The sequence below is a fragment of the Mya arenaria genome, chromosome 1, assembly GCF_026914265.1.
Source record: "Mya arenaria isolate MELC-2E11 chromosome 1, ASM2691426v1".
NCBI classification, from domain to species: domain Eukaryota; kingdom Metazoa; phylum Mollusca; class Bivalvia; order Myida; family Myidae; genus Mya; species Mya arenaria.
Window position 1 is genome coordinate 16314041 of NC_069122.1, and position 72089 is coordinate 16386129.

General features: G+C 34.1%; 2 protein-coding genes across 3 annotated transcripts in view; one reads left to right on the top strand and one right to left on the bottom strand.

Moving 5' to 3' along the window:
• The first annotated feature begins 1790 nt into the window (after positions 1 to 1790).
• LOC128210854 (uncharacterized) lies at positions 1791 to 10594 on the top strand. Of its 2 annotated transcripts, none has more exons than XM_052915301.1 (3): positions 1791 to 1865; positions 4616 to 4671; positions 7501 to 10594. In XM_052915301.1, exons 2-3 carry the CDS (start codon positions 4626 to 4628, stop codon positions 9432 to 9434), a joined length of 1980 nt encoding a protein of 659 aa, XP_052771261.1. In that variant the 5' UTR covers positions 1791 to 1865; positions 4616 to 4625; the 3' UTR covers positions 9435 to 10594. The 2 variants fall into 2 exon arrangements, with proteins under 2 accessions (XP_052771261.1, XP_052771201.1); XM_052915241.1 differs by having other exon boundaries at positions 1829 to 1986.
• A 61381-nt stretch (positions 10595 to 71975) lies between these two features.
• The window catches only part of LOC128233442 (elongator complex protein 2-like), a 19614-nt gene continuing 19500 nt past the window's right edge, over positions 71976 to 72089 (bottom strand). Inside the window, exon 18 of the mRNA XM_052947125.1 lies at positions 71976 to 72089. This exon is cut by the window's right edge and continues 199 nt beyond it. The gene's annotated coding sequence lies outside the window, so the exon portion shown is untranslated.

Genomic DNA, 72089 nt, shown 5'->3' on the forward strand with positions numbered 1-72089 from the left:
AGCCAAGCGATATTTTTATCGGTCCTTTCCATCCAGTTCGAGTTAACGTGGAACTCGAGTCAAGCGAGTTCGAGCCAACGGGTTTTGACTGTATTTTAATTTGTTGTCAAATTTTACAAGAGGAGTAATGCTAAACATTCAAGTATCCGTCACAGTTCAATGTTCAATGATCAGCCACATATCATTTTTTTAAAGTTATATAAAATATTTTAAGAACTTAAACCTGCAATCTCACAGACTGACCGTGTTGACAACTTTTATTTTTATTTTTTTGTCTTGGAATATTTGCGTAATTATCTGGGAACCAGTGATATGAGACTGGTGACAAAATATCAGGTCACAATTTTTAATATATACGTTGGAAAATTCAAGTTTTGTCGCTAAAAGCGTTACTAATGCAAAACATGTTTTCGGCATAAAACATCAATTTCCGCACGTAAATACGAAAAACAGCGATCTGACCCTTTGTCAGCTGTCTTATATCACTGGTTCTCAGACATTTTCGCAAAAATTATCTTATTCTTATTAAAGATAAAACAAAGTTGTCAAAACGGTCCATATGTGAGAGTGCAGCTTTAAGATTTCGCTTTCTTCAGCCTGAGACCCAAACTTAGACTTGGGACGTTGATGAATACGGGCCTTGTCGAAATTATGATATCATGTACGTAGAAGTATAGCCTTTTACGTGTTAGTTCTTTTTAATTGTTATAAATGTTTCGTTTTGTTTTTTTGTTGTTCAACCTAAGGCCATACCATTTGTTATGTTTAGCGTCAACCCTAAGTACGACTATCTGACTATCATAACAAAAACAAACTCAAGATAAAAAACAAAACAAAAAACGAATACGTAACGTAGAGCCGCCTGAGTCCTTCCTCAATCGTCAGATAGATTTCCACTTCAATATGATTTCAAATTAATTTTGTATCTAAGTCGGTTGATCATTGGAATTGCACATAATACATAGTTTGCTAATAGCAAATGCAAAGACTACTTGTACAAAGTATGAAACATGTTGCAAAGGCATGCGTTCTGTAGTCGAAATTGTATGAGTAAATGAAAATTAAAAAAAAAATATTCGTGAGCATATGAAATGATATTGTTATTTTTGAACGGCGAGTCCAAAACCTATACGTTCGCGGAAGCTAAACATAGAAACGAGTTGGTATGGCCTAAGCAGGTCATCAAGTGACTACCATAAAATGTTTCATACTGATTTGTCGTCGAACCCAACATGTAACAACCCATAGTCATCCAATTACAAGAGATACGAGGACTTTGTATTAGCAATTCATATATTCTTTTATGGCGAAATCGTTGACGTAATTTATTACAAAGACATATAAACGTATTAACAATACTGATGCTGAACGTCTAAACAAGCAAATAGTTTTTTTTCAGTTTTGTTGATAAATGTGTCCTGTAATTTGTTTCCCAAAATACCTCATTCGCCTTTTGATAGTTGCTTATGTAAGAGACTAGGCGATAAAAGAAATAACAACCGCATTGTAACGCTCCCAACTTTCTAAACGTTTTTGCCGTTAGCGTTTAACGTGCCGTTAACGTTAAGATGGTCCAGAGCCAAGCGTTCTTGACAAATGTTCATCTTCAGGCCATTTAGCTCAGTAAGACAAACTGGACATGTAAATTATAATTAATGGGAATTGACAAACAACAGAAAGACGTATATGTAATTGTGGTAATGCTTATTTTAGGCCATTTTGGAGTTGAATATATAAAAGTATAAAAATATTTGGGTGGACCTTTGTTACTTGGCATGCAGAGAGAGAGAAAGAGAGAGTATTTCCTTATTTTTCGCTTGGACGTTGCAGTTGCAGTATTTAATTGCGGACGGATAATAGTTTGTGTAAGAACGATATAGAAACTTGTAGCGAAGTGTTTATTATTTTATAAGTAGTCGCTATAAGGAATATATACTAAGTTGAGAGCTTGGATAACGTTTTCAAGAATTATCGTATATATTTTTCGTAAGTTTGCATAATAGTAACCTTTTCTTGAAGTGAATCTCTAAAATTCAGAAAAGGAAAATCAGTTTATGCTGTAATGATTTTAATATGTTACTATGCTAAAATTGTTTTCTTTTTTTAAACGTTTATTGATTGGAGACAACACGTTTAAAACAGGAAAGTTTAATTGTTGCATGCGTTAATCTAAGTCATATTTATCTATTTGTTATTTAACTTGTTAACTTTATTTTTACATATTATCAATTTATTTAAAATTTGTTCCCAACAGACATTTCTTCTAGCTAAGCATTATTACATTTTGTTTCTATTTGAATGGTGACGTCTCGTCTTAATACGTTCATAAATATATGATATATATTGCAAATAAAAGGATTTCGTTTTATCATTTTTTTTACTTACTTTGCATTTGCACTACAATTGGAAAATATAACAATACAATTATGCGATTTTCAATAACAAATTTAAGTGGTCAACAATTTATTTTGTCTATTGAGAGGGAAGTATTTCTAAAGTTTTCTTATACATTTATTTGAGTAAATCAGCATTAAGCTGACTGCGTTGCATCAGACCAGCTTTAGATACACTCTATCAACCTTAATCAATTATTTAAATATTGATTTGGATTGTTATTCCAGTCTTTATTTTGACGTCTTAGTTAATTGTAGGTAAACGTATCTAAAAAACAACATCAATACAAGCCAGCATTTTTCTGTATTCTTTGAATAGAAGAATATGATATAATACGATGATTTTACTTCGACAGTATTACAACTGCAAATTCTTCTATGAAAGTATGTTATAGCAAACTTTCATGCAAAAAAAATATAACAAATTGTGCCAATTCATTACGCAATTACGCATACTAACTAAATGTGGATAGGTTTCTACATATTATTGTTAATATTGTTAAAATAGTCATGAAAATGACCATGTTATAATTAAACGACATCGATGTATATATGTGTTGTTTTAAGGATCGGTGGCCGTTAATTACTTAATAAACTTGACTTGACTTGAATTTATTGATGCGTATGGCCAACATTGATTAAACATCACCGGAGTCAAATCATAAACTATTTCAAAGTACAAGACGTTTTAGCTTGTAATTCATAGTTATCATTACGACAATGTTTATAAACATTTGTTCATCAAGAAACGATCAAGAACTATGTCATGTTTCATTATTTCCAGTTTGTCATGTTGATTTAATATGTGACACTTGCAATTTGCAAAACATGCCTTTAAAGCGACTCGTTCACGGTTCGTTAAATGCACGTTTTACGGATTTTTTGTTACAAAATAAAGTGTCAAATCATTAGGAGTGTTAAAACTATGATACTGACGGCTGGAACCCTTCAACAAATGTTGTTTTATGCTCATTTTGTCTGGGAAGTCTACAGTTCAGAATTGTGATACTAACGCCATTCAACAAAAAGCTGTAACGTGATTGGTTGGTTGACATTATCACGTGATGCTAGCAATGTTTTAAAGAAATAGTTAATTAATTGCCACCTTAGAATGAGTGGGTGAGTGGATAAGTAATCGGATTTATTTTTCTTGACTGTATCGATGTGGGTTCGCTCCGCACTACAAACAGGTGTTTTTATAGTTAAATTGTATTTTCTTTCTGCAATTTTGGTATCATAGAGGAACTTTTATTATTTTCTGTACCAAAACATGATCGAGTCCCTTTAAGGGACTTTCTCATAACTTTAAAGATGTCAACAAATGTGTTGATCTTTGTTGAAATTGAGTATCTTTTATGTTTATAAATAAACAATTAAAACTTACAGGCAGTTTCTCATTTGAAAATAATTTTGAATTTCTAAACCTAAAAAAGTTTAATTTTCTGTCTCATTTCCAATATTTATTAATGATGGAATTTTAACGTGAATGTTTATGGGTTTTTTTATTATCGTTACATGCGATGTGTTCACAATAAATTAATTTGTGCAATGCTTATCAAATAAAACGCGTTCAAGCTTCTTTACCGAATAGGACATGATCAGTGAAAAGCTATTTGGGATATTCTATGAATGAACATAATGTCATTAAAGGCACTTGCTTCTATAAATCTGATAAAATATAATTAGTAATAAAATACTTGTTCTGAACTCTTTAAAATATAATCAGTTCGTAAGTTGAAAGAAAATTGAAAAATAAAACTACAAAATCAAATAACAATTTAAAAAGTTTTAACGCCATACGGAATTCAACTATATTCAAATATAATTTAAAAAAGCATTTCGATCATAAAACAGAAATTTAAAAACAACATTTATTTAATGGTTGTATGTAGGAAAATTGACCAATTTTGAATTCGAATTTCATTTTTTGTGATAGTTCATACATATTAGTCTTAAAGGTGTATTTTTGGATTATTTTAAATGAGGTTATGTGCCTTTAAAGGATTTAAATTGTTAATAACAGTCTGTATAGGGCGATTGCATTTGTAAGATCATGTTATAATAGTATGTCATATTTTGAACATGAAAACCCACGATTTGAGACAAAGGGTCGCGTTTTTTCCATGTTATTAAAATTCCGTACAAGTTTTGACACGATGTGAAATTTGAGGAATTTCTCGTTCATCATAATTGTGATTTTATGTTTAATTTTTGTTTTACAGGTAAACGACAATGAAAGGTCAAAAGGGATCACTGGTTTTCGCTTGTCTGGTACTCGGTAAGTACTACCATATTTATTCTAATTTGTCACTTCAGATAAAGGGGAAATGCACGATTTTTCTTTAAATTATAAAATTTTGAATAATTTAACTTGACTGAAAATTATCTTTTAAATATTGCAGCCAGTTGTTTAAAACACGATAATGTATCTACATGTTATCTTTTGGTAAGTTTGCACATAAAGGAATTTGATTGGTCAACATTTATTATTTGATAAATATTGCCCAATTAATTTTGGCTAACTTTAACAAAAGACTTTGCATTACACCATTGGCTGCTGTTAACGTTTATAAAGGTATTTTATTATACTATATAACACATTTTGTTTGATAAATATAAGAAAACTCCATCGCGTTTCATGGGGTCAAAATTAGTTTTCTTAATTCTTGCGTAATGTTTAACTATAACGTTTAATTGTCATCTAATGTACGGTATAAGATGTATATTGTTCATGAATAGTAGAAAATACGGTTGAACTGCAATGTCGGAAATTACATAATTTGCGATTTTTTAATCAAAATGCCCGTCTTCAGCTGTGATATATAGCCCAACGTCATATACAGCACACGTGTGCTTGTTTGTTACAGAGATTTATCAGTGAAATAAAAATGATATTTCACTGTTCCAAACAGTGAAAATATAAACTTGTTAGTTTTAACTGTTTTGATTCTGACAAACTACATTAAAATGTCATTTTATATAATTTCTTGCATGTAACAAATAGAAAAAAATGTTTCTTTCAATGTACGATCGCAAAATATTTCACTTCTCCACTCGTGAAATATTGATATTGGTGCTCACTAGGTGAAATATATTGCGATCCTACACTGGAACAAACAATTATCCTCTATTCAACCAGCTTAGTGGTTGTTACTATATTTTGTTTACTAGCTCGGTCCCTGTTTAGCTAAACAGATCTACCTGATTAAAATCAATAACGGTTGACGTCTGATTTACAAAACAACATTACGGCGAATCTCAAAAATACAGTCATCCCATTGGTCAAAATATAATTTGGAACTAACATTATGTATTTGTGTAATTTTCCTAAATCACCTTTCAATTTCGACTTAAAGCTAAGAAATGTAAAAAGACAATATTAACAATATGCACACACTAAACATACTCAACGGGAAATTTCTGCTTAGTTACGTTTTATAGTGCATCAAAGAAAAAGAAAACATTAATTTTGTGAAAATATATTTGTTCTCGTTGAAAAGGTTTAAAATACCGAATTATTAAATTTTTAACAATGTAGTAGTCATATTTGTCCAATGAAAAGGCAGTAAACAGCCTACATGTTCAGAAAATAAAATTAAAGACAGGCAATCATTAAGTACCCGGCTTATTCATTGAGAATTTCAAATTTCGAGGGTGTTTAAAAGTCCTACTGCCACTCATCCGATACAAACTCCCTGTGTCAGATTTGAGCTGACAATTTGTCAGCTAATGATGTTTCATTCTAAGTAAGTTAAATGACCTGAAGTCTGACTATTAATGACTAAGAGGCTCGTTTGCTAGGCCTACTCCGCCCACTCTTATTCATTAAGGTTTTACTTCATGTCATCTAATTATTACTTAAGCATCACTTGAGGTTGGTTTTTGTAATGTATTTTTTTCTCGTAACTATGCTTTTAAAAATTCATGAAACAAAGAGTGAAACATCTGTCCGTAATACTTAGAATAAAGTACTATGTATGATGGTATATCTAACAGATGTAGACTCAAAATGATGGATTTTGCTACTTAGACTTGCTTAGCTGTTTTACTTTAGAACACAGAATCAGGGCCAGTATTCAAATAAAGCCACTTTTTAAAATAAATCAACGTCAAATTGAGAGGTGTGCTTTTGAAATTAGTATATGTTTGGACATATTTACTAATAAAAAACCCAGATTTTATAAAGTTGTTATACCACACGACCAGTGAGAAATTTAACATGATGACTTATGATAGAAAATGACTTAACTGACTTTTTAAATGCTTGTCCATGGGTGGTATTTAGTTTTGTTCTTAATTGAATCTAAGAACGATGTAGCTAATCGGATTTCGTGTTATAAATAACGGAATGTTCGGTGAATGAAGTCAATGACGAATGACCATAAGATTGACCTGAGTTGCATATTGAATACCAGCCCAGCTACTTTTACCATTTGTTTGTTAGTTTGCTTTATAAAAATGTGTGTTAAAGCTGCACTCTCACAGATTGAACGTTTTGACAACTTTTTTACTTTATGTCTTGAAACGAGCCAATTTTTTGCGAAAATGCATGGAAACAAGTTATATAAACTGCTGACAAAAAATAGATCACAGATTTTTATATTCAAGTTTGAAAAATGATGTTTTATGCATTTTTCTTAAACCGTTAGTAAAAGCTTAAGCCATAAAATATTAATTTTCGAACGGAAATATGAAAATCTGCGATCTGATCTTTTTTCAGCAATCTTTTATCATTGGTTTGCAGATATTTACTAAAAATTTTGCCAATAAATAAGTCATTTCCTATGTTTTTATCTCTTTATTTATAAAATAAAAAAGAAAGAATTTCCCTAATACATTATTTTCTTTGACCTAACTGAAAAAAATACTTTAATGTTAAAACACTTATACATTTGTTTTAATTTGACAATGAAAATTTAAATATATGGACCTAAGATAGGAAATGACTTAAGAAGGTTTATGAATATCGCCCCTGGCTTTCACAAACATGAAATAATGGCATACAGTGTTAAAGAATAAGGCGCCAATACTGTTACAATACACGATTTCAATTAAACATTTTTATGTGTTTGAAAACAATTAATGCATTCATTTTTCATATTTTCAGGGATTGTGACAAGACAGATATCTGTCACAGCGTCCTCTGAGAGCTCGTCTTCAGACAGTAGCGAAGACAGCAGTGAGGAGGACGAATCTGGTGGTCATGGGGGCGGCGGAGGGATCGACTGGAGCGCATATTTTACGCCTTCCGGTGACATTAACTGGGCAAAGTTTGGAATTGATGATTACAACTTTTTAGGGCCAAATCATGATATGGATTCTGTTCTTTTGTGGGGTCTAGCGTCCTCGCTAGGTGGCGATGGTGGCGGGCACGGTGGTGGCGGACACGCGGGTGCTTGGGGAGGATTTGGTGGAGGAGACTTTGAGGCAGAGGACATGGTTGGAGGCATGGGTGGTTTTGGATCTTGGGGCCATGGTGGAGTTGGAAATGGTGGAGCAGGTGGATGGGGCTTCGGGGGTCACGGCGAGGGTGGTTACGGCGGAGGCACCGGAGGTGCTGGTGGAGGCCATGGAGGTCTAGATTGGAACGCATTGTTGGCTTCGTATGGGAATAGCGCGGGTCAGGGCCAGAGCGGGAATGGTGGCTGGGGGACCGGTGCAACAGGAGTAGGTGGAGGGGCCTCTGGTGGGGCCTTTGGTGGGGCTGCTTCCGGGACCGGGATCGGCGCAGGAGGTCAAGGTACCGGCTGGACAACGGGAATCACCGGAAGTTCAACCGGAAGCGGAAGTCAAGGATCAGGCGGTGGTTATTACGGAAAACTGGGAGGTGGAGCGGGCTCTAGCCAAGCCTCAAGTCAAACAACTGGATCATGGGAAACCGACTTTGCTAACTTTGTGGCGAAATTCGGTTACGGAAATAGCGGGGGATCTGAAACCCAGGCCACTATTGACAGTTTGGCGAGCTTTATGAGTGGAAAGAGTGGTCAATCCGGTGGAGGATGGGTTGGCGGTGTGTATCAAGGCGCTGGTAGTTCTTCCGGAAGTAGCGGCTCCTCTTCCGGCTCAGGAAACTGGGGCAAGGGAAGCTATACTGGTTCGCTTGGAACCTGGGATGCTTTCCTTAAGAAATATGGCATGGGTCAGGGAGGATCAGCTAGTGGTGGTGGTGGGGCCGGAGGTAAGACCGGAGGCGTGACTCAAGCAGAGTGGGACGAATTTATGAGAAAATATGGCTCTGCTGCAGGTGGTGGTGCAACTTGGGGCATTGGTGGCAGTGGACAAGGATCTGGTTCCGGTTCAAGCGTGACTGGAGGTGGTCAGGGAGGCAGCGGCGGACTTGGAGGTGGTCACGGTATTGGAGGAGAAGGTGGATCCGGTGGGATCAAAGGAGGTCTTGGTGGAGCAGGAGGTAGTGGATGGCAAATTGGTGGTGGCGGCATTGGTGGGGGTGTTGGTGGAGGTGTTGGTGGTGGTATCGGTGGCGGACTCGGTGGCGGTGTTGGTGGCGGTGTGGGTGGTGGAAGTTTGGGCGGTAAAGGCAGCGCCAACCTTGGCGGTTCGTTGGGCGGTCGAGGATACCAAAATTGGTTTGATAGCGTCATGCTCATACCTGAATTCTGGGAGACTGAGCTGGGACAGTTCATGGCCAAATACTGGTGGTTGTTCGCAGGAAAGGGTCAACAACAACAGCAAAAACAACAGCAGCAACAGACTGGAATCAGCAAGGCACAACTTGAAGCCATTATGCATCGCATTGCCGCCTTGTTGCGGGCTGCAAGATTTAAAGCCGATTGGGAGAGGCGGCAACAGACCAATAAAACCGTACAAAAAGGATTCTACACAAGGCCGACAGGCGGTACCGTGAAACAGACGGTCCAGGGAACTATTGGGCGGAACGAGGCAGGACACTCCCGGAAAGTCGTTTTCGGGGCGTCCAGAGGTTCCTCTAGCGGTGGTGGCTCGTCCGGAGGCTCTGGTACCGTAGAGGTTGTGCCGCAAACTGTGCCGAACATGAGGTTACGGTCAAGCAGAACAAACTAACAACATATGCAAGGTCAAGCAGTACAAACTTTAGTCTCAGTTTGGTCAACTAGCAAGATCATTTTTGAGATAAGAAGATTCTATTTTTTCCGGAGGTCAAACAGCAAACTGGACAATTTAGTGTGGTAAATTACATCGATGTAACGTTTCGGAGAATCAGTGCTGAAAACATCTCATTTTTACCGCAGCCATGAAGACAATGTGGCCAAATGAACAAACTTTTTTTTTATTTTTTGCAAAGCAGAACAAAAGATTTCATCAGTATGGACAATAGTACAATCTTTAAAACAGATGGGCAAAGAAGAACAATCCTAGAGCCATCAAGCAGAATGTTCGTGTGTCGTGAACTCTTAACAATTTCTGCAACCATACAGAACAAGGTCACCTTATCAATGAGTGGACGGCAAAATGTCGAAAGATCATGGATTTCAGATAAATGTATTTCTAATTAAATATATAATGACTGTCACATATCAATTTTCATATCAAACTCTAATAAAGTTTGCCTATATTGACCAATCAGGCTGGTAGTTTCAGAATGAATATGATAAAAAAAAACTCAGAAATGATAATTTGAAAAAAATGATCGTACAACTCGAGCGTTACATAAGTTGGCCTATTTTCTTTATTTTCTTTATTAAAAAGGTAACTTCGTTGCCTTTACATAAGTCACTTTAGATGTATTTGTTAATATATTACTCACTTTAAATGTATACATATGGTTGTTGTTTTTTTTCTATTTAAAATAATGATATCCATCATTTGTACAGCTACTTAACTAAGACCATACCGACTTAATGCTATGTTTAGCGTTAGTGTGAGAATTCAAAAACTACTCACCTATATGTATTTATATCATTCCCATGATAGTAAAAATGTTCCAGCTAAAATCAAAAGTAAACTTCATATAAGTGGACATGTAGAAACGTCAATGCTGTCTAAATATGTATTATATCTTAAATCAAATCAGTGTTATTATTATTTCTAATAAGCCCTATCCGGTTATTGATATTTTTATCCTACCCGAATGACGACGCTAAACATAGAATATATTAAGTTATAAGTATGGTCTTAAAATATTGTGTGATTTTCCACGCTTGTGCTAAAATATTTGAATTTTGTCTTTCTGTGTAGAGAAATAAAGCTTTTCTTGTTTTTTATGTTTTTTACTCTCTTGTTTGTTGTCATTATACTATATTTGGCCATTAAGTTTGAGTTATGTCATACATTAGTTTCTGTCCTGATGTTATAAGTAACGGGGCTAGTAGGTTGCCCGTAACGTATATATCACGTCGACAACCTGTTCACGTGTTTTAATGTTTCATTTATTCATCGGAATATTCATCGGATTCGGAAAATAGACGCCATGTTTGTACGATATAAATTTGGTGACCAAATATGGAAACAAATGGAGTCACCGCTTGACTAGTCCTGGACCAATGGCGTTGCGTCATTCATGTTGGCGTGATATATGCGTGTGTGTCATACAAGCCCGTAAAGCCTCACAACGCATTGTTCTCGAGATACTCGGAGCAAATCGGCCAACCTATACTCGTTATTCGGCGGGAATCGTAACGACTCGGCCATATCCGGCAAGCTTCGGCATAGATGCATTCGATAACGTAGACAATGTACTGAAATAATTTTGACTCGTGTCTTAATCATGCTTAGGAGAGACTTGAAATAGATTCAAATTAAAAGAAAAAAAAACAACTTGATACACTCCCACATGTGTTCAATTGACGGTTGCAAGCACCAACATGTTTTCAATATTGGCGCCGGCATGATGGACTATTTTAAAGACCCGTTTTTTGGATGTGTATCAAGGTCCACTCGCGCCCATTGGCTGCATTATGGTTTGAACTCGCCGTGACGCCATCACGACTTAAATTGTGTTTAAATGCCATAAGTGACATGAGATAAAAGTGACAGTAATTCGCAGTCGAATTAAGACATTGAAAGACTAAATGAAACAGTGAGTGCTACAAGAGGTCCGCGTACGATATCCTAGGCTTTTGCAAAGAGACCTCTTGGTTCTTTAACGTGCTCGGTGTAAAGCAACGATACACGGGATACAACTTTCCAGGGTTGAACAAGTACTGAGTACACCATTTTCGAGTACTAACCTTTAAATACCGAGCTCTAGGCAAGGGGGCTACTGGTACCATATGTTAACATCATTCGGTTTGACACGGCCGAGGTTTGAACCTCCAACTAACCGGCTGATGCTGCTTGACTTTTTCAAGTTTCCATTATGTCACTAAAGATGATAATGTAAAGTAACCAAGATGTTTTTATTCAATTTAAATTTTTATCTGTCCACTGAAGCCAATTTAAGTAAGCGTACACAACCTACAAATATGTCTAGATTCCTGTTGACCACATATTATTTCAATATCATTTAAACAATGAATACGGTGACACAGAGGTGACGTCCGCAACACTTTATTCATATTGTGTCCACAACTTAGTAGCCTGTAGCCAAGACTAAGTAACTTGTAGCCACGACTTAGTTCAGACAATCAAAACATGCCGCTTTATGGTAATAACACAGATAGCACCCCTGATACTAAAATGCCATCTGTACTTAACAAAAATGAATAATATGGACGCAGTCAGGGATAGTATTATATATCAGATTATTTTCGTGAAGACCTGGACTATGGTAATATTGTCACCGTTTTGAGGAAAAGTCATAAAATTCAATACGTTTACTTAATTTGTTTAGATATCTGAGATCGTTGGCGTTAAGACGAAGAGAGTACAGTGACGCTCGTTCTCTTGTTGACTTTATCATGTTTATTGTCAACTCGATCGATCGTTCGTGACCATAAGTTACAAAGTTATGGCAACAATATAAATGAAGTGTTGTGGATTTCACCTCTGTGCCTCCTTAGTTGAATGCAAAATAAAAAATATAATTATTTAAAAAAAATAACGAAACAAATATAACAGGTTGTGTTGCCCAACAAAGATTGCCAAATATGTACTTGACGTCTGATTATGGTGGAATAAAGGGCAAAAAAGCAAACTCTACCTTAATAACCAGAGTGCTTTATTTAATATTTGTTAACATCAAGACATACTAAGCATACATACCCTCACTAACAAATCACACAAGAATTACATATTTGACTTATATATTCAAAAATATGTTTTATGTGTTTTATCGAAAACAAAATAAATCACAGAACTATTGGTGGTGATTCTGATGAACATGTAATGATTTTAAGCACCATTCAATTGTAACCACTGCCCCCCCCCATCCGGGTGTGTACCGGGGATAGCCGGGGAAATGGGCCGTGTTTTTACCTTCCAGGTGGCCTCGCAGTGCCGAGTAAATGTGATGGTTTTGTCTTCGCGCCAAAATTAGCGGAGATTTGGCCTTACCTAGGACCCTTGGGGTGCGGGGGCATTTGGCGGGGATTTTACCCGGGCTTGGCTGGACCGATAGCCAAAGTTCCCGCTATTCCCCAGACCTGGGGGCCGTGGTTACATTTGAATGGTGCATTTTATCCTCGTATTGTGGCTATGGTAGATGATGTTGATTCAAATGGAGATAGTAGTACCTGGCGCTATCTGAAACAAAATTAAGAGAAAAATGTTAGTTTTAAGCTCAAATTCTATTGAAATGATGCTAGTATACTAACTTACAAACAAATAAAAATCACTGATTGACAATTCATATCGAAGAGTTGCTTTTTCAGAATTAGTATCTTTCTTTTATAAATTTATAACTGGAGCAAATCATTCCGGCGTGAATGATTTGTACCGAATTGAAACCTTGGTTTAAACAGTATTTATTTTGATAAAATAATAAGTTTGAAACACACATAATAGCGAATAAACAGATAATCACAAGTAACCATGATCAGTATTTGTAAGTATGAGATATCCAGAATTATGCACCAGTCAATTGTAACCACGCCCCCCCCCCCCCAGGTCCGGGGATATACCGGGGATAGCCGTGTTTTTACCTTTCAGGTGGCCCCGTTGTGCCGGGTGAATGCGGTGGTTTTGTCTTCGCTTTAAATATAGCGGGGAATGGGCCTTACCTAGGGTCCCTGGGGTGCAGGGGCATTTAGCGGGGATTTTACCAATTGTTCGTCCCCGCGGAGCGGGGATTTTAGCCGGGGTTGGCTGGACCGAAAGTCAGAGTCCCCGCTATTTCCCGGACCTGGGGGGGGGCGTGGTTACATTTGACTGGTTCATTAGATCTACTAGCGATTATAGTACACATTTACAGAATTGAGAAGTAAGCATAAATGTTTTTTCTAAGTCTCATTTCTGTATATCAATAGAAACAAATGACATGTGGTGTGAAATACCCGAGTTGTCATGTTGTCATTGTTGATTCGTAATTCATTACAGCACACTAAAGAAGAGTAAACATTGATAATTGTTATAGTGGATGGCGTAATCGAGACGCTAAAAAAGAAATTAATATACATGTATTTCTTTATGCATAACAATAAAGCAAAGTTTGTCATTGTGTAGTGCGGAAGATAGAACATGATTAAAGGAATAGAACGGAAAGAGCGATTATAGGGAGAGAGGGGTTACTTAGCCGAGTTAGAAACGGTGAGTATGGTCAATGTAAAATTTTAGGTGTTAGCGATAAATGTTTGTACTTGGTGGAAGATATGCTTGTTGATACTTAAGGTGTAAGATTTGTCTCCAAACAATATAAGCGGTATAATAATAGTGTTAACGGTACTGATATTTTCAAACAATACCGTTTTTGTTTGATTTATAATGGAAATGAGAAAAAAAGTGATAATTGTCTTCTATTGCTCCTCATGAACACAGGGGACTTCTAAGATATTCGTAGAATAGAGATGTTCACTAACATTGATATAACGCATTCGAAGGCTAGCATGATGGTTGACGTTGACCCAAGACCCTTAGTAATAGTGAGCTGGTACTTGAAATATTCAAGTGTTGTATATAAATTGTGAGGTAAGGATTCAAACGACATCACATTCAATAAGTACCACGCTTAGTCGTAAAAATGTGATTTTAAAAATTAATAATAAAAATCATATTTAAATTAATTATTGTACATAAATTGCTAATTCTTTGCTAAACACGATCAACCACCAGTCTGACAATCACACCCAATACAGCATTTATCCTGAGGTGCAAAAATTAAAGTCATAACGTCATTTGACAGACCAATTTGTTACACTAATTTGTGAGTGATGTTACGCATCAATTTCCGGGTAGTCTACCCAGTCTAGGCCAACACAATAATGTATAGTTTCTCAGGCCCCATCGCATTCATTTTTTACATCGACCTACATTTTATAATGTGGAAATGGTTTTAATACAAATTTTCAGCAAAAACAAAGATTTAAAAGAAACCCTGCAGTCAGTGATGTATTCATTATTTAGACATGCACATCAGGCTAAAACGTATATATATGCTTCTTGGAAGACGTAAATACACATTAAGCATATATGTTGATTAAATGGTAACATACTTTTTTGTAGAAAAATCAAATCAAATAATAACTGAAATAAAATAAATTCCCCCGCTCTCTGGTCATTTTTTAAAAAAAGAAATGTGCGTGAGAAACAAGACATTTCTTTACTTGGCCCTATCCAGTTTGACGGTTATAAAACGAAGAAACAGACCTTTGTAACTTCACTTGAGTTGTTCACTAAGGTGAGAATGTTTTAGTTTGTTTTGTGTTTTTTGTGGATTTTTAAAAAAAAATGTTCTTAAGTATATGGTTACCAAAATTTGTAATTTATGGTATATAAGGTGTTATTCTTTCTTTTATAAAATCATACTTTTAAGAATAAATGTGTTGCTTAATATTAAACATTCACCAGATTGTGAATATTATCCGATTAACAAATCGCTAAACTTGTTGGTATTGTTTTGCGAGTTTTAACAGAGTTGCAGACAAGGCAACAATGTTGATTTTGTTTTTGTTGTGTTTGAGACAAGTGACGAATTGAAGAGCACATTTTTTTAGCTTTCAGTCCTTGGCTGTGTTTTGTATGCTTAGGTGCAAGGAGTTAAACTTTTTCAATTATGTTCCAGTCAGTCATCATGAAATCCTTTATTCTCGCCGCCCTCGCTTTGGCCGCCGTGGTCGCCATGACTTCCGCCACTTACGGATACGGATACGGGTACCCCGCCACCGGGGGCTCAAGCAACTCAAGTCGTAAGTTATTTCTACAGTTCCATTGATAAAACGTTTAAGCTTGTCTTTTTTTTTTCATTTTCAGAAAAATAAAAATACCTCCAATTATTCACTCTGTGTTGTTTTACATAGTGTACCTTATTGGAGTGTTTTCTATATTTTCGTTTATGTATTAGCTTTTATATCGGTAGGTAGCCAACCTGTAGCACTGGGCGGTATGAATAAAGCATCTTAAGTCATTTCCTAACTTAAATCCCTTTGCTTATTTAAGGGCGTTTGTGTTGGTAGTAAACTGGTTTCGGTTTTATATCGGTTTCACGAACTGTGTATTTGTTGTAACAGTTTCAAATAAAACCAAAACCAGTTTTAATCGTTTCTTAACGAAAACCGAAATCGGTTTTCGAAACTATCGAAACCCCTACCGGTGGCGGTTTTATCGGTTCGTTCCATCCGAAACCTAGTTTACTTCGAAAACAACATGGCGGAAAGTGATCAACCACGTTTGTTGAAACTCAATCTTTTAAATAACAATGCCTTACAATGGGCAAATGAGCTGAATGAAAAGGATTATATTAGTAATTGTGTGGCTCAGTAGCTCCGCCATGTTATTGATAATGTACACAAAACCATGCACTTGTTACTTTAAGCAAAACTATCAAAACCGGTTTCGTAACTGCTGAAACCATTGAAACCAAAACTGAAACTGGTTTGGTATCAACAAAAACGCCCTAAGTATCTCATTGTTAAGGCCCAAAAAAATACATGTGTTTCCGGTAACATGGCGGGAAAAATAGGGTCGGTAGGTCGGATTATTTTTATATTTTTTTACACTTTCCATATCATGCAATTTTCTGTTGCATCAAATCAATTATGTTATATCTACGCGTTTCCTAATATACAAAAAGTCTGATAAAACAGCATAGTTTAATGACCGAAATCATTTCTTTACCTTCGACTACCGTATTTTCCCGCCAATTTTGCCCATGAAATCCGGTGATTTTGTATACAATACTACTTTATAAGTCGTGATCGGTTTTTAAGACTTCAATTTCAACATATCTGTGATAATGTTCTAGCCAAACAGTCAATTATCAACTAAATTTTTAATTTGCTTGAGGAAAATCGCCGATTTTTCTAGTCAACTGTGAGCTCCTTAAACTAGGCATTCAAGTGGAGGTAGATTAATAAAAGAACAAGTAAACGCGGATATGGATTTATTTTACGTATCTTATTTTCATACATTACTACAAACATAGTTTCATTCATATTTATAGTGAATTCAAACATTTCGGTCATTGTTTTAAGATTCCCAGACGACGACTATTGATTATTATTGTTTCGATGGTATGGTATTTTCGTACCAGCCTAGACGATATCCTGGCAATCAAACGGGATGGTACGGTATCCGACTGACAGAATTAGATACAAACCATAGCCACGGGCCTTTGATCTTATCACCGCTCGTGCTCTGACGTCACAAATTGTACCGTTTGATCTGCAGCCGACACATTCCAATAAATGTGTTATTAACTTTCGCAGGTTTTTGTTTGGAGTTCAATTGATGGGACTTAAATAAGGCGAAATAAATAACTATTGATAATTGCGGATAAATTAATATAACGATTAATGAAATGTGTATTGGAACCTGGCATCTAGCCTGCATGAATTCGCAAAGCCTAATTGTAAGAAGCCTGCATGATATACGTAAAGCCTAATCGTAAAAAAGTAAGTTTTATTTTGGACATGGATATGGATAAATAACACCGCGAACTATAATTAAAAATATTTTCATTAAAAAGACAGCAAAATACGTCTCCGGAGATCAACCACGTGTTTGGACCGTAAACTTGTATTTGCCAATTTTAAGATATCGGACAGGGTTCGCCGCCCTCAGCCATTTTGTTTTCCCGTCTCGGTAATACATAGTCAGGAATGAAAGTATATTCTCCGGGGACATTGAAAGACAAACAACGAAAATAATAACAATAAATTTAAAGAAATATATATATATTTTAAGATAGAATTTTTTAAAAAATTTTACTTTTATGACTAAAAAAAGATTAGGTTCGGCGAGGAAAAAATAGGGTCGGTCGGGTTACCGGAAACACAAATGTTTTTTTGGGGGCCTAAATGATATAAAAAACTAATTTCTGAAGTACATTATTTTCATACATACTTTTCAAAAAACAAGAATACTTAAATGTAAAAACACACAAATATTTCTTTTAATTTGACGATGAAAATTTTAAGAAATTTACTTTAGTTAAGAAATGACCTATGAAATTTTATAAATACGCCCCGGTGCAATTAGTAGCTTGCGGATACATCACATGGCTATTCCAATATATGCACGGTACTTATTGCACGATAAGCTTGGCAATATGGTACAAACATTTCACTTCATCAATTACACTCATACTTGAATAAATACATAAGGGAAGTTCAATACCTCGGGTATTAGATGCAGTAACTATAACAATATATTAAACAAGACAACAAAACGCCATCATGTTTTTTTAGGACAAGTATGGTTAATAAACATTAATCTGGCCCAAATATCTCGAAACTTCTTAAGCTTAACTGGCTTAAGTAGCTTATTTCAATAAGTCAAAATACATACTTCAATATGATTTCGATAGATGAAAAATTGTTTATTGTGATTATCATAAAGATAATTACTATCTTATGTAAAAAAAAAACTCTTAAAGAAGTAAATATTACACAAATTATTGGAAAGTAAAAATAGTGAGCTTAGCTTAATCCTGTTATAAGGGACTTAAGAAGTTTCGAGAAATAGGGGCCTGGAATATACAATTTTTACCGACGCCGTACTGAAGGTAAGAAAGCTCATTTTTATATTAAACATAAAATGACAATTATTTCTCATATTTCAAATCTTTCGTTTCGTTCCAGTGCTTGGCCTGATTGGTTTGTTGTTCGTCGTCATGATCCTCTTCTCCGGCAACACCTCAACCTCCTCTTCCGGTACTGTCACCGTCGTGAACGCCGCTTCCGGTTAAACCAGTAAGTCAAATTTTTAGACTATCTGCGCATGTGCGTAGTCTTAAGGCGTGCACAAATACTCCATCTATTCTACGGTTTCATTTTACTCAATTACCTATTTCAATTTTAAACAAGCGGTTTTTATAAAGAAGTTTACGGCATAAGGTCGTTTTGAACTTTAATCGAACAAGTCAGATACAATATTTACAAGGTTTTGATTGGAAAGGAATGTTACAGGATCAAGTGTTTTTCTCCAGTTATGTATCAAATAAATAACTTCTTCTGAAAAAGCACAAGTCCGCCGCCGTATTTCGAAATCAAATTTCTTTTTTTTTTGTATTCAGTTTAGTATATCATATTTGTGGCTTAAAACTATTATTTATTTCAGGTAGCACCACACATCTGGATTTGAATCAACACCATCAATTTTACGAAGTTTCCAATAGCCACATCGATGTCTCGTGCACCAATATTTCTGTGATCTGTTTCATTTGTTTCGTTACCAATAAAAACCCATTAGACATATTTATGCTTTTCTGTTTTCATTCAAATTCTTCTTTAATCAAAGATGCGAGCATTGAAGTCATATTTAAGCGTCTAGCTTAACATCAGCAGCGAATTGTATAAAAAAGTTCATTCTTTGATTTGGTAAAAATTAGCCGAAATGTTTATTGATTTGTTATTATTTAATTATTTATCCAATAATTATTATTTACCAATCGAATCCAGTAAATGTCCAAACTAACGGAAATCTAACCTGTTGACAACTCATCCAAGTTGTATACAAAAAGGTGCAGCCTATTATAACGCCTAAAATGGTTACGAAAACGTAATTTTACGACTGAGTTTGGATAAGACTAGTCAGTGATAGACGCAAAAAGGCTACACAACGTTTAAAATCGATCAAGATTGGTTTTCGCGGACAAATAATACATAAAGTAATGGTTGAAGTGTTTTATACGTACATGTACTTACAAAACCAATGTTTGGATGCGAGGCACCATACTAAAATCCTTTACTTTATATAGCGGTCTGCATTTCCTTGTGTAAACTACTTACTTGATGGACCAGCCACTGTTTATCCCTATCGCTTCACATGCTTAAATTAACGGCTGACGGCTGATTTATTGAAATAAATTAATTTAAGGTTTAGAAAAACTGCCTTCTCATTGGACAAAAGAAAACGTTTCCCACTAAATTCTATCAGAAAAAACTTTGTTCGGTTCAGTATCATGTTAAAAAATGGTATGTTGGTAATTTAGTGTGAGCTTTAAGATCCTGTCGCTTTTAACCAATGTGGCTCGCCAGAGCTATAACGGAGCACAAATTTGGCGGTTTTCAGGGATCGGTCTACTGGTACGGCATCGCAACGGTATCACAACGCTTATAACGGTGGTACGTCGTCAGGAAATCGCATCGGCCGGAGACGGTACCAATGTTCGAACATGCTCGAACATTCTGCCGTCGAGCTGCTGACGCGAGCGACGGACTGCAATGGCAGTATACCGGTAAGGTCTCGTAATTGTCGATTGAGCACCGGTATGGCAAAGTAATGGATCTGCGGATCTCCGCTGATCTCAATGTATACCGTACTGGTACAGATGTGATACTGAAGTCCAGCCGATGTACTAACGATCGGCTCCTGTTCTTTATGATGTGATACCGTACTAATACCGTTCATCGGTAGTACAACTGCAGCGCAACGGTTTCACTCCGCTACAGCTCCGGTCAGAGGCGGCACATGGGTAGTAGCTCAACGGTATCACTACACTATCGCTCCGGTCAGCGGTGGCTTATCGGTAGAACAACGTCGCGTGTCGGTATAACATCGGTAACAGAAACGTGGTATTGGTATCACATCGCCCCTGCCGCCGGTACTACACCGGTATAGCTACGGCCAGTTGTGATTGTTCAAGTGCTTTCCCGAAGGAGCTCGGCCGATTTTCTCGCCGTCAGCTCAGTTTTAGTCCCTTCGAGGTACATCGGTAGTGGATGACAGGCCTTGAAGATCGGGAAGGTATGGAAGCGTTTATTTCATCCCATTAATAAGATGATGTGGTCTTGTGTTGTTGACTTGTTTGAAAACTACTTGACGAGTTACAACATGCTATATTGTTTTAATTATGTAAACATGTTTAATAATTACCTAGGTATGTTGACTTAGTATGCGGGTAATGTATGGCGGATAAGGCAAAAGGGACGATATTGTCGTGAATATGCCAATAGAAGGCTGTGCTTCAAGTCGACCGACCGACCTTTTCATTTTGTGCCTTACCATTAACCTATTATGAAGTTAAAATATGCATTTTCTTTTAACCGACTCCATTTAGTACGGTTTAGAACAAAGTAGTTAACATTATCAGTTAAATTATATATAAGAAACATAGTGGATGATAAGCTTTATCGGGTTATAAGAAACTTAGCAGTGTAAATAATTGGATATTGGATATGCTTTGGTATATCAAATTATTCATTTAAAAGTAAAACCGAAAGTGAACGTGAATTTGACGTTTTCACTGAAACTGTTTTGCCCGCGTACCAATGTACGGTATTAGAACGGTAGTATTACGCAATCACATTGCTAAGAACAGTATTTTATCGTTAGTATGTACATCGGCAGGTGAACGGTATCACATCTGTACCAGTACGACACATATTGATACAACACATTGATACAACCAGTGAACCACCGATACATTACGGTGCGCTAAGGGTGCTCTACCGACATTAACAAGGCCTTACACGAGAACTGCCGTTGTAGTCTGTCGCTCGCTCTGGCAGCGCAACGTTGCCATTTTAGCATGTTCAAAATTCATACCGTCGCCGGCCGATGCTATCTTTTTTGGCGATGTTCTGACGATATCCTGACCACGTAACATCGTTCTTTGCGATGGGATACAGTTGCGCTGCCGTACTAGTACCGATTCCCTAAAATCGCCAAATGTGTGCTCCGGTATAGCTCCGACTAGACACAAAGATTCGAAATGAAAGGCCCTTAAACCTCACACTGTTATACCAAATGTTGTAATCACGTGTTTAACATGAATTGAAAACACAAAGTTGTTCGGAATTTAGTGGTATAAATTGCCTTCTGTTCAATGAGAAGGCAGTGTTCCTAAAACAATGTCCATACATTTACTTCAGAAAATCGGCGGTCAGCTATTATTTATGAAGCGATATATATATAAAGTACCTGATCCATTTAGTAGGTAGTTTACACAACAAAATGCAGGCCGCTAGAAAGAGTCAAACTTGTTCGTTTGATCGCATCAAAAAATTCAATAAAAACACAAAATTATAAATATGTTTAATGAGCTTTATTGATAACGAAACAAATGAAATCACAGAAATATTGGTGCACGAGACATCGATGTGGCTACTGAAAAGCTCGTGAAATTGATGGTGGTGATTCAAATCCAGATGTGTGGTACTACCTGAAAAAATAGTTTAGAGAAATCAATAATAGTTTTAAGCCATATATATGATATACTAAACTGTAACAAAAAAAATGAAATTTAATCTTGAAATACCGTGGCGGACTTGTGCTTTTACAGAAGTAGTTATTAATTTAAAACATAACTGGAGCAAAACATTCGATCCTGTATTGAATCAAAACATGTGAAGTATTTTGCCGGTATCTTCGATATTCGAACCGCTTGTTAAAAGGCGCACAAAAATCGCTCATATTTTTCAAAAGTCAAAACCGTCAATATGTGAGAGTGCAGCTTTAAATAACCACCCTTTCTAATAAGGTCAATCGTGTATCGGGTGAACATGCATAAAAAATTATCAGAATAGTAAATGGAGTCAAATGCAATCGTAAGATAAATGGATTATTTGTGTGATTGCCAAATAGCCAATTCTTATGTGATATTTTTAATATGATAAGGACCCAATTTCTCGAAATTTCTTAAGTCCCTTATAACCGGATTAAACTAAGCTCGCTTTTTTGTTTTTCAATAATTTGCATATTATTAACTTCTTTAAGAACTTTTATATATTATATAGGAATTTAATTTATGATAATCAGAATAAACCATTTTCCTTTCATAAAAGCTAAATTTAAGTATGTATTTTAGCTAATTGAAATAAGCTTCTTAAGCCTGTTATGTTTAAGAAGTTTCGAGAAATCGGGGCCAGTAATCAATCAATTGCTTAGAAAAATCTGACTCACGGGTTTAACCGGAAGCGGCGTTCACGACGGTTACAGTACCGGAAGAGGAGGTTGAGGTGTTGCCGGAGAAGAGGATCATGACGACGAACAACAAACCAATCAGGCCAAGCACTGGAATGAAACAAATATTTGGAAATTGTCATTCATATTATTCCTGAAATGTGGTTTTAATTTCTGGTTTAATTTGTCGTTACGGTTACCGCATTCCATGCCCGAATTTTTGCACTTCTACACGAGCGCGAATCGCGAGTTATGTAATAATTCAATCACTAGTGTAAATTGTGTAATGACTGTTTCTACCATATTGCAAAGCTTATAATGCAAAAAGTACGGTGCATATATATCGGAATAGCCATTTAATTTATACACACGTTATTTTTGCACAGTGCAACTGGTCGGTTACCCATTGATGTCATATTCGTGCATATAAAATAAAGAAACACATTATTATATTATATATAATTATACGAAAACAAACGAGTAAAACATGGGTTTGTTAAAGGAACTGTAGAAATAACTTACGACTTGAGTTGCTTGAGCCTCCGGTGGCGGGGTATCCGTATCCGTATCCGTAAGTGGCGGAAGTCATGGCGACCACGGCGGCCAAAGCGAGGGCGGCGAGAATGAAGGATTTCATGATGACTGACTGGAAAATAATTGAAAAAGTATTACTCCTTAAAGCAAAACACAGCCCAAGACTGAACACTAACAGCTATTCTTCTCAAATTAGTCTCTTGTCTGAATAGTGTTTTGTTAAAAAAAAAACTAACACCATGTTCAAAACAAAAAAAATATCAATGTTGCATTTCCCAATGGATTAACTAATACCCGCCAAACAATATCCACAAGTTTGGCGAGTCGTCAGTTGGAGAACCTTTACAAAATAAATTAAAGCCCTGGTGAATGTTTACAGAAAAACAAATATTTGTTTTAATATCCCTCCTTAATAGTAACGTGTTTTTTTTTAAATAAAAAAGACCAGAATAACATCTTACGTATATATCATTACATGAAATAATAAAAATAATTTTTAAAATAAAAATAAAAGAAAATCATATAAATACACAAACACACATTCTCACCTTAGTGAAAAATTCAAGTGAAGTTACGAATGTTTGTTTCTTTGTTTTATAACTGCCAAACCGAAAAAGGCCAAGAAAGAAACATCATTTGTTTCTTACTCACATTTTTTAAATTGGTAGGAAGCGGAGTATTTATTTCTGAAGTCACTTTTTTATTTTATTTTTCTCCATTTCTCCAAAAATATTATGTCACAATTGAATTAACATATTCTTAATATGTTATTGGTATATAAATAAGCTTTGACCTTATATGCATGTGTACACGTTCACTCTATTCTTAACGGCAGAAAATTTGATGAGTCTATCAATAATTTTCAAATGTAATTTTAAGAAATTGTTTTTTTCGCTAAAAAGGGTATTAAGACTATCTTAACTTTATAACAAGAAATAAATCACGGTGTAAAACAAAGAATGCCACGGGGCCTGAGAAACTATACAATATTGTGTTGGCCTAGGTTGGGTAGACTACCCGGAAATTGATACGTAACGTCACTCACAAATTAGTGTTACAAATTGGTCTGTCAAATGACATTATGATTTGAGTTTTTCACCTCAGGATAAACATTTCATTAGGTGGGGTTGTCAAGTTGGTGGTGTATTGTTTAAGCAATGAATATAAAGTTTATGTAATAATTGAAAAATAATAATTGTGAAATAAAATTCTCAAATTAAGGATTTTTTTTTATTATCTTATTTTAAGTTTTTCAAAAGCGTGATTAAGATATAAAAAATAAAATAAAAAAAGTTCATTTCATTATTTTTACGTTATCGAATCAAATATACTTTAATTCTTATTTATTGATTTGTATGGGTTACAGAAAAGACTGTTTACGTTTTTCTGGTTTATCAGTGAAGAAAAACATTCGGTCAGTGCTCAGTAAGAGAACTTTATAAGGGATCAGTACGTCTCAATAGTCACTGTATTTAAGAGTGTCCGTTCCTCCGAAAGTCTTTAATATGAAAATATCTCCCTCTTATTATCAAAGTCATTTTGGTTGATACCAAACTAGTTTCAGTTTTGGTTTCAATGGTTTCGGCGGTTTCGGGAGCTGTTTCGAAAGTTTGCTTGACGTATAAATGAATGGTTTTGTGAACAGCTTCAACAGCACGATGGAGCTTCTGCATGTAGCTATTATTTCTGAATTTCTTCGGAAACAATGATACCGCAGATAATCGTTTGCCTGTTTTAAATAAATGGTGTTTCTGTAACAGACTGCACAAATTGCAATGTGCACATGTCGGGGTTCGAACCCACGACCTCTCGCTCTGCAGGCGGACACTCCACCGCGTCGCTATAAAAGCTAGCTCTATAGCGAGACAGTATTAGTGCCGCTATATACATATCGTATCCCCGGTTACACATTCCCCCTCCATTTTGAGGGAGAAAAAGGTCAATTCGCAATGACCTTGAGGCATATCGTATAACACGGGTCCTTCGTTGGGTGCCAAATGTAACAGACTGCACAAATTGCAATGTGCACATGTCGGGGTTCGAACCCACGACCTCTCGCATTGCAGGCGGACACTCTACCGCGTCGCTATAAAAGCTAGCTCTATAGCACGTGATGGATCACTGTCCGCCATGTTGCTTCTTAAAGGTGAGCTTGTCTGATGGAACGAACCAATGCTGCAAGGGAGGAATCTTTTTTTTACTGAGATGGCAAGGGAGTGCTTGTTTATTTAGGTGAATGACTGTAAAATACTTTTTCTTGCAAATTTTTAGCTACGGAGTGATTTTTTTCTCGAAATGAATAGCACCGCCTCCTTTTCCCTTTAAAGACACCCATCTGAAAATATGTAAACACAATCGTTAGATTTTTGCCTTATAATACCTGGAAATACAGAATTAGAATTACGACGACCATTTACCATCAAGTATTAATTTATTAGACACCAAATGAACCTTAAAGTCCGCGAAGCTGTGTGGTAGTCGGTCATACTTTAAAAAGATCGGAAATGAAAAAAAAAATCAGTTAATTGTTAATGTTCATGTTATGAAATTCCTACAGTTTTTTTCACAATACGTATCCTACGAAATTACTATTCATGAGCACCACAACCTATTCATTGGCACCACAACGTTCAGAAAATCGAGCATAGTGTAGTAAGTATAACAAATAAAGTTCAAAAATGTGTAACGCGGCAACCATTTGTCAATAAAAAAGCCACACACATGTAAAGAAAATGCTTAAACCTAAGGTACGAGAACAATTCTCACGAAAATCCAGATTTTTACGTTGTCAACACTAACGTCTAGCAAGTTATGCAAGTTCTAGACGATCAGATATTAAATTTTATTCAGAACTTTTACATTTAGAACAACTCATGGCCATTCCTATGTGGAACTACATTCTCCATTTTTTTAAATTTACTCGTATAAACCTCTAAAAATGAAAAATCAGAAACCATACTCACTGTTTACATCCATATTCCACTCATTGGCACTATAACGGAAGACGCATTGGAGCATTTTCAACACATAACAAAATGTTATGGCTCCAATGATTACCCAGCGTGACGTGGGTTAAGAACATGTTCAAAGGCCAGGTAGCAGAAACGCGGTATCAGGAGACATTAGAGACCATACCACACCAAAGAACATTTCCCACTGGGTTCCCAGTACGTAATAGGAGATCGAACTGCGTTCCGGCCTTTTTTCATGGACGCAGCGAGGTTTTCATCGAGGTAGCTCTGGTGTGATGGGCGTATTATATCATGATTCTATATATTATATACATGAATTATACTTGTATGTATCCGGAGCGTAGGACTTTTATTTACAACTGTACTGTTCTAAGAATAGGGGAAATATTTTCTGCTTTTTGTAACTGAAGCGTAGAACTGACTTCAATACTTGAATAGTATGCATCGGGAACGTAAAACTGTCTTTAACAAATTTTCTATTGAATCGGGAGCGTCAAACTGTCTTTAATAATTTTATTTAATAAATCCAGAGCGTTAAATTGTCTTTAATAATTTGGTTATATGAATCGACAGCGTTTAATTTTCTTTAATAATTTGGTTATCTGAAACGACAGCGTAAAATTGTTTTTAATAATTCGGTTACATAAATCGACAGCGGAAACATATTTTTAATTATTTGGTTCTGTGAATCGGTAGCGTAATAATGTCTTTAATATAATGTCATATGTATCGGGAGCGTATCACATATAGTACGAATAATTGTGATAATTGTTTTGAAACATTAATTTTAGGAAGAAGGGCTCTAACTTTAACACCTATCCAGAACAATGGCAGGAATAATTTTCCATAGAAGTAATGAACAACACGGAATCCATGTTGCATCAAGTCTGAAGTAAGCAAAGAGCTTGTCCAACACAAACTATTTAATCGCTGAGTGCATGTCTTGAACTGATTTAAAAGAATAACACCAATACAGTATGTGCATTACTCAGACAAAACATCGGTCTGATGTAGCATTCTCAATCTGCAATATAGAGAGTACATGGCGTGAGACCACAGTTATTTTTACTATATGTTTCATATAGACACTAACCTGGCTTTTGACTTTATACACACCCCAATTGAAAAACAAGGACATGGCATATCTAGAACAATTCAAGACACAAAATATAATCACAAGAAAACACCATGTTGACCATTGACCCGACTGTCAAAATTGAGTTCAAATACATAACCCTTCCGCCAGGGAGTCAATCGGCTACAAACAACTAATTTTCAGACTTCCACAAGCTATGATTTTTCCAATATTTACATTGAAAACTATCAATTTCTGCAATAGAGTGTCAAATTCAGTCAAGTTCTCTGCAAAAAGAACATTTTTTGCTTCTTTTTCATTCAATTTTAATAAAATATTGATACTTGAACACAAGCACTCTTTGTTTCTGTATTCACATCCGGATCTTGGTCAACGGGGGGCAGATAACTGTGGTCTTGAGCCACATCCTGGACACCATACGGGCATTTAGTTATAACGTACCTGTAAGCGTAAATCATGTTTATTTAATTCGGTTTCTGCTGATTTGTTATTAAGTTTTATTTAACAGTTGTGTAAAGTAGTAACATTAGTCCATGGTTTTGTATTCTATGTAACAAATATCGTTTCCAGATAAAGAAGCATTCAAACGGAATACAAAAGAATGAATTTAAAGGAACGACATTATTTCGCCTGTATCATATAAAGTTTAACCATTTGTTCATGTGTTTTATGTACTATTGCAGTGGAAATCACTGCAAACATTTCTAAAACTCTAACTGTTCTTGTCATTGATAAACCGGATAATTAAAAGCTAAAACTCTATCTGTTCTTGTCATTGGTAAACCGGATAATTAAAAGCTAAAACTCTAACTGTTCTTGTCATTGATAAACCGGATAATTAAAAGCTAAAAGTCTAACTGTTTTCGTCATTGATAAACCGGATGATTAAAAGCTAAGACTCAAACTGTTCTTGTCATTGATAAACCTGATTATTGAAAGCTAAAACTCTAACTGTTCTTGTCATTGATAAACAGGATAATTAAAAGCTAAAACTCTAACTGTTCTTGTCATTGATAAACCTGATTATTGAAAGCTAAAACTCTAACTGTTCTTGTCATTGATAAACAGGATAATTGAAAGCTAAAACTCTAACTGTTCTTGTCATTGATAAACAGGATAATTGAAAGCTAAAACTCTAACTGTTCTTGTCATTGATAAACAGGATAATTGAAAGCTAAAACTCTAACTGTTCTTGTCATTGATAAACAGGATAATTGAAAGCTAAAACTCTAACTGTTCTTGTCATTGATAAACAGGATAATTGAAAGCTAAAACTCTAACTGTTCTTGTCATTGATAAACAGGATAATTGAAAGCTAAAACTCTAACTGTTCTTGTCATTGATAAACAGGATAATTGAAAGCTAAAACTCTAACTGTTCTTGTCATTGATAAACAGGATAATTGAAAGCTAAAACTCTAACTGTTCTTGTCATTGATAAACCGGATAATTAAAAGCTAAAACTCTAACTGTTCTCGTCATTGATAAACAGGATAATTAAAAGCTAAAACTTTTACAGTTCTCGTTATTGATCAACCGGATAATTAAAAGCTAAAACTCTTACTGTTCTTGTCATTGATAAACCTGATTATTAAAAGCTAAAACTCTTACAGTTCTCGTCATTGATCAACCGGATAATTAAAAGCTAAAACTTTTACAGTTCTCGTCATTGATAAACCGGATAATTAAAAGCTAAAACTCTTACAGTTCTCGTCATTGATAAACCGGATAATTAAAAGCTAAAACTCTTACAGTTCTCGTCATTGATAAACAGGATAATTAAAAGCTAAAACTTTTACAGTCCTCGTCATTGATAAACCGGATAATTAAAAGCTAAAACTCTTACAGTCCTCGTCATTGATAAACCGGATGATTAAAAGCTAAAACTCTAACGTATGTGGTCATTGTTTAACCAGATATGTTAAAGCTAAATATGTCACATTTCTTGTCGTTGACAAATATTGCCCTTCTAACGGATGTAAAAATATGTGTTACAAGAAAATATATGTTTTATATAGTTTATTCAGACAATAAATAGATTAACACAGTTATGCTTTTTCAGTAACAACAATATCAGAATCCTTGGATGTACGCCATCTTGAGTTGAGCGTAGTAGTAGTGGATACGTCTTTGGTTTCATTGTTAAACCGGTTTTGTTTGCTTTCCCGAGGATTGTTATGTCGTTAAACCAATCAGCCTGAAAAGTATAACATATGAGGCTTTAGAGCAGAGTGGAATATGCTTGTGGTTTGAATGGTAAACCGTTGCAGCCTGCAAAATGATACGCAAAATGTCATAACATGAATAATATGATTCTTATTCTTATTTAAATTGTAATAATATGTGGAATTAGACAGGGACGAGAGAATGAATAAATTAGATAATAACATGCTTAACACATGGTCTGTAGTCTGATGAGCAGCGCTAATCCTAATTTTTCTAACTAGAGTCGCTCAATTTCATAGTCAAAATAAAAGTAAAGGTATAGTTAAATAATATTATATCATACGGTCAGTGAGACGATTTTAAATGTATATTCAATTCTTAACTTAGTTTAGGAAGTTCATGTTAAAATGAAAGCATTGTACATGTCATAACCCTAATGTCTTATTTTATGAAACACTAACCTAGTTTAACCGGTTGTAGAGGCGGCCTGGATGGTAACTCCACCGCTGCTGCTGCTGCTGTTGTTGTTGTTAAACAGCAGCATGATGATGAAAAGCATTCCTATCAAGCCAAGGTCTGAAACGGTGAAATATGAACAATATAAAACAATGGGAATACACATATCTATATTGAGCGAGATGTGTGTAACTCATTATTATTATGGAAAGGATCACATTTAAGGATATGTTTTGTTCAGTAAGCTTTTTAACACTCTGTACCATGCACATTCACTATGTATTCATTGCACTTGAAACTCAAATAATTTTCATAGCTGAGTGGTGTGTTAAACGTGAGCTACCATGTACAGTGAAATGGATCATTACTTGTGTGCTATGCATAAACTTACAGCTCGAACTGCTGGAGCCTCCGGTGGCGGGGTACCCATATCCGTAAGTGGCGGAAGCCATGGCAACCACGGCGGCCAGAGCCAGGGCGGCGAGCAGGAAGGATTTCATGATGAATGACTGGCAAAGTTAAAATAAGATAAAAACATAATTCAGTTGTATGATTTGCAAAAATATGAATTCGCTTTACATATTTCTGCCTATTTACAATTCTGAATGTACATCGACTCAAAATTAATTCACTTTGCTGAAGCCATGTAACTTAATTCACAAGAAATTTACTATGCTGAAAAACCTTTCGTTGATCAAAATTCATTTTTGAAGTACATTCGTATAGTGCGTCTTTTTAAATATCTCAATGTATACGCTATTATTCAGTCAATGTTAAAGACAATTTCCATGTTGATAAATTTATATCCATATACGAGAAGTTATAAATGTGAAAGCAACACAACATATATTCAGAGCATAAAACCTTAATAATATGCAAATGTTTCTCACCTTAGTGTTTGAATTCTAGTGAAGTTACAATATTGTTTCGTCGTTTTATAACGGTAAAAAGGGGTAGGGTAAGGGCAGGGTAGACGACCCGGAAACTGTTGTAGCTTGTCACTTCATACATATTGTTACAAATTAGTCTGTCACATGACATTATAATTTTAGACTTTCGCCTTAGGTTATATTGTGTATTGAATTCAAGGTTCCGAGTAATATTTTGAGGAAATTTACGTATCATTAAAATAGTTATTGATTTCTTTTACAAAAAAAAACATTTAACTAAATATACTTTATTTCAAAAAATGTATTCTTATAATTGTGATTTTTTATTTTAAAATGAAAAAAATATATATATTGTGACTAATTTGTTGATTTTCTTATTTTAAAATTAAAAAAAATATGTTCTGGTTACAAAGTTTTGTTTATTTCAAAATGAAAAAAATAATATTGTGACTGTGTTTTGTTTATGTACTTACATCTGTAGGAAAGAAATCATAATAATGAGGAATTCAAAGTGTATCGTTGAACTGACGTTTTTCAGAGGCAATATATTATTTATTTATTTATTTATTTTTTGATGAGTAAGATTATCTATTGTAAAATGCTATGTTTACATGTGTATAACTGTGTGCTTTGAATACTATAAAACCAAGTTATGGGGATAAAAAGTTTGTTTGTTAATGAAATATTATCCAACTTGGCAGAAATCCGACATCATCACAGATGGCAAAAACTTGTTTTGATTTAAATAGTACAACAAACATTTTATATATTTACTTGAAAGTCTTAAACTTAGCATTCTTAAAAATAAACAGACCAAATGTTTTAGCAGCAAGCTTAAAAAAAGTAGCGCATTTAACAGAGAAGTTTGCATCTTATTGAATTTTTTTCAAATGGACTGCCTCTATTGCATTGCACATATTGTAAAGCTGTTTAACATAATTTCTTCTGCTGTACAGTATTCACAGAGCAACGATTAAATATTTTCAAACGCAAGGCAATTTCACCTGTTGAGCACAGTAATTACCTTTCGGTCTTGACAGCGTTTCCGAAGATCAAATTGTCTTTTTCTTCAGAGAAGAACAAATTCAGTTGCAGGAGCCTACTTCTCCATCTACCTCTTTTTTCAATTTTTCTTTCTCTCGAATTTTTCACTCATTTTTTCTCATTGTTTTTTCTATTTAAACAGAAAAACAGATAAACAATATGAATTGATATACTTTTTCTATTTTGCGATAAAAAAACTTTTCTGGAAATTATTTTTATGTTTTTGGAGATGGCCGTAAACTATTAAACAAAACCCGTACCCAATGCCTTTGTATGTTTAATAATATTTTATTTCAAATGCTACATAAAGCTGTTTATGTTGTATTGAGTATTCATTGTAATAATATTAATACAATAAAATATTATTAAATTTTAATGTCTTGTATTTTGAGCAAATGTTAGCAAATAATAAAATCTTCGCTTTGTGATAAGTGATAGTACAACCCTAAAAAATAAAACATATTTACAACATAATAATGTTCTTTTGTGTTACCATAGCAAAGGAAGTGCCATTCATTAATAAAAAAAATATAGAAAATGAATGTAAGGAATTGTTTGTGAACGCTAGCTAGACAATCATTTGATAAATATAATTGCAAAAGTTTTTTTGTAAAAAAAACAACATGATGATAATTTGAAAAAAAATAAGTCTAATAAGCTTAAAAACCAAACCTTCTTTTAAAGTATAAGGCTAATATAAATATTCAAATGTTAAAAATTGTTCTTTCACCTGTTATTTTTAAAACATGTTTCTTATCTACAAAACATTTGTTTAGTTTCACCGATTTGCATATTTAAATGTACTTATTACATTATAATTCAGGGACGTTTTTGAATGACCTATGGACAATACTTTAATTCACACATGTGTATTTACACCATTCATATGAATATTTGAGACATTTATTAGCAATATAGAACGGCCTGAACTAATGTTCAAAGGGAGTTGATACAACACCCGACCGCTCCTGACCACGACGTTACGATTAATTGACATTTGGAATGATAAACTATAATACAATATTCTGTATAATGAGGATGATTTTTCAACAAAGTTTTATATAATGTACCATTAAATTATTTTTATCTACACTGAAGACAGTTTGAACTTTAAAGTGGTGCAGTCAGCATTGATGACCAGAGTCGATGGGCAGCGACCAGTGTTCATTCTTCGACACCATTACATTGATACTCCTGTTATATGCTATTGCCGCTATAGACGTGAACAACATCGCTTTTCGCTGATATCTTCATGGGCGAAACTATCAAGGCATATTTTTCACCCATCTGTAGTCCTAAAGGAAGCGATTTGTGTTCAACATTCTGCTGAAGAAATTTATGCTGAAGACAAATCTACACTGAAGATTTTATAAAATGAAGAGGCATATACCCTGCAATAAGTACTCGCCGAATACGCGTCGCCCGAGCGCGAGTATGATTTAAATTATTCCTCCCCTCTAATCAATGTACATGGAGTTAAACCATACATTTATCTTTCTATAACCGATTGCCATGTGTAAATGCATACTATAAATGTTATCAATAAACAAAATAAACTTTGTTCTGTTCAGATTACGAAGCCTGGGATGAAAGGTGAACTAAATACATTCGGAAACAGTTTGATTCCTAGTCAAAAACTGAATTTTGAAATATTTCTGTCAATCTATCAATTTAATCAACAAGACTGTTTAAACATTATCCCCTGAAGCATAGTATTCCGCATACACTAAACACACAGTTGTAAACAGACAACTATCAAAACCTCTACAACGACTCAAAATCTGTATTAAACAAATTCAAGAGTAGCAAAATGCTAACTTAGTTGTCATTTTTTGTGTTGAACAACTATTTTTTTCAATAGAAATGGTCATATCAATTCAACAATATATTTACAGAAAAATAGGTATAAATGAAATAACAGATAGTTAGTGGTATAATTTATTTTAAATTCATACAACTGTACTGACGACTCAAACATAAAATGTTTTAAGATAACTGTTTAAACAGATAAATGCCAAACAATACGTTCTGGTCGATGTAAACTAAACGCAGAAAGTCTATGTGGAATGCAGCTACTGTGGAATGAACTAAATTCATTTTTAAAACAACACTAATAATGATCCTCACCATCTCTAATTTTATCAAAAATCTGTTTCGCTCATTTTCTGTATATTATTGTCTCCATCTGCTACATTTGTAACTCTTGTGTCATTCTGTGACGTCTGGGCAGCACTATCAACCTTTAAGGTGTTTGAGCAGGCAATGGGTTAAATGAAGTCTGTTTACTCATTAGGCAAGTTGTTTTCCTGATTCTCTCTCAATTAGTAGTGTTATCAGTTTGAACAAGTTTACAAGTTTTTTATTGGCAAATCGGCATCTTGCCTTTGGCCATTTACACATTGCATAAATATCGATATAACAATAGCTTTATCGAAAACAACCTCGGATGTACGCCTGTACATCAGTAGAAGAAGTTCGTCAAAAGAAACTGAATTGTATTTTTAATCAAAGTAGTGTGTTAACTTCTATTTGTAGATCTGTTTCAATTGATTGCCAGTGAAGTGTATTATTGCTAACAAAATTAAAAAATCCAAGAGTTGCGTCATTAAGTTTAACTTCAAAATTGAAACTACAACGCTATCTTCTTGCAGCGTTGTTAAAGTGAAGCGATTTCTGACATTGTAAACCGTCCATTTTCATTCGAGATTGTTTTTGATAAAAATGGCCGAGGAGTTCTAAATGTAACTGGGTTTTGTTTTCTAATATTTAACTCTGTCATTAAGTGCTTCAAACCCCGTTGATTCCTTATGGCGCTAAAATTCCGGGACTTCTATCGCAAACCGCTAATATCTAAGTTCTTATAACGAATTTTTTCTTGTTCTAAGATGTCGAAACTTAGTTCTCATTGTGTACTCTGTAAGTCAAAACGGCCCTTATAAACTTCCATACTGTTGCATCCATATGCCGATGAGCGCAAAATATACGGAATACTTCTAATACTTTAACAGACGCATGTGTTTGGTCAAACTACGTTTTATCGCGGTAAAACATATGAGACATCGATAAAATATAAGTGGTGTAATTAAGGCTGCCAATGTTCAAATAGTAGAATTAACGTTGCTTCGAATTATCTCTGAAGCGTTATTTAGAGTGCTTTTGTTGGAAATACGCAAATACGAATGTAAATATGAACAATTGCGATCCTCCGGACTTTAATAACCGTTTACTGTTAAAAGTTTTCATACACCGATGCCTCACAATACTTAAATATTTAAAGATGCACTCTTACTCCCAAATAAGATTGAACACGATTAATAAAAATGTTTAAATATGCCAAAAATATAAATGTCGAAAACAACGGTTCTTTCGAAGGACACCGAAATTAATTTGGAAGAAATGTGCAGAAAACACAGTATTTCTATCTTATGAGACTATGGTGGATAACGGTTAGTATTATAGCATTCACCAATCACGTATTATTTTTGCGTTTTCAGCTATAAAATACACGGTTACAATCTTGTTATCAGTTATTGATATTTTCCATAAATGCATTATTTTTTGAGTAGTTAAAGGTTTATCACTCAAAATATATGTTTGTTATACAGGTGTATGTATTGATATTGAATAAGAGTGTCACTTTAATCATTAAGCAGTATATGTAATTTGTATTTGGTTAAATGGCATGAGTCCGTAGAAACACAATATATTAAATTCTAACATAGTACCTGTGTTTCTTCAGAAGAAATTATTTGATTGCTTTGATTACCAGTGTGTGAATACCACGTGATAAATTATGTCATAAATGCTAGGTCGGAAGGCAACATTTTGCTTCCAATAATGACCTTAAACAATGATTGTTTTCCTTTTTCTTTACCATTTTAAATGAAACAAAGTGCAGTACACGCCGCTTAAAGAGCTCTTTGGTTTATGTAATCAGACTAAATCTGAATTGCATAATCAGTGTGTGTATACCACGTGATTAATTACGTCATAAATGCTAGGACGGAAGGCAATATTTTGCGTCAGATGAACACCTATATACTATATATGTATTTACTGAAAACAATTTAGTCGAATTTTAAACAAGAACAGATATAGATTTATATAGTTTATTCTATAGATTCAGACAATAAATAGATTAACACAGTAATGCTTTTGTTATTACGACAGTTATCATGATCCTGGATTTGCCGCCATTTTGTGTAGAGCGTAGCAGTGTGGGATGCGACTGTGGCTTCATTGTTAAACCGGTTTTGTTGTTTCCAAAGGATTGTGATGCCGTAAACCAATCAGCCTGAAAAATAACATAAGATAACATTTATATATTTTTTTTATTTAATGGAATCCGTACGTATATTGCAACAAATGGAGCGATGAAGTTGAAAAGGTGTATCATTATTATTATTATTATTATTATTATTATTATTATTACTATTATTATTATTATTATTATTATTATTATTATTACTATTATTATTGTTGCTATCATTATTATTATTATTATTATTATTATTATTATTATTATTATTATTATTAATGAAGTACATGGGTTTTTTTAACTAACCTAGATTAACCGGTTGTGGAGGCGGCCTGGATGGTAACACCACCGCTGCTGCTGCTGCTGTTGTTGTTGAATAGCAGCATGAGGATGAAGAGCATTCCAATAAGGGCATAGACTGTAAACATACCAAAATAATGTTATGAACACAATCGAGTGAGAGTATATACATGAATTGTCATTCGTAAACAATTGAATTAAATAAAACAGTAGGTGAAACACTTCTATGGAATAGCCATGGTGAGAAAGTATTTTAAGTCAGAGTATTATTTGTCTACTTACTTCCAGTGCTTGATGAACCTCCGGTGGCGGGATACCCGTATCCGTAAGTGGCGGAAGTCATGGCGACAACGGCGGCCAAAGCGAGGGCGGCGAGCAGGAAGGATTTCATGATGACTGACTGAAGAAGTAAAAGAAGATGAAACATAAATCACTTGCAAAACTATGCATTCGCTTTCAATATTCTTGCTGAATCTGAATGTAAGTCGACCAATACTTTTGATCAAGCTAAATTTACATTTTGCTGTTGCAATTTACAAGGAGTTTACTAGAATGAACATTATTATTTATCAAAGGAAAACACTGTCGAAGCACTTTAAGTCTCTATCTTTTTACAATATAACTTTGCAATTTGTAATATTAATTAATTGATATTTATATAGTATACTAGTATATAATTTGTTAGCTTTAATAAACATATTGAGAGTATTAAACCTTAAAATGAAGCCAATGTTTTTACCTTAGTGTTTGAACTGTAGTGAAGTTACAATATTGTTTCGTCGTTTTATAGCTGTAGAAAAAGGCAGGGCAGACGACCCGGAAACTGTTGTAGCTTGTCACTCAAAATATATTGTTACAAATTAGTACGTCACATGACATTATGATTTCAGTCTTTTTCCCAAGGCTAAATAATGTATTGAGAGGGTACTAATTGATTTATCTAGCAATAATGTTTAATGAAATTAATGTTTATTAATAAAAACAGATTTTTTATTTAAAAAAAAAATGAACTATTAGATCAAATAAACTTTATATTTTATTAATTTGTTACTGTGTGTTGTTTATTTATAGTTAACGTAGTATGTGTAGTTATAAAATCATTACGAGGCAGAATGAATTCATTGTAGAGTTTAACGTTACAAAGATTTTTTAAAAGGCAATCCATTTTTTAAATTAAAGGGAATATTTGTAATACGTGGGAGTTATTGTATCATACTATGTTCAATAGTGGCTTAAATGTGTAATATTCAGGATTTCGCTCCAGTCATTCAAATATTATCTAAATTTGCAACCATTTTGTATCGCTTCAGAGGTTTCGAGTTAAATAGATGAACAAATATTTTAAATCTTTACTTGAAAGCCTTGATTATGTTTTTTTTAAACATACACACCAAATGTTTTAAACATTTGTGTTTAAGACAGTAGGGCATTTGACAGACGTAATTGCATTTCATTGAGAAAGAGAAACATTTTTCAAATCTCGACATTGCGCTCTATGAAAAATCAACTTTAAATTTCATGTGAACATTTTTTCTAGAGACATAAGAAGTTTCATTAACACATCATAATTAAACACATAAACGCATTGGTGTCCGGTTAGCGCAGAAGTAAGTGCACATTTGCTTCACGCGTTGTCTTTGGTTCGATTCGAAGCGTTTGTCTGTACAAGCCCTCTGACGGTTTGTACGTGTATGCAAGGGACTTCTTCTTTTTGCCGGAGTGATAGGCATTAAAAAATTTGGGCACCACTGAACCATGAAAATGAGAACCAGAAAAGCTCGCCATACATTGTTCATATAAAGCGCGTGTATGCCGGCAAGTAAATTGTACATGTTTTGGGCGGGGTTTGACCTCCGTTAAGCAATGAAAATTCAGTACGAAAACACCCGAGGTACATGTACATTTTAGGTCGGATATGCGTTAAAAATAGTACTGCATTTAATAGGAAAGCCTGTTTCACTTCTGTGAATTACAGTAAGTAGCAAAATGGTTTTTGTCATTTAAGCAGTTATTACATCCAACAAATTCACTACGTATCGCTGAAACTAAATGCTTATGGAATCAAACTTTAATATATTAATCCGCATTTCACGCTACAGTGAACTTGATGAAGATTTCAAGCGAGCTTTGGACGCCATTTTGTTTATATAGAACAACAACAAATGGAGCCATAACAAATCCTACTGCCAGTTTGGAGAGCAAATAAGTCTGATATAATTATAAAGGTGAGTTTATCTGAGATGCAAGTTGTTGTTTTTATTGAATTTCATATTTTGAAAACTGTTTTTTACAAACTTCATGTTTAATATATCCGCGTTCCAATCGAGATACGGGTTTTCCCAGATTAACGGAGATTTAGTACCAGTAACCACTAAATTATCGTTTCAGGAACATTCACCGCTTTCGGACTTTACGCGGAAAGTACACTTTCCGCTAACTAGTCATACAGGTACGCTATTGAATGGGTATGAATTCTCCAACAATGCAACAACCGTTTCGAACGCTTCTAACACTATGTAAATATTGCTATTTCTGCTTTTATTTTTCAGGGTTTTCTTATTTTTTGTTTGTTAGAATCAAATTAAACGGTTAAGATCGGTTTTAAAAAGATGGTTTGGGATATTAAGCTGCTAAAAATATCTAAAAGATGGTGAAACAATTTGTTCATCGAGAATGTCATGCGGACGGCTGCGGCCATTTTGAATATTCCGAACGATCTGCATTATGACCCATAACACACAAAAACAAACCAGAAACGTTACTTTCTGTACTTTCTAAATACGTGAGTTACAATGATGTTTTTAAGATTGAATGTATTACTGAATGCTGTAAATTAACAGTGATTGGGCTAGTCTTATGTATTGCTGTATTGTTTTTAATTGACAGGTAAACATTGCAAAATGTGATAGAGAAAGAGAAACTATTAAAGGTTCATTTAGACATAATTTTATACATGTATGTATGTATGTGGTATTGATTGAATACTCATGTGCCTTTTTGATCTTATATAAATCATTTATGCACTAGTCAGTTGTAACCACTGCCCACTTGAGACACTTTTATAGCTCTTGCGCCCCCCCCCCCCCCCCCCTCACACACACACATATATTTTAATATCCATCATCCATCCCCCAAACACAATCTAGTGTAAACGCCAGCTTCACCAACCCAACTCAAATACTTTAAATAGTGAATGTCCTTATGAGAATAAGTTTTTAGTAATTCCATCAACCAAGAATAGTGCATCTTTTTAGTAACTTAAAAATCTGTAATTGTTTGCGACAGGTTGGAGATGGGGATGATGACACCCCAGCCAGCCAAACTTAAATTGGAGCAGACATCATGCGGTAGTTTAATAGTATTTCACAATCACTTTATGAAAATGTATCCAAACCGAAGCGTTGTTTGAGCAGATTTGATTCTTTAGTTCATCTTTTTCTGTTTGTTTCATTCCTAAATGACTTTGTTTCATACCAGCTATAAATTATTGCCAGTCGCGGCCATGAGATGATGTCATTTTCTAATGAAACAACAACCTCTGCGTGTTCGTCAATTTATCTATTATGTTTGCTCTTCTATTTGAGCATTGCATTAGGAACTGATTCTATAAGCAGTTAAACAAAACTTAAAACATCAACACGGCAAATAGGATTAAAAGTGTGTTAGTAATGCACCAGTCATTTTTAACCACGCCTACATGTGGTGGTTTTGTCTTGGCTTTAAATACAGCGGGGAATGGGCCTTACCTAGGGTCCCTGGGGTGCGGGGGCATTTGGCGGGGATTTTACCATCTGTTCATGCCCGCTTGGTGGGGATTTTAGCCGGGGTTGGCTGGACAGAAAGTCAAAATCCCCGGACCTGGGAGGGGGCGTGGTTACAATTGACTGGTGCATAACATCAAGGTGTTTTTACCTTTCACTCAATACTTCTTAATACATTTCAACATTCTGTAAAAACACAAATGTATTGTTTCTTTTTTATAGCCACCTGGTTGCAGAAGCTCTAGAGGACCATAATGGACAAAAATGCTGTTCAAGATAGTTCTGTCTGGAATTCCATACCGCCTCCAGAGAATGGAAAATGTCTTCAAGTAAGAAAAGATTCTAGGCAAGTGCATTTCTGACTCCTCCAAAATGCTTCTTTGTTGTCAATTACCTTGGAGAGTTCCATACATTCAAACATAATATATTTCATCATTTTTTCTTGATCTTTGAATCCATGAAATTATACTATGTGACTATATCAAATTTATATCTACCTATAGAATTGTGTATGCCTCAAATGATTGTTAACTGGCAAACATGTACCTTCATAGTAGTAGTTAGTACTTTTATTCTGTTAAAACATTGCATGTATTTTTTTTTTTGCAGATGTTGATGTGCCAACAGGCTGAAGTGGTCAAACCATCTGAAACTTGAAGTGAATACAGCACAGAATCCCATATTTCAAGAGAATGCAGATGTTAGTCACCCCTTGTTTTGAGTGATACAAAATGTGACATTAACAGCAAATATGTAATAATTGAGCAAAATATAGACAATTGCAAAACTCTGTTCTGTTAATTTTGATTTAGCATTTAAAACAAGAAACTATAAGTTTTTGCTTGTTTGTTCGGTTTCTTTTATTGCATGATTTTTTCGATAAGAAATCAGTTCAGTATATAGTAGTTTGACTGTCAATGGATCAAAGATCACTATTTGTATATTGTTGAACTGATATGTTAAATATTTAAGATACAGCTGTCAGTACAGAAAACATTGACTGTGCTTTTGAGAACACTAAATTGTATTAATATAATTTGACACTGTACATATTGCAAGCATTTTTTCAAATAAATCCATATAAATAAATAAAAGATAACTGTAGCATTAATTTGTGCATATTAGCAAATGTACTTATTAATTTATAATTCAGGAACGTTTTTGAATGACCTACGGAAAATATTTTAATTCACACATGTGTATTTTCACAATTCATATAAATACTTGAAACATTTATTAGCAATATTATTATTTAAGTCCGGCCTGAACTACTGTTCAAAGGGAGGTGATACAACACCCGACCGCTCCTGACCATGACGTTACGATTAATTGACATTTGGAATGATAAACTATATAATATATTGTATATTGAAGATGATTTTTCAACAAATATTTATATAATGTACCATGAAAAATATTGTTTATCTACGCTGAAGACACTGAAGACAATTTGAACTTTTAATTCGTGCAGTCAGCATTGATGACCAGAGTCGATTGGGCAGCGACCGGTGTTCATTCTTCGACACCATTACATTGATACTCCTGTGATATGCTATTGCCGATATGGACGTTAACAACATCGTTTTTCGCTGATGGGCGAAACTATCAAGGCATATTTTTCACCCATCTGTAGTCCTAAAGGTAGCGATTTGTGTTCAACATTCTGCTGAAACAAATTATCCTGAAGACAAATCTAAACTGAAGATTTAAAAAATATATATATTCTCTGCAATAAGTACTCGCCGAATGCGCGTCGCCCGAGCGCGAGTATAATTTAAATTATCCCCTTCCCTCTAATCAATGTAGTTAAACCATACAGATATTTCTTCTATTTATAACCAATTATCATGTGTAATATGCATACTATAAATGTTATCAATAAACAAAATAAACTTTGTTCTGTTCCGATTACGAAGTCTGGGATGAAAGGTGAACTCAATACATTCGGAAACAATTTGATTCCTAGTCAAAAACTGAATTTTGAAATATTTCTGTCAATTTATCAATTTAATCAACAATATTATTTAAACATTATCCCCTGAAGTATAGTATTCCGCATACACTAAACACACAGTTGTAAACAGACAACTATCAAAACCTCTACAACGACTCAAAATCTGTATTAAACAAATTCAAGAGTAGCAAAATGCTAACTTAGTTCTTGTTTGTTTGTGTTGAACAACTATTTCTTAAATAGATATGGCATATCAATGGAACAATAACTGAACAGAACTGTAACAAGGTATAAATGAAATCACAGGTAAAGAATGGCATTATTTATTTTAAATTCATACAACTGTACTGACGACTCAAACATAAAAATGTTTTAATATAACTGTTTAACAAAAAAAATGCCCAACAATACGTTCTGGTCGATGTTAACTAAATGAAGAAAGTCTATTTGGCTTTTGTTAAACTAATTTGTTTAAACAGTTGAAAGCAGCTACTGTGGAAGGACTAAATTCATTTAACAAACAATACTAATAATAATCCGCACCATCTCTATATCTCTTTATCAAAAATCTGAATATTTGTCTCATTCATTTTCTATATTGTAACGTCTTCATCAGCAGTCCTGTGTCATTCTGTGAAGTCTGAGCAGCACTACCAACATGTCAGAGGGTTTGCATGGCATTTGGTTAAATGAAGTATGTTTACTCATCGGGCAAGTACTTTCCTGATTCTCTTTCAAATAGTAGTGTTATCAGTTGTATCAACAGGTTCCCGTCCAATGCACCATGTGCACATGGAGACATTTTACAAAATGCTGATCTCCTGAACTTTCTGTGTAGATATTAACATCCCTTTCCTCAATGTTCTCCCTCTTTGCAGCAATCTAAACAGAGCTGCAATCTCGATAGGCAATCTCATCAATTGGGGCATTCGGAGCTCCTCGGCCATTTTTATCGAAATCAACTTCGGATGTATGCCGTTACATCAGTAGAAGTAGTTCGTTAAAAATGAATTATATTATTAATCAAAATTAATGCAGTGTGTTAACTTGTATTTGTAGATCTACGTTTCAATTGATTGCCAGTGAAGTGTGTTATTGCTAACTTAACTTAAATTTCCAAGAGTTAAGTCAATGCAATAAGTTTAACTTCTAAATTGAAATTACAACGCTATCTTCTTTCAGCGACGTTAAAGTGTTCTGACATTGTAAACCGTCAATATACATTCGAGGTTGTTTTCTATAAAAATGGCCGAGGAGCTCCAAATGCAATTGGATGTATTTTCTAAATCTTTAATCCTGCCATTAGGTGCTTCAAACACCGTCGATTCCTTATGGCGCTGAAGTTCCTGGACTTTCATCGCAAACCGCAAATATTTAAGTCCGGGTTACTAAGTTTTTCTAATTCTAAGATATCGAAACTTAGTTCACATCGTGTACTATTTAAGTCAAAACGGCCCTTATAAGCTTCAAAATTATTGCAATCATATGCCGATGGGGGCAAAATAGACGGAATAGTTCTTATACTTATCAACGACTCATATGTTTGGTCAAATTACGTTTTATCGCGTTGAAATATATGAAACATCGATAAAATGTTAGCGATGTCATTTAGGTTGCCAATGTTTAAATAGTAGAATTAATGTTGCGTCGGATTGTCTCCGAAACGTTATTTTAAGTGTTTGTTGAAAATACGCAACTTCGAGTGTAAACATCACCAATTTCGGTCATAACTAACCGTTTACTGATAAAAATATGTTCATAAACCGATGCATCGCAATTCTAAATCATTCAATCGTTTAAATTATATGAAATATGTACTTGTTTAAATGTCATGAGTCTGTACATATATTTTTACTATTTTAAGAGTTACTTTAGAACGTGTATTTCTTGAGACATGGTAATTGATTGCTTAAAATATATAATCGAGATCGAGTCTGATAAAATAATTCAAAGGATGGCTAGGTAAGTACCGGTTATATAAACAAATGGCAACATTAACCTTGACTATAAACATTTTTAGTTTCGTGACATGTGTATGAATATACATTCAAGCTTTAATGGAAACAAATGAGATAAACATACAACAAGAACATTTTTGTATAATTTATTCAGACAATAAATAGATTAACACAGTTATGCTTTTGCAATTACGACAGTTATCATGATCCTGGGTTTGCCGCCATTTTGATTTGAGCGCAGCAGTGTGAAATGCGACTTTGGTTTCGTAGTTAAACCAGTTCTGTTGTTTCCCAAGGATTGTGATGCCAATAAACCAATCAGCCTGAAAAATAACATCAAATAACATTTATATAATTTCTATTTAATGGAATCAGTACGTATATTGCAATACATATAGCGATGGAGTTGAAAAGGTAAATCACTATATTATTATTATTATTATTATTATTATTATTATTATTATTATTATTATTATTATTTTCATAATCATAAGTAGTACTAATAGTAGTACTAATAGTAGTAGTAGTAGTAGTAGTAGTAGTAGTAGTAGTAGTAGTAGTAGTAGTAGTAGTAGTAGTAGTATTGAAAAACATGTTATTTGGTTGTTGTTGTTTTGTTGTTGTTGTTTTTTTGTGTTTTTTTTTTGGGGGGGGGGTAAAAACAAACTGACCTAGATTAACCGGTGGTTGTGGATGCGGCTTGGATGGTAACACCACCGCTGCTGCTGGTGTTGTTGTTGTTGAACAGAAGCATGAGGATGAAGAGCATTCCAATAAGGGCGTAGACTGAAAATAAACCAATATAATGTTGTTAAACACAATCGAGGGAGAGTATATACATAACTTGTCATTCGTAAACATGAATGGTCTTCACGTTTTGGAAATGCTATATAAATAAACATCATGTAAACTAACACATGCTTACTGACCATTAAATAAAACAGTAGGTGAAACACACCTGTAGAATATGTATGTTGAGAAAGTCAGAGTATTGAAACATTATTCTTCTACTTACTTCCGGTGCTTGATGAACCTCCGGTGGCGGGATACCCGTATCCGTAAGTGGCGGAAGTCATGGCGACAACGGCGGCCAAAGCGAGGGCGGCGAGCAGGAAGGATTTCATGATGACTGACTGAAGAAGTAAAAGAAGATGAAACATATATCACTTGCAAAACTATGCATTCGCTATCGATATTCTTGCTGAATCTGAATGTAAGTCGACCAATGCTTTTTAACAAGCTAAATTTACATTTTGCTGTTGCAATGAAACTCGATTTACAAGAAGTTTACTAGAATGAACATTATTCGTTTATCAATGGAAAACACTTCCGGAGTACTTTGCATGTTTAAAGGCTCTATCTATATACAAATATTACGTTTGCAATTTGTAATATTAATTAATTGATACTTTTTATGAATAGCATATAATTTGTTAGCTTTACTTAATTTATTGAGAGTCTAAAACCTTATGATATAGTCAATGTTTCTTACCTTAGTGTTTGAACTGTAGTGAAGTTACAATATTGTTTCGTCTTTTTATAGCGGTAAAAAGGGGGTTGGGTAGACGACCCGGAAACTGTTGTAGCTTGTCACTTAAAACATATTGTTACAAATTAGTACGTCACATGACATTATGGTTTCAGTCTTTTTCCCCAAGGCTAAATAGTGTATTGCGAGGGTACTAATTGATTTATGTTTATTAATAAAAACAGATTTTTGATTTCAATAAAATTGAACTATTAAGTCAAAAATTCTTTATCTAAAATAAAGTATATTCTAGTGAATGTGTGTAGTTTATTTAAATATATCGTTGTTAAATATGTAGTTATAAAATCATAACGAAGCAGAATTAGTATATTTTAGAGTGTACCACGTTACTCTGACGTTTTTAAAAGACACATTCTTCTAAAAGATATTGGTAATACGTAGATTTAGTATATTATAATGTGTTGCAAAATACTTACAAATGTACCAACGTGTCTTTCGAATACTGTGGAACTTAGGTTTTTTGGTGATGTTGTTTGTCTATCAAATAAATAATATCAATAGTGGCTTAAAGGGACTGTCTCACGGATTGGCAGCAAAAAAAATTTTTTTTGGAACGAATCTCTGGACAATTATCTAATAGAATGTGTTGCTGTCAAAATTGTAAAAAATATGTCGGAGCCCGGGTTCGAACCCGCGTCGCAAAAATTAAGGTCTGGCGTCTTCCCTTCTGATCTATCAAGACTTGACATAATTAAGCTATAAACCTACTTCGGTAATATCACGTGATAACGCCGACTAGCCAATCACGCATAAGGAATGAATTCCACCCGGAAGACATACCCAGTAACTTTGTTTAATGGAAAATTACTAAATAACTGCTAAACTTAAATAAATTGTAAACTATGTGGTACTTCAATAATTAAGTTTCAATGCATTGTACACATCGCAGCCAAGTTTATGTCATTTTTCGACAATTTTTTTTCGCTATTTTTTCATCTGTGATACAGTCCCTTTAAATGTGTTATATTCAAGATTTCGCTCCAGTCATCCAAATAATATCTTAATTTGAACCATTTTGTATCGATTCAGAGGTTTCGAGTTAAATAGATCAAAAATTATTTTAATCTTTACTTGAAAGCCTTGATTTTTTTTAAACATACACCCCAAATGTTTTAAACATTTAGGTTAAAGACAGTAGGGCATTTAACAGACGTAATTACATTTTATTGAGAAAGAGAAACATTTTTCAAATCTCGACATTGCGCTCTATGAAAAATCAACTTTAAATTTCATGTGAACATTCCTTCTAGACACCTATAAGAAGTTTCATTAACACATCATAATTAAACTCTCATAAACACATTGGTGTCCGGTTAGCGCAGAAGTAAGTGCCCATTTACTTCACACGTTGTTTTTGGTTCGGTTCTCGGTCAAAGCGCATGTGGGTTAAGTTTGATGTTACCAAGCCGAACAAGTAGGTTTCCTCCAGGTACTTTTAATCCACCACCACACTATACCACACTTTCAAGTAACGTCGTGCCAACGTCAGTGATTTATAAAATAATAGTTTAATCAACTATTACGTATTTGACGCGATACTGGGAAAATCGTAGTACATGTACTAATATTTTTCAATTGACGACAATATATGCCAACAAACAGCTGACCTCGGACAAATAATTCTGCAAATATGAAATCATCTCATTAATAACATTACAATAATAGTAGTGAAATATGGGGTTTTGTTAAAAGAAATGCCACCGAACGAGTTCATATGCAATTTTGTAAAATTTATTGCTATGTTAAAAGATCGAATTTAGAGAATGGTTTTATTTTTGGCCAGCTTGGACGTGTCAATTATGAGGCATATCAAATATCATAATATTATTAAGTATTGAGTTAAAGTGTTACGTATAAATTAAAATAAATTCAAGAAGAAAATGTGTCCTACTCTGTTGAATGAGTGGGCAATATTTACAAATAAAAATTAAGAATTGGAGTGCATTGATACGAAACTTATTAGTTACGCTCGGATTTTTTAGATAAATGACTTTTCATGGAAGTAGGTAATGATAAAATATTTCTTTCTGATGTTAAACAGAGATTAAATGTCAATGCTATTTAAAACTGGAATCGTAGATCGGACGAATTTAGTAGAGCATTGTTTTGCAAGAACAAAAGGAAGTTATAAACTTCACAATATTTAACATGTAGTATAAAACGTTTCGTTTTATTTCGTGTAGGTTATCAGTATCTGTACATAGACTAAAATCAAAAGTTGAAGATGAGCGAAAACAAACCCATACATAATAATCAGAGAATTTGAAACATATGCCAAGTCTTAGAAAACGAATACTATTATGTTTTAGAATGTTAGCTTTTCTCTGATATACGAGGTAAATAAATTCCTTTGTTTTACAGAAAGAAATCAAATCGGCAAAGGTTTATCCAATTAGTTAAATCTTACAAGGAATATATGTTACGAAAACTTAATATCTTTGTGCCTTTTTATTGAGTTTGTAAGTATAACCAAACATTAAATGTGTAAGTTTTTTCAGAGATCTTAAGAAAGTCATATGGCATATGTGGATTAATATCAAAAATATAATATATTCCAAAACTAGCAGAAAACTCACTTTGTTATATGGTAATAGCTGTTGCTATGTTAGAATACATTCTACATTTTTAGCCTATGCAATTATAGATAGGCAATCATTAAGTACTAGGCTAAATCACAAGATTTTTTACTCTCACAACTCAAGGGACATTACTCCAGAGTTGATACTGGGATCTGGCTGCAAATGGAACCTTGTCCCGATATTATGCCTGTTTACATTGCAGTGAAGTTTGGATAAAAATGCTGAAATTTGAGGGCAAACAAAGGGAAGATGTACAACTTGTGATTATGCAAGGGCCAAAATCTTGAACTAATTGTGCAATGTGCACTTTGAAAGAATTCAGTTTGGAAAAAATCGCAAAACAAGTACGTGTACAAACATATGACAGCAGACGACGAGGACGGCTTCGCCGGAAAACATGATGACATGTTTAAGATGACATATATGTTTCATGTCATACTACACAGGCTACATGAACAACTTTGAAAAATTCGTTTTTTCACCAGTATCATAATAAACAAACTAATATTCTACATTTAACATTGATTATAACCATCGAAACATTAAATAATTTAGTATTGTATTCATCTGTGTATAAAGATTGATATACACAAAAATAAACCGCAATTCTAACACAATAACTGTTTAATACACTCATTATCATTGCAAAATTTCTCTGGGCTAATCAAATTCCGACGCTGTAAATAACGCTTCCAGAGTAATATAACTTCTTATTCATTTCGCCGTTTCTACAGCGGAAGTGTCAATGACGTCACTTGTGTAATCGATGTCACATACATTTACCGCAATAAAATGCCATTTTACTACCACCAGCGTCGTTTTTATGCTCTCAGTGTCAGTATCAGACGCGATTTGGAGAAATATAAATATAAATGCAATTGTAAGGGTATGGGTGTATCTAAGAAAGCGCAAAAGTGTATAAATGTCTTCGTGTGCACCATAAGAGTTCAAGTAATGCTTTGGAAACGTCCTTTAATATGTTTCCAACTCTAAACCTTTACTATCATTGATAAACTATTCTCCTTCTAACAATTGCTAATATATGTATCACAAGTAAACGAAGTTTTTATTTAATTTATTCAGACAATAAATAGATTAACACAGTAATGCTTTATCAATAATGACAATATTAGAATCTTTGGGTGGTCACCATTTTAAACTGGAGTGTCTTGTAGCTTGGATTGTGCTAGTTGTTAAACTGCTTTACCGGTGTTGTGGTATTCCAAGAATTAGTATACCATATGACAAATAAGCCTGAAAAAAAGATATGCAAAATATTATACCATGGAAAAAATGAGTCTTTATAATTAAAGTTTGTATTGCTAGTATGTGGAATTACTTAGGAAAGTGCAAATGAGTCAACGGCTTGCTAGGTCTGTTATTTGAGGCATACTGTGAGGTTTGTGTAGAGCAGTTCAATACCGTTTTTGCTTGTGTATGTTTGGAGAAAATATAGCTTGTTTCGAGATAGTTTAATGTTTATCCGCCGGCTTTGGAGAATACGTTTTCAGCGTTGAATTCAAACTCTAAATTTGATTTGCCTAAAGTCTTTGGTGTATTTTTAGAGAATTACCTAAATTGTCATAAATACTGACCAGTTTAACCAGTAAAGTTGGTGAAGGTGATGGCACCGCTGTTGCTGTTGCTGTTGTTGTTTCTAAACAGCAGCATGATGATGAAAAGCATTCCGATCAAGCCGATGTCTGAAGCGAAATATCAAGAATATCAATCAAAGCAAGAAAAGTAGGCGAATTAAGAGGGAGGAAATTCATATTTGGAAGAGATTGTTAAACTGTATACTGTTTGCAAATAAACTCGGCAATCAGTTGAACAATGCACGGTCACAATGCCATTTCGCAACGAAGAGACGGTCAACTCAACAGCTGCTACACTAGTCAGTTTCTACATTTAAAACATTGTCGTTTGTCATCGCGCGCGCAATTTAAGATTCGATTTAATTCCGTAATATGTTTCATAGCTAAATGGTGTATTTAAACTTAAAATAATCTAGACAATGAAATTGTTCGTAATATATGTGCTAGCAATGTACTTACAGCTGGAGCTGCTCGAGCCTCCGGTGGCGGGGTACCCGTATCCGTAGTTGGCTGAAGCCATGGCAACCACGGCGGCCAGAGCGAGGGCGGCGAGCAGGAAAGACTTCATAATGACTGACTGAAAAAGAAGATAAAACATTAATTATTTGCAAAACTATGCATTCGACCTATATTTGCAACTCGGACAGTATGCCAACTCAAATGCTCTTGGACAAGCTCATTTTACATTTTGCTGAGCGCAATATATTTACTAGACTTAACATTCTGTATCAAAAATAATTATCGAAGTGCGTTACGTATATTACGTTTTAAAAGTCTATCACTGTATTGAATGTTACCCTATCAATATTAAACGCATTTTCAATTTTGACTTATTGATAACGATATACGAATATTAAAATATGATTTTTAATCATTTTACTTATTATCTTAAGAGCATAAAACCTTAAGATAAAGTCAATGTTCTCACCTAAGTGTTTGAACTGTAGTGAAGTTACAATACTGGTTCGTCGTTTTATAACGATAAAAAGGGGTAGGGTAGACGACCCGGAAACTGTTGTAGATTGTCACTCATATAGTATTGTTATAAATTAGACTTTCATATGACATTTTCTTTTTAGTCTTTTACCTCATGTGAAATGGTGTAAAGAGAGGCTCAGTCAAGATAATGGTTTATTTTTGTAGCAGAAATGTTTTACGTTAAAATAATTATTGATCTCAATAAAAATAGATAAAAGAAAAATCATTTGACTGCGTTTTGTTTATTTGTATATTAGACACACGTTAGACGAAACAGCGTGAATCTAATGTTTGATCTGTAAAGAACAGAACTGTCATGTTCTGAATACTGTTTTTCTCTTTTCTATGAATTGATTTCCAAATTTGAGATGTCAACAGGGGCGTAGCTAGGTAGCTAGGCCTAAAAACTTGTAGGCCCGATGGTTCTAGGTAATTTTGGGGATAAGACCCCCCCCCCCCCCCACACACACACACGATTTTCTTTCTAAAAAGGAAAACAAATTGTGAAATTTCGGAGCAGTTCAGGCGAAAAAAGCACAATTACATCCATTTTATATGCACATTACACTTAATCATATATGAAATGATAACAAAATCAAGCAATAAACACCAAACTTGTTTGGGTAATACATGTAATGAAACAAACATTATTCAAAGTGTTTGAGCTGCTATTAGTTTTTATTGCAGTTTTGGTTTATTTAAATTTTGTCACGTTATTAAGAAACTGTAGGCCCAGGACTACAAGGCCTATATATAGCTACGCCAGTGTTTAATGAGACTTATATTATGTTTACTGAAGCCTAATATACTGTTTAGAGAAACTTATATTCTGTTTACCGAAACTTTTTTCTGTTTGATTCAAAGACAAAACCGAAATTAATTGTTTCGCCTTTGAAAGAATAATTGCCTTATCTAGATAATGCATTGAAAAAATCTGATCGTAGTTGACATATCTTGCGGTTAACCCTTAATTTATGACTTTAAAATAAATGGTCTAAACCACTTTTTTTAAATATAGCTATTTGCTAAAATACAAGACAAGTAGTTAGTACTAACATATTGTATGTGTCATATCTGACAACATGTGTCCCCCTGAAAGTAATTAATGTCCTTATAATTAAAACTATGTGTATTTAGACTGATGTAAAAAAATCACGTCTTACACAAATAAAATGTAAAGTGTAAGAAATTTAGAACTGACTATGGATTTTACATACAGCCGTTAAATGTCATTTAAACACATACAATATATAAAAAAATCACACAAATGTTATTTTTTAAATATTTAATATCTATTTTGTATTTTAATAATTTCTCTTTATTAATAAAACACATACAAATACAAATTTCATGAACATTTAACATTTAAAAAATACAACAATAAATACAAACATGATAAAAAGCCAAACTAGCCTGAACAGAAGAGCAATAACCCATGGCAGCAGTCTGTAGCATAAAGGGGAGATTTACATGCAGCGAAGAATAACAACCCATGGCAGTAGTCTGTAGCATAAAGGGGAGATTTACATGCAGGGAACAATAATGACCCATAGCAGTAGTCTGTAGCATAAAGGGGAGATTTACATGCAGGGAAGAACAAGAACCCATAGCAGTAGTCTGTAGCATAAAGGGGAGATTTACATGCAGGGAAGAACAAGAACCCATAGCAGTAGTCTGTAGCATAAAGGGGAGATTTACATGCAGGGAAGAATAACGACCCATAGCACTAGTCTGTAGCATAAAGGGGAGATTTACATGCAGGGAAGAATAACGACCCATAGCACTAGTCTGTAGCATAAAGGGGAGATTTACATGCAGGGAAGAACAATAACCCAAGGCAGCAGTCTGTAGCATAAAGGGGAGATTTACATGCAGGGAAGAACAAGAACCCATAGCAGTAGTCTGTAGCATAAAGGGGAGATTTACATGCAGGGAAGAATAACAACCCATAGCACTAGTCTGTAGCATAAAGGGGAGATTTACATGCAGGGAAGAACAAGAACCCATCGCACTAGTCTGTAGCATAAAGGGGAGATTTACATGCAGGGAAGAACAAGAACCCATAGCAGTAGTCTGTAGCATAAAGGGGAGATTTACATGCAGGGAAGAACAAGAACCCATAGCACTAGTCTGTAGCAAAAAGGGGAGATTTACATGCAGGGAAGAACAAGAACCCATAGCAGTAGTCTGTAGCATAAAGGGGAGATTTACATGCAGGGAAGAACAATAACCCAAGGCAGCAGTCTGTAGCATAAAGGGGAGATTTACATGCAGGGAAGAATAACAACCCATAGCAGTAGTCTGTAGCATAAAGGGGAGATTTACATGCAGGGAAGAACAAGAACCCATAGCAGTAGTCTGTAGCATAAAGGGGAGATTTACATGCAGGGAAGAACAAGAACCCAAGGCAGCAGTCTGTAGCATAAAGGGGAGATTTACATGCAGGGAAGATAACAACCCATGGCACTAGTCTGTAGCATAAAGGGGAGATTTACATGCAGGGAAGAACAACAACCCATAGCAGTAGTCTGTAGCATAAAGGGGAGATTTACATGCAGGGAAGAATAACGGGAAGAATAACGATAACTAGTAAAGAAATAGGAATAGTGTTTTCAATAAGGTAAAGATCAGTACGTATTCAGCAACGGCAACACGGGGCGTTAACGAAGCTATCCGTTGTAGTCCCGATGATCGCCCCGGCAGCGCCTTGGCAGAAATATTTGAGCATGTTATAAATTTTAGACCGTCTTCGGCCGACGCTCATTTTTCGCAGATGGTCTGACGATGTCCTATCGATGTACTTCCGTTATTAACTATGTGATACTGTTGCGCTGCCTTACTATTACCGATTCCTAAACATCACCAAAGTTGTGCCTTGGTATAGCTTATGTGAGCTAAATCAACCCTTTTTCTGAGTTTATTCGACATAATACGTATTAAAGTATAAATATTATAAACGTTATTGGGTTAGATGGTGATCAGATATGGGGCATACGGGGCAAAGGAACCCATATCTGGTGAGAGCGAGCCCCGTAACGAATATATTAAGCCGTCAACCTGTTTGCATTGATCGAAACGCCAACACTGTCTTGGAAATGTTTCATTTATTCATTGGAATCGGAATGTCGACCCCATTTTGGTACGATATAAAGATCCGTGATCCAATTTAGTTGGTCACCGCGGCAGTCCAATACCAATGGTGTTGAGGTATTCGTGTTGGAGGCGTGATATAGTATGCTATTGCGATGGATAATCTCGATAAAAACAACAGACATGGCGATAAATAATGTTTCCGATCATTATAAATCCTGGCAGTGAGGCAGTGTTAAAATGAAGTGCAATGCAAATAATGAGTGTAGAAGAAACGTCTTCCGTCATTAAACACGTTGTTTTAATAAAATGAAGCCGTTATTAAACAGACAGCATTGTTTAGTGTCCTAAAGAAGTTAATAAATGTTTCTTGACACAACATATATGCACCGGAAAATAATAAATGCGAACACAATGAAACATAGAAAATTATAAACGAACAAAAAAGAGGAGGAAAATGTTTAAAAAATACAAATGATAAATATCGAAATCAAATCGTAAATGGTATATATCTGAAATAACAGGAGGAAAGAGATTTGGTGGCTTTATATAATGTATAACTTTATATATATATTATTCATCATAGAATTTCTTAGAAGAAATGCTAAGTTTATAAACAAGATTTCGTATACATTTATATTATGACAACGTGGTATTCATCTTCTATATCGTTAGAGTTACAATACAATACAATACAATACAATACAATAGTAGTTTATTTCGCATAAAAAACTTACTAAGTTTATAGCGATAACAAACAGGATGATAATAAAAGTATAACATTTTCAGAGGAAAACGAAGTGTGGCATTAACATTTAGCATGTGTAAGATTAAATGCATTTTAGAAAGTAATATTTATTATAAAGTATAAGTTTGTACAAATAACCAAGTCATGTTCTTTTCATTGCAAAATATATGTATTTCGAAATACCGATTAGAGCCGGTCTTGATATTAATGACATTATTTTTTCAACTTTGTGTAAAGAAGGCCATCTACAATAATAAGACTTAAAATATTTCAAACGTAAATCTCTATATGCTGGATATACTGCAGTACACACACAATCTTTGTTCTTCAGGGATATTATTATATCTCCATGTTTCAATGGCCAAATTATGAGCAGACACCCTGAATTTCGTTACACAAAATACAATGACAATCAACCCTATCAATTATATCACTGCCATATCAGCCTGTTTCAATAAGTAATTTATGGGGCGACAATCATACCTTAGAAAAAAACATTTTTAATTTACGGTTAACGACAATTAAACTTGATTTAAATGGAACCTTTACACGTTAAAGTCTAAATAAAAAATCGTTAATTTAACAAAATAGTTAAAAGGATATCGAAGGTTCCAGACAAAATACTGTTATCAAAACTTTATTGAAATTGAAAATTATAAAACCCTAAGGGTTTTAAAATTGAGCAATACACACACCTACCCCAGACAGATTCTGTAACACTTCTGTCAAGCGATGGTAGCGGCCAACGCTCTTTCCGGGTCAATTTGACAAGCAACCAACACCCATCCAGTATAAAATAACCCCATCACCTTTCAACATCACTTCGGTCTATTCTAAGGTAAGATAAACATACATTCACTAGTCTTATTAATATGAAGTGCTTATCTAAAAAAATATTTATTAAAATTTGATAAAATATTGAAGTAAATAAATTGAAAAAAAAAACTATTTGGTGTGTTAACATTTGTAAAAACGTATTTTTTCGATCAATTTTATTTTTGGTGTACAAAACTTGTTTCATTGAAATAAATCATACTTTTTTTTAAATTTCATTTAATTATGCTATTATATAAAACACGCAGGCTTGATTTTCAGGAAACGTATTATCTGAACTTATATTTTTATATTTTAGCAAGATATTTCATAAACATATCTGATGTTATCAATGTTGTTGATTACTACAAATAATTAATGGCCATGTATGTTATCGGCTGCAGTGTTTTACTGCATGTTTTATATATTATAAAATAGTGTAAATAAAGTCTAAAATATCAACTGAACTTACTGTGATGCTAATGCAATTATTTCCCAAACACAGTGTTAATGCATTTCTTCCATTGTAGAATCAACCATGAAATCCTTCCTGCTCGCCCTCTTCGCTCTGGCCGCCGTGGTCGCCATGACTTCCGCCACTTACGGATATGGATACCCCTCCACCGGGGGCTCCTCAAGCACTGGACGTAAGTAGATTAACATTTTATTTAACTATTCAGACTTTAAATATGTACTCCACTACTTTTATAATTGACAGTTCTTTGTATGACATTTATAAATATAGCATGTTAATATTATGGGTCATTTATATGTTTGTATGACATTACATGTATATAATTTCCCTTGATTGCTTTCACAACATTTTCTTGACATCGTTTCAGTCTATGCCCTGATTGGAATGCTCTTCATCCTTATGCTGCTGTTCAATAACAACAGCAGCAGCAGCAGCGGTGGTGTTACCATCCAGGCCGCATCCACAACCACCGGTTAATCTAGGTCAGTTTGTTTAAAAAAGGTCAATAATATATATTAATGACTTTTCAACTATTCGCTCTATCACTGCATTTGTTGCTTTATATATACTGATTCGATTAAATAGAACAATATATCAATGTTACCTAATGCTGTTTTTCAGGCTGATTGGTTATACGGCAGTGCAGTTATAGGAAAACAACAAAACCGGTTTAACAATGAAGCCACAGTCGCATCCCACACTTCTACGCTCGACTCAAAATGGCGGCTAATACAGGATTATAATAATTGTCGTAATTTCAAAAAAATCAAAAGCATTACTGTGTTAATCTATTTATTGTCTGAATAAATTGTAAGACTCTATCTGTTCTCGTTGTGTATTTTTCAAACACATGTTTCAAGTAAAACAAATACTTGAAATTATATTCATGCATACGTGGCGACTCTAGAAATGGTAGAGTAAATGATATTGTTTTCCTTGGTTTATATGTTAACCGATACAGACTTTATCATCCGTTGGTTTATGTTGTCAGCCTCAAACTGAATAACGTATTTAAAGCAATAAATTATTCACGTTTCAAGAAACACGGGTACTATAGTAAGTCGTAATTAATTGTGTTATCAAAAAAAATAATATCATGGCATTAAACAAGATAAAAAAAATGGTATGTTTAAAGTAACACTCTTATTTAAAGTCAGTACAAACAAATGAATAACAAACATAAATTTTGAGTTATACAACTTTAACTTCTTACTAAATAAGGCATTTATGGAAAATATTAATTACTAATAACAAGACTGTAACCGTGTATTTAATAGCTGATAACGCACAAATATTAAAGGGTCCTAAACGATTCATATTGATCAATTATCATCTCATAAGGTAGAAATACCATTTTTGCTGCAGCTTAATTTCAAAAATTAAACACAGTATTTTTCATAATGTATCGTGCGACACCAACAAAGCCAACTGATCCCTTCAGAGAAAAGCATGTTCGACCCTGAAGGGGTCCGCTGGACTTTATATACAGTAAATTCTCAATCCACACAGAGCCCGGGCTTTTGCTAGTTTGCATATTACCAACCAAGTAAACATACGTACTATGAACGTACTTCCATCTATAACGGAATGTTATACTATGAACGCACATCCGCCGCCTACAATGGACCGTTACAATAAGGATCGGTATTTTCTATATTTATTCTTCCTTTTCGGTAAATGAAAACAATAGTTATTGTATAAATTGTGGTACATCCTATTTGGATGTAAGAGTGCATCTTTAAGGATTGAATATGCTAGTTTTGCGGCTCGGCGATGTCTGGAGAGGGTAGATCAGTAAACGGTTAATGAACTTCGGAGGTTCGATATTGTTTATACTTATACTCGTCATTTCCATATTTACTTTAGAATAAAACACAAAATCAACGACGTAATATCCGAAATGACGTTATGTCCGCATAAGTTTTCACATTTTTCTAGTATAGTAGTATACCTCATAATCGAGACATAATAATCAGTACATCATTTAGTAAAGGTAGAATTATATTATATACAAGAAACAAGAGTCTTTTCGGGTATATGCTTACAAGCAACATTAGCCCATTAAGCTATATTTCGACATGAATAACAATACATCACATGTCAAAACATAACAAAGTGCTGGTGACCTGGAAATACAAGCATATATAAGATTAAAACAGGTAAAATATTGGAACGATTATTTACAAAAGCCGTTTCTTAATACGTTCATGCATAAAATTACAAAAACGTAAGATGGTTTAGAGCACTGCTTACAGTGATAACATCAACTAGTTTTTTCCGGCTGTACGGGCAATCCACACGCGTTGACATTTCACTGTAAAATGGTTAGTTCTTTCAAGAGTATAAAAAATGGATAACAGTATACATTCAAAGCAGCAAAATTGTAAGTAGCATTATCTACATGTGAATTACAGCATGGTACAGTGATGTGTAGTTGATAAACATGTTGTAATTAATTCAGCTTGCAAAAAAATATCTTTAGAAAGTATTATTTAGGGGAGGTACTTAACTTTTCATATAATTTAATTACTAATGTATTTTACTAATATTATCAAAACCAGTAGCGAACAAAGCATGGATGCTCCATTGATTGGGTCAATCTCTACCTACAGGCAACCATTCAAATATCTGCCCAATTATATAAATGGCAAATCGATTTTTTTAACAAAGAATTGCCGAAAAGAAAAAATGTATTGATATTGCTGTTGTTTACATATTAGTACAAAAGAAATAAAATAGCGAGAATAAAACAAAAACACAAGAAGTTGTATGTGTTTGGCAGATTTTAATGATACGTGTATCAATTGGATACGTACCCTGAATATATATATTAGCCGTTGTACGTTTGAAACTCGTTTGTATGTTTGCGATCTGTTACAAGAATTGGTCTAATGCAGAGACACAGGAATGTGAGTTATACTGTTTTAGTAAAATCAAACGTACACGCAAGCAGGTCTTTCGAGGATATATAAAATAGTGTTACTTTAATTTCTATTCTAACATTTCCGATCTCTTTTGAGAACTATAATTTTCAGTTATTCTTTCTTTAAAAATATCTTAACGATGACAAAACCACAACTAGAAGGTACTTTATATGTTTAAAATACTAAACACGTGTTAATAACTGACGTGTGCTACCATGTTCAAGTTCAAGAATTGCACAAACTCAAGGAAGCTTCAAATCTTAACTGACATTCTCACATTTTAAACCACGTAAATATCTAAAACAATGACTTAGCAATTTATTCACAATTTAGGATAACAATGAACTATAAGCTATATACACGTTTTAAAAATCGTTACATGCTGGGTACAGAAATGATTCGCGGAAAATAAGTTTGTGTTAATAAAAGACGATTTGACTATTTTTCACTCGTAAAAGTAATTTTGAAAGAATTATTTTGCAACATTCGTATATTTTTTAAAGTAAAACTGATGAATCATCAAAAACCTCGAATACCTTGAAAAATAACACAGCGTTTGTTTTATAGTTCCTCAAAAATATTTTCTTTTCCGCTTTAAATTTATCAAGTGACATGAACTTACATTTTATATCGGACAATTAACCGTTAAAGGCACTTCATTAATGTGCATAGTCATTGCTACAGGGTTTCAAAGTGTTCAACGTTTTCTTTCCAGTAATTTTGCTATGCGACACAAAGTAGTGCGTTTTAAAGGGAACATAAAATGGCGATAGACGAGCTTGCGAGCAAACAGTCGTTTTGATATTTCGCTCTTCGCATTACCTGTCGGTAATAATTAAACCAAAATTGATGCACTCTTACTCCCAAATAAAATTTACCACAATTAATAGCATTGTTTTAATATTCCAAAAAGGATGAATAAATATCAGAAAAATAATGGTTATTATGAAGTACACCGAGTCAAATTTGAAATAAATGAGCATAAAAACGGTATTTCTACCTTATGAGACTATAGTTCACTACAGTAAATCTTTTAGCATTCACCAATCATTTAATAATTTAGCGCTTTTTGATATCAAATTCACAATTACAATCTTGTTATCAGTAGTTCATATTTTCCAAATATGCATTATTTAGTAAGTTATTTAAGGTTTATCAGTCAAAGTTTCTGTTTGTAATAGATGTGTATGTATTGATTTTGAATAAGATTGTCACTTATATCGTTTGATTTATTCCCGGTATCCGTACTCGCGTGGAATGACGCAGTAAACTATTTTGTACAATATGAGCCAAAGCCTAATAAAGCCCATTTTATATTGCACATTAATCATTTATAACTGCAATTGTGGACACAATGGCGACTATTAAACTTTCGGATGAAATTACTAACAAAAATTTTATTTGCGTCACATGGAACACGGTTTCCGTTTGAAATGAAAATGCGTAACAAAGATGCGGACTTCGTATGCGGGAAAGCCTATAAATGTAATACCGGCCGTACAGCGCATTGAATACCGCAGTGCTTTCAACGTTTTGATTTTTATTCTTTTGAATAGGTATTTCAGTTTGAGCCAAAGGATAGCTAGGTTTGTATTTGTTATACAAACCAATGGTAACATAATTAAAGACTATTACCATTTCTAGATTCGTCACATATGTATGGATATACATACTAATATGTTTGACATGAAATATGTTTGAAATGCATCTATCAGATCGGTATGAATCGGTTATACAAACTAATGGTAACAATATCCTTGACTTTAGCCATTTCAAGATTCGTCACATAATGAAGGATATACATTAGTATATTTTTTTACTTGAGCATGTTTGAAAAATATACACCAAAAGTAGATATAGTTTTTATAGATTTTTATTCAGACAATAAATAGATTAACACAGTAATGCTTTGCAATAACGACATTTATCATAATCCAGGGTTTCCGCCATTTTGTGTTGAGCGTAGCAGTGTGGGGTGCGCCTGTAATTTCATTGTTAAACCGGTTTCGCTGTTTTCCGAGGATTGTGATGTCGTAAAATCAATCAGCCTGAAACATAGAAAATAGAATATGTATATATGTTATTATGTGATACACATTGCAGCATATGGAGCGACGGAGAAAATAACTACATAGTCTTGATATTAGGTACAGCCGTCATTGTACATAACGAGGCATTGGACAGAGCAGTCACATACAACAGAGGTACATTTTTTAATAAATCAAGTGCACTTTTCGATTTTAAATGTTCAGGCTTAATCCTAAAATATTAAAAGACTATTTAAAAAGAAGCTTATTCTTGTATGTGCTTACTTTCTAATAATCTAACTTTGGTTTCTTGAAGTTTTTGAATTATTAATCGAGGATGAAATGTGAAATGAAAAGCTTATTCTTGTCTGGGCTTACTTTCTCATAATCTAAATTTAGTTTCTTGAAGTTTTCGAATTAGTAAATCGAGGATGAAATTTGTCATAAAATAAATTAAACTATTTCTGTGTTTGTAACAAACTGACCTAGTTTAACCGGTGGTTGTGGATGCGGCCTGGATGGTAACACCACCGCTGCTGCTGGTGTTGTTGTTGTTGAACAAAAGCATGAGGATGAAGAGCATTCCAATCAGGGCATAGACTGAAAAGAGACAAAGACAATGTTGTAAAAACAATCAAGGGAGATAATATACAACTAATGTCATAGAAACACATATATAAATGACCCACAATTTTAACATCAGTTATCTTTAAACATTATACAGAGGAGCACATGTCAGTTAAATAAAAACAGTAGATGAAATACATCAATGATAAATGTTGGTTAAGTTAATACTTTAAGGCAGGATGTTTAACGTATAGTACGTGTACTCACTTCCGGTGCTTGAGGAGCCCCCGGTGGCGGGGTACCCGTATCCGTATCCGTAAGTGGCGGAAGTCATGGCGACCACGGCGGCCAAAGCGAGGGCGGCGAGCAGGAAGGATTTCATGATTGATACTGCAATGGAAAAATAGAGATAGCGTTGAAGAAGCGCAATGGAAATTATTGCGTGAGTAGTATAATAAGTGCGGTTGATATTTGAGACTTTATTTACATTATTTTTAAAAAAAGAAAAGAAAAAAAAACATGCAGGAAAACACTGTAGCTGAATAAATTCATGCAATATTGATATTTTGTAGTAATCAACAGCATTGATAAAGTCAACATTTGTATATGAAATATATATGAAATATCTTGCTAAAATATCAAAATCTGTCCACTATGCTTTTTTATATTACCTAACAAAATGATATTCAAAAAGTATGATTTAATTAATGAAAAAAGCTTCGTTAAACAAAAATAAAAATCGAAAAAAAAAATCGTTTAAACACAAATTAAGAACGCACCAAATAATGTTTTCAATTTATTTATTTTAATTTTTAATAATTGCTATTTTTGAATAAACGCTTAATATCAATATTATTATATATTTTTACATAGCCTTATTAAAATTGATAGTCTTATATATAGCCTTATTAAAATCGATATTCTTAACAAAAAATAGTACAATGAATTATCCTAATAGAAACAATCAATAAAATCTGTGTCATAATACGTTTTAACAAAGTGGAAAACCAACCAAGTTCATTTTCAATTTATCAAAATGTTATAATTACTATTTGTACATAAACGGTTCATATTTATGAGAATTGTAAATGTATGTTTATCCTACCTTTGAGTAGACCGAAGTGATGTTGAAATGGTGATGGGGTTATTTTATACTGGTTCGCTGATGGTTGCTTGTCAAATTGACCCGGAAAGAGCGTTGGCCCCCTACCATCGCTTGACAGAAATGTTACAGGGTCTGTCTGGGGTAGGTGTGTATCGCCTAATTTTTAAAGCCTTAGGGTTTTAAATGTTTCAATTTATTTTATTGAAGTTTCAAAACTGATAACTGTTTTTGTCTAAAATATTGTCCTATAATATCGTCCCGACCATTTCGTTCAATTTACGAATTGTCCTTTTATAGTTGAACGTGTGTAGGTTTCATTTAAATTATGTTTAAAATTTCGTTACCGATATTGTGCCAAGATGGTATTGTTATTAAACATCTACATTGTCAAATTTCGACTAGTTTGTAGTCGTGCATAATGATGGCCATGTTTAAATATCATATACTTTATTGTTTAAGCGATGAATATGTCATCGTTAGAAAGATAAGTGATTCATGAACAAAGTACTGCTCTTTTTATAAACGTAACAATGCGACATATTAGTTGGTCCATATAGGATAGCCTTGCACATTTCTTCGAATGCAGGAGCGTGACTTTTTCATTACGTGAAACACAAAAAAAAGACGAATCAAATTGTATATAGCAACACGTATTATTTTAATAATACCAAAAACAAACTACAGGGAAAAGCCCTGTCTTATTACCATTAATACAAATGCAGAAATTTTTTTATTAATTTGTAAGGCAAATTAGAATGAAGAAACTTGCGTATAGATAGAGTAGAGTCAACATTGCTTTTGTTAACAGATTGGTAATGCAATTGATTCTGGAATGCACTTAGAACAAAGTTTCTATTCATACAATATGTCATATATGTGATACTCGTTCTCATTACGTAGAGGTGGCACAAGTTTTCATAAATGGCAAATAAAATTATGTAAGTTTGAAACGCCAAACAATTATGTTGGTATCGGTGAAATAGTCCCTTCCTTTAAAGTAAATAGAATGTGTTTAAACCCCTCACTTGTTACATTAGGTGACAGTGCGTCATGTGTATAATTCTATATTAAAACCCCTCAATTCAGACCACCATCTTCAGCTCTAACTAAATCCTGAGAAAGATCTCTCAAGTCCTTACTCATGCAGTACATTTTCAAACAACCACTTAAGCGCATCCTGGTGATTGTTTATCAAACATGACTCAGTAGCCTCACAGTCAGCATCATTGTCATCATCATCAACATCATCATTGCTTGCATCATCACCTGAACACTTATCCTTTCTAGACTGCACAAGGTTCGTTTCCCAGTTCTCACCAATGTCATCTTGAACCGGTACATCAACGTACAAAGACTCCTCGGCATTCGTGACCCTGTCAAACACACTTTTCGAAAACGCTGATTTCATTACCCATTCATGCCAACTGTGTTTTTTGTTTGGCGCAACAAATAATTTCTGTATTTTGTTTGAATCAGGTAAACTCCCAAGCAGTTTTGATAATACCATTGTCAATCAGTTTGCTTATTCATATTTTCGCGAATTCCTTTAAATATTCCTCTAACATACGCTACAATAACGACATGTCTGTCTCGACTCAAAGTACACGAAAGCAGCTAAAAATTCAGTGAATGAGTGTTCCCTACCAAATGGAATATCTCCAAATTCAAACAATCCATGGTCATGTTCCTTTAGTCTACCGTTTACAATTGTCAAATGCCTATCTTAAAAACTTATTTATTTAAGATTATATAAGTGTGTCTTTGAATGGCATTTGTTGAATGTTGCGGTCAGTTAACACATGATGCCTCGTCTGAATGGGATGTGATTGACCTGAGATCTGAAGCCCTCAAATCATTTTGGCGACGGGTGTGGGTGCCGCTAAAGGCCACAAAGACCCCTTAGTCGAAGAGTCGAAGACAAACTGGCATTTTAGAAGCCCTTTTGAAGTAAACTGGAGTGACAATACTTACAACTACATACCGGCTTAGTATATATACTAATCAAAGCATCTGTAATAGTAATCAAATTCTTTTATCAATAATATTTATCCCATTAATACAATTATAAATTAAACAGGTAGTTAAACAACAAACTGGTAACTAATGAAGCGATCACAAACCACACATTTTGCTTTTCCATCTTAGTCAACCTTGCGGATGCAAAATGGCATATACTATGATATACATGTTCAGATGACTTTTCACTAAATTTTCACACTTAAATTTGCTTCTACTATTTGAATCAACAATATACGCGGCGTTTCCGCGGCCTCAGTCCCTCGGTTTAATATATTTTCCACTATGTTACAAAATATAAAAAGTAATAAGATTATACCAAATTTCGCATGTCTTCAGCAAGACGCCATTATTCTGGCTTCACGGTATAACAAGTTCTTTGATTGGACTAGATGGAAGGCTTCGCAAAATAATAAGATGCTTATGAATGACGATGGCGCTAGGTGTATTTCACGATTTTTCGGCTCTAGAACGAAACCTGGCACTAACCGGTCAAATTACGGGACCTCAGAGTCTCGTAACCACACCCCCACCGCATTTTTTTGGATTAACGCGATTTACAGAAATGGCCCCTGAAGCCATCAGGTCCGGGGAAATCCGTGGACAAATCACGCAAATTAATATATAGTGAATTTAAGTATGAAAACAGAGCAATGCAAACAATAATATAAATTGATGCCTAGTGCCCCGATACAAATTTGGTATGATTCGTATGAATATCGAATGTAAAATAAATTACCGTTAGTATAAAAGTTACATATTTTATATTTACCGTCGGTCCAAGAATCGGCGGATATAAACGACTTATTAAAGCCTTTTTACTGACTGTCATCTGTTCATAAAATAAATATCACTACATGAATACACATCACTGTGATTGGCGTATAACAACAAGCTATTGGAAAATAAAATATTTTTGAACAATGTTTAAAAATCGAAATAAAGACCATTTGGAAAATATACATAAAATAGTACTCAGCTGCAGATTACCTGTTAATGAGGCATATTTTTTGGCAAAAATGAACATGTTACTTTTGCAAGACTTATTTGATATCAATTACTAGTATATCTTTAAATGTTACATCAAGACAGTTTAGTGTATTCCTCCAATCAAAAATACACATCATTCTTTTTTTAATCCGACGCTTCTTTTCAACTGATGAATATTTAAAAGTGTTCTGTCGGCATCGGCTTTCCATGCCGCCGGTTTAAATGCACTTTGGACAATATGTTTTTCTCATTTAAACATCGACAATAAGCAACACTTTCAGTGTCACATTATTCAAATGTATATTTTTATTCTTTAACATGCATATTATATATAAAGATTCGTAAAAAACTATAGAGTGTTGTATTTACCACGAAACCGTTTTTTACCGTTAATAATAATAGCAAAATATGAACCGACTCGCAGTTGAAAGGACACTTTCCGTATTTTGATTAAGAAATACACATAGATATGAAGTGGCTACTATTTCCACTGTAATCATTTGTAGAGTTTTATAATTAGTCATATGTTGATTTTTTTAAAGCTTTCGATTATGTAAAAAATAACAATTAATGTGTATTTGAACGTTAATAGTAATAAAAGCAAGTGTCGGGCGCTGTCATTGACTGTCAAGCTCATTCGCAACGATGGCATGAGAGGTGACATCACTAACTGTATATGATTGTGTATTTATCTTCTGATAAAGGCGTAATGCCAAAGCGTATAATACGAAAGCTTTTCAAAAACATCACGTGTTTGAGTGATTTTAAATATGTTATTTTATAATGGTAATATAGGTATTCAATGCCAACTCATTTTGTAGTAGAATTATATTAAAGTATATCCTTCATTAATCTGGTAGCAGCCATCTATCAGAAATCGATGGAATCTGCCAAAGAAACACTTTGTGACCTGACCTATTTCCTAAATTCATAAACGGTGACAGTTCCGACACTTATTTGTTCAAACATATCGACTTAAGTGCTATACTGATCCTGCCTTTAATAAAATAAAAATTGATACTATACACTTCGCCCTTAATCATGTTCATTTGTGGATTATAAATAGTAGTTTCACCAGTTGGCTGTAGGCAGATTGCAACGCATTCGCAATGCAAACCGTTAAACTAATTCTGTTTGCGTTATAAAGTTAGAAAGAAAAAAACTAATAGTTCACCCTAGCTTAAACGAAGGCGATGATAAGGTTTCTGTTTCGATAAAGAATAAGAAAGAAAGTTTTGCCTGTCAACATTTTTATTTTTTGTATGATGAGTAACAATAACAAGGATGAGATGGGAGGATTTCCGCACGCTTTCTTCATCGGAACCCTGCACGTGGAAATGAGCTCCCGGTCGTGGGGTATGGTACTGGACAAATCGGCAAGAAGAGAGACATGCGGAAGAGGAAGAGCTGAAAAACAATAAAGACGCGGTTATGATCAACAGTTTAAAATATCAGTTTAAGGGACAGTGTCGTAACTGATGTTGGCAAAATCATTGGCTTTATCCCTTTGCATGATTGAGTTTATATTGTTTATATTTCATTTTGTTGGTTTAAACAATGTGCTAAACTTGCATTGATATTTTTATTGTAATTTTTGTTATCGTGCAATAAAATATTATTAAAACTGACTTTTTTGCTTGTAAAATATGAGATTATTTCAACTTGAAAACTAAATAATTCACTGTCAAAAGCAGGAATTTTGCGACCAAAATTGCATTTTTGTATACAAAACATAACAAGGAATGCAGTGCACAAAACCATATTTGAACAACGACCATACATGCTAACAGAAAATTACAACAGTAGTGTCTACTGACCTAGTTTAACCGGTTGTGGTGGCGGCCTGGACGGTGACACCACCGTTGTTGTTGTTGTTGCTGAACAGCAGCATGATGATGAAGAGCATTCCAATCAGGGCATAGACTGAAAAGAGGTCAAGAAAATGTTGTGAAAACAATTAAGGGAGAGTATAAAGATTTCTGTCATTTTAAAACATAAATATGCAATATTTTTTTGCAACATTGTACAACAGAGAACAAACATACTGTCAATTGAATACAAAGAAAGGCAGATTACACCCATAAATAAATATTTTAAGGCAAACTATTTTAATAAAATGTTTGTCCTCTTACATCCGGTGCTGCTTGATGAGCCTCCGGTGGCGGGGTACCCGTATCCGTATCCATAAGTGGCGGAAGTCATGGCGACCACGGCGGCCAGAGCAAGGACAACGAGCAGGAAGGATTTCATGATGAAGTACTGCAGAGGAAACGATACCGTGAACATTTCAATTACATGATCTAAGTTGTAAATTACCCGTTGATAACAATGTTAACGAATTGATATATATATATATATATAGTTAACTTCGAAAAAATATTTGAAGGAAAATTTACGTTGTACCAATTTTTGATAATTGAAATAAAAAGTCAAATATTATTCTCACAGATCAGAAAATATTCTTGGTTTTTCTACATTACGTATATTACTAATAGATTTCATTAAATGTATGAAAAAGTTATATGAATATTTAATAAATTAGTACTTAAAACAAAGATAAATGTTGGTTGAAATTTATAATTCTGAAAGAACAGCAACTGCAACTAAAAGCAATATATAAATATTATCTTACCTGATCAAGCAATGAACTACTGATGTCCTACCAAAGTTTCAGACGGGTATTTATACCACTCGAACAACCAGTTCCGCATTAATTATATCATGGTTGAACATTACCCAACCCGTATTACGTTATGCACCCGGAAACATACGCTGTGTGTGAACAGCCTCGGGCCATAACGTGCGGTGTGGCGCTCTAGTTTGTGATGTAGGTAATACACATAATTTTGACAAGACGGCGACTTCTAATAAGTTCGCTGTCAGGGCCTTTTAGTGAATGGATTTTTGTTAACAATGTATTATTATTATTATAATTATTATATTATTAATAATATTATTATTAATTTCTTCTTATTATTATTAGAAGTTGTTGTAGTTTTATAGTAAAATTGTTAATATTATAATTAGTATTGTTATTATTATTATAATTAGTATTAGTATACGTAGTATTAGTAGCATTAGTAGTTATTTGCGTTTACTTTAGTAAAAAGAATGGAATAAAGATAGTTTTGGTAATTTGAAAAAAACAAACAACGCTTTTCAGTCTAAATTCGAGCTAAGGACTGTTCAATATAATGGGCCCAGGTTTTGAAAAAAACTTAGGGCATATTACAGACTAAGCTACTACTACTACTACTACTACTACTAACGCATTCGGAGCTCCTCGGCCATTTTTATCGAAAACAACCTCGGATGTATTTGGACGGTTTACATACTCAAAAAGCGGTACTTTAAGTCCGCTGCAAGTAGATCGCGTAGTAATTTTATTTGGCAGTTAAACTTAAGGATTTAATTCGTTGGAATCTTAATTATGTCTGCAGTAATACACTTGACTGGCAATCAATTTAATCTTAGATCAATAAATACATCCCTAAAACACTACATTTAATTAATGATATAATTAAAAAAATGACGAACTACCTCAACAGATCTACCGGCATACATCCGAGGTTGTTTTCGATAAAAATGGCCGAGAAGTTCCAAATGACTTCTAACGATTTGCAATAATTTCACACGGTCAAAAAGTTATCATGCACAAAGGAATTTGGGATAGAAACGCAATGTTCGACTCATGTATTGCCATCTCAAGGGGCGATAAAAGGCCTTTTATAAACCGTTACCATAATAATGGTCTCCAACAACTAAGGTCATTTACATACAAGGGGTCAAAACTCCTTAAGTAATGTTTCTGGAGACCCAGGGGAGGTAATCTATAAGTTCACAGGGATTTTTTTTTCCAACAACCTCACTTCAACAAACTTCGATCGACAAGGCCCAGTTAAGGAACATATATACCCCATAGAAACTTAAGCGCACATAATTATCTACTATAATTATAATAAATATTATTATAAAAATAATAACACTAGTGTGTGCTACATTAAATGCTTTTTTTTATAAGTAAATAGGTTTTACTGACATCGCAAATATTGTATTCTTGTCTTCTTCCCTTTAATATCACTAAATTACTATTTGAATTATAGTAGGCAGGGAAACCGACTAAATTTGTTCTAGCGTTTCGCATAATGTCCCCAGAACTGGTTGCCATGCATATTGTGATCATTCTTCATTCGTTGACCGTCCGTAAGCAAGGCCCCAAAACGGTATATTTTCTGAACCCGTCGGGCAAGTTTCGAAAATAGCTACAATAATGAGCGATCAGTGATACTATTTTATTATTTTGACATTTCTTATGTATCCCACTCGAGTCGGCCATGATATTAAAAAAAATCGTCAAAAATGGGATAGAAGTTCGATTTTTCGAAAACTGTTTCATAATTTTCTTTTCAGGTTATTGGACACAAAGTGAAAACCTGTTTTGGTAAACACTCTGGTAATATATTTTAACATTCAATGTAGTTCCTTCCGAAAGAATCGCCATCGTATGTCGTTTCTAACGCAACAAGACCTGTCAAAGAGATGTTTGCTTACATGCAAAATTTTAATCAGAACTTATAAGTTGAAAATTTGCATTACATGTACATTCAAGATAATGATCATATTAACAAAGTAGGTTGGGTGGTTAGACACTTGTTGCAATGCAATGCATATAGTATTAGCTGAAATATTGATTTAAATGTGCTCATTTACTAAACCTTATTTATGTGTGGCTCACTGTCACCGGATTTTTAAACTCAGGCATTTTTAATAATAAACAAACAGTACACGATGCATATTTATAAATATATATATATATATTTTTGGTATTATAATTTTAAAGTTGGAATTATTCGATTTTTTATTGATTTTTTAAATGACTTAAGTTTGAAAATCCGGTGCTAATCAAATTAAACGTTGGCGTTTTCTGTTTTACGATGACGTCTTGATGACGTTCATCACACCGGAGACAAAATTTTATTAGGGTGGGATTTTAGCCGTATTCCTAACGCTTTGAGAAATGGAAGTGTTAGTAAAAAAAGTTTAATATATATTAAAACTTTAAAAATTAAAATATGCATTTACCTATATTGTGTCCATGTAAAAGGGAAATCGCACCACTTCCGAAGGGACTTTTACATTGTTGTTCTTTTTTCGTGTGATTTTTAACACATGATAGTGAATCAAAGCATGGATATACCATCTCTGACCATTGGCTACTTTACATCTTTATGTTAGCTGAATGGTTTGTGATTGAAACGTGTTGGTCATGCTGGATCTATTTGATGCACTTTGTTTATATTTTCAAACGTTGTATAATATTATACAGAGGAACTGTCAATTCATTTATGGTGTTACGGGTCGTGAAACACTAGAAATCCGTGTTAGTTCGCGTGCAAATTGGTCAATTGACTATAGAATGTATAGGGAATTTATTAAGGGTTCTAACCTAACCTTCATCCTCTAGTAAGGCACGTCTACCTTGTGCGCGCGCTGGGTGCCACAACTCCTCGAGTGGGAAACCAGGGTTCACTGCTGGAAATAGTTCGTCCGTCGATATGAACGTAAAGACGAAGAATCTCTCGACCTCAAAGTTACAACCGACCCGGAGACGAAAGCCCAGTTCTGTACATGGAAACACCCTGGTACTCTTCCCCAAAGATGCCAAGAGCATAGAAAAGCAGTGGGGAACACATGTTCATGTTTTTCATGGACATAAAGGTCATGATCCTACGGCATCTGGTTCCCGGTGGACAATGACAGCTAGGTATTAAATGAAGGTAAGCAGATTAACATTTTTAACTTTATTTTAACTTTTATTTAGATGTTTAAGAATATTAGATTTTAATGTTAACGCCTAAAAAATACATTTGGTTCGGATTACAGGATCTGACCTACGAAACAGGCGCCGACCCTACCATTTTAGTCAGTTGTTAAAAAAAATAAGTTTAAGTGTGTGTTTTATATGTAGTTAAAAACCTTTCAAGCTTTATACAGAAGTCTTAGATACTTTTAGCAATATTCTCGAATGATGACGTGCTTATATAAAGCATAATAAAACAGCCTACTAACCCTAACCGTTTTAACGCAACTGTGACGGTTCTAAGTTTTTCTTAAATTTATAACTACAGGTTCTCATGCGTGACTTGTTGCAGGCATTGAAGAAGAAATGCCCAAACCTCGACCCCGAGCGCATAATATCCCAACAAGATCGCGCACCAGGACCATACTCAGTAGAGCTAACTCGACCCTCCTTGCAAACTTGCTTGGTTTTGAAGTTCATCAGCTTGTGTGGTTTGAGGACATCAGTTAGCAAATAAATAATAAATATTGTAAATACACCAAGATTGAGCAATATACATCTCATTTATTCATACCTTCAATTCCAATAGGCAATACGTCCTATAATCATCTTATAAACATTTATAGCACATACAAGAATCACAGATTTCAAATGCATTCTCCCATAAATAAACACATAA

Excerpts from the sequence above, each read along its gene's own strand:
- LOC128210854 (XM_052915301.1), top strand. The coding sequence starts at position 4,626 with ATGAAAGGTCAAAAGGGATCACTGGTTTTCGCTTGTCTGGTACTCG. Across the intron at positions 4,672-7,500 it reads TTTCGCTTGTCTGGTACTCG|GGATTGTGACAAGACAGATA; the intron begins GTAAGTACTACC and ends TCATATTTTCAG.